Raw genomic sequence first — 72,089 nt, 5'->3', positions numbered from 1 at the left:
TATTAGAGTAGCCAATCAGAGCGCACGATTGCTCATATCTAGTGAATGTGGATAGAATAAAAAACAAAAAACGTATATACGTACACACACACACACACAATTGTGCAAAAGTCTTTGAAATCCTATTTTACTTCATACAAACTTCATCATTGATTTCTATTTTATGATTTCTACATTATCGAGTCAGTACAAAAACATTTTAGAGTTCCAGACCTTCGTTTCATTTTCCAGCACAAAATTAAATGTTAAAGAAAGAAAAAAAAAAGTTTGTATCTGAGCAGCATATTCCATAAGAGAACATTTTTCAGATTAAAAAAGAAAACATAATGAAGGCTGCTGGGTTTTGGTGCAAAATGAAGAAGCGAGTGTGACAGGCAAAGTGTCCAGAAGAACTGTGGCTGGTTCTGGAAGATGCTCAGTAAAACCTACAGCTCATTTCCGCATAAAACTGCACTCACTGGACCTGAAACTACTGTTTTTTTTTTTTTTAGAGCAAAGGGTCGTCTCACACCAAGTATCGACTTTGTTTCATTTATTATGTCTTACTGATTAATACTTAAAAAAATATGTTGAAACATCTAATTATTTTTTAAGCGGTTTTGTCTCTATAGCATTTCTTTACATGTGCCTAAGACTTCACACACCGATCAACCATAACATTAAAACCCCTGACAAGTGAAGTAGTGAATAACATTCATTATCTCGTGACAATGTCACTTGTCAAGGGGTGGGATACATTAAGCAGCAAGAGAAGAGAACAGTCAGTTCTTGAAGTTGATGTGATGGAAGCAGGAAAAATGGGCAAGCGTGAGGATCTGAGCGACTCTGACAAGGGCCACACTGTGATGGCGAGATGACTGGAGCATCTCCAAAATGGCACATCTTGTGGGGTGTTCCTGGTATGCAGTGGTTAGTACCGAACAAAAGTGGCAGGCTCATGGTGTCAAAGGCTCATTGATACACATGGGACACAAAGGCGAGCCCATATGCAGGGATGTGATTTGGGGCTGGTGAAATTATCTGAAAATTTTAGCCGGGGGTCTGGGGGCCGCAGGCCCCCAGCTGGTCCAGGGCAGCGGCCTGGTGGGGGGACAAGGGGGGAAGCCCCCCGAAGCTCCTGGGTTCTGGGGTTTCCTGACTTAAAAATTGTACTAAAATGCCAAGCAAACACACAAGAAAAAACTTGTCATGATTAACAAATTCAAGCCAATATCATGGTCAACATGCAACTCTGACACACACACTCACTCACTCACTCTCTCGCTCACTCACTCTCGCTCGCTCGCTCACACACTCCCTCACTCACACACACTCTCTCTCTCTCTCACACACCCCAAAGAACCAGCGCGAGCAGGGCCCGCTAGCCCCGCGCCTTGTGACGTAATTCGCCCCGAGGCGAGCCGCGGTTTTTCTCCAACCATTCCGACTTTGTTTGAAAGATGGCAGCCTCGGATTTGCATATTTACGCCTCGATCACGGAGGCTGCCATCTTTCAACTCTTTGTTTGAAGCGAGCTTACGTACAGCTATCTAACAAGCGCGTTCATTGGTTGTTACAGAGCGATGAGCCAATCACGTACCTCGTTTCATCTCATTGCGGTAATTACGTCATTTACGCAATTACGTCATTGAGATGAAACGAGGTACGTGATTGGCTCATCGCTCTGTAACAACCAATGAACGCGCTTGTTAGATAGCTGTACGTAAGCTCGCTTCAAACAAAGAGTTGAAAGATGGCAGCCTCCGTGATCGAGGCGTAAATATGCAAATCCGAGGCTGCCATCTTTCAAACAAAGTCGGAACGAATAGGATACGAATGTGGATGAGGGAAAAATCGGAAAAAAAATTTTCTTCAAGTTTTGAGGTGAAAAAAGCGGAATTCCGCGAATTCGCGGAAAAATCACATCCCTGCCATATGGTACAAACTTGGGAGTTTCTTAAAAAGAGCTTTAATTCATTTAAAAAGCTTTTAATTAATTAAAATACACACCACAAACAATAAAGTCACTAAATTATATCAAATAATCTATTTTATTGAAGACATTCCCTGTGTCCGAAATCACTCACTGCTGAGTTCGCCATTTTGTAGTGCTGTATGAATGATTACGCCCCCTTCTTCTTCTTCTAATTGAGGCTGTTTGATAACGGAAGTTACGGTATCGTACCGCCACCTAAAGGACTGGAGAGTGAGTACGCGCGTCAATACTTATGTTTTTCAAATTAACCAATAAAAACAAACTTAAATGAATGAATAAATAAACAAACCTTTCCGGTTTGCTTAATCTGTAACCTTTTCACCAGCCCTGTATCCCTACCACTGAGCTGTATGTAAACATCTGGAGAGCTCGTAGCCCATTCCTTGCTGGAGGAACGATTGAAGCCATCTGGCCGCCATCTTACCACTCCCATCACGTGTGTTTGTTTTGCGTGTTAAACCGTCGTATCCGATAAAATTTGCCCCAAGAAATGTATCTCCTGACTTTTTAGCGGAGCTCCTGAGCGGAGCACCAGAACTAAGAAAAAATGGTAAACCCATCGAGTCGATTTTTTGTTGTTTGTACGTGTACCACCAGTCACACACGCCGCCTAGTGGCCAGTGTTAGTAATTGCCAGTCACACACGCCGCCTAGTGGCCAGTGTTAGTTATTGCCAGTCACACACGCCGCCTAGTGGCCAGTGTTAGTTATTACCAGTCACACACGCCGCCTAGTGGCCAGTGTTAGTAATTACCAGTCACACACGCCGCCTAGTGGCCAGTGTTAGTAATTGCCAGTCACACACCGCCTAGTGGCCAGTGTTAGTAATTACCAGTCACACACGCCGCCTAGTGGCCAGTGTTAGTAATTGCCAGTCACACGCCGCCTAGTGGCCAGTGTTAGTAATTGCCAGTCATACACACCGCCTAGTGGCCAGTGTTAGTAATTACCAGTCATACACACCGCCTAGTGGCCAGTGTTAGTAATTACCAGTCATACCCCCCCCCCCCCCCTAGTGGCCAGTGTTAGTAATTACCAGTCATACACACCGCCTAGTGGCCAGTGCGAGCCAGTAAAGAAATAAAACAAAAGAGACTGGCTATGATATAAGAAAATTCTACAACCCAGAAACAGATGGGAGCTCCGCTTTTAGGCAGTGCCTAAATCTATATATTATTCCCTTTTATTACCTCCTCATTTTTCTCAACTTTACACTCATTCCTTACACATCTTTATAGCGCTCCCCTTCATTGTTATTTTTCCATTTTCCAGTTCAGTCTCTGATCATTTTTTTTTTTGAACGGCTCTTTTACGACTATAATTATTTTTAAGGAGATTATTTCAGTTTTTCTTTGTACAGGAAATCATATATTGAATGCCATCCAGGAACTAAGCCGTTGACCAGGAAATATGACCAATCCTGATTTAACTCTATCAATACACTTGCATTCAATTTAAACTAAAACCATGTAGTTAAAATAGACAATCATGCCCATTTTGTCAATTTGTGCAAGTGGGTGTGACGTGTAGATTATCTACATTGTCAACTGTGGTTAGCCTTAGGTAAATGAAAATAACTACAGACCAAACTAGACCAATAACATCTCTATTTTTATTTGCATCCATCACTGCCATTTCTGCCGAAGGCTATGGTCCTTTTTCATTTTGGCTCCTGGGGCTAATTTACTCAGTTCATTTTTCTTTTTGAATTTGACCCTTTGAGCTTGAGCTCTCACATGCAATATCCAACACGTCTAGACTTTGGGACATTTTCATCGAAACTCTGACACAGTCACAGTGTTCATCCCAGATATCAAGGTCAGATTTTCAACAAAACAGGACAATGAGACAGATTTTCTGTTTTTTTTTCTTTCGCTCTTGCAAACGATCCTAAAATGCTATAGGGGGTCCACGCAAATGGCACTGTGCACAGACACGTGAAAGTGATCTGTGGGTGGTAAAAGAGAACTGGACTCGCTTGAAGATTCTTGAAGACGTTTCACCTCTCATCCGAAAGACTTCTTCAGTTCTGTCTGACTAATAGGGAGGATCAGGCATTTATCCTTTCATGGATGAAAAGCAAGCCTAAGGTGTCGTTGAGTCATCCTGTTGGTGTGGGTCACTGGGGGCTGGGTGTGAATGGCCTAGAGAGTTGTTGGGGTGATCAATGGATTGTTGGTTCTCTCTGTCCTCCTGTGAGTCACTGAAAACAGCTGGGTTTTGGTGTGCATTCAGTTGTCTGGGAAGTGTGCCAAGGACTGCATTGTAGGTGGCTGATAAATGATGTCTTAAGGCCAATTTATGCTGACAACCCAGTCTTCGCAGATGGCATCGCAGATAGCGTCTGCAAAGCCCCCCCCTTCGCAGACGCTCTGCGCGCACCTCCCAAAAATTGTGATCACCGCAGACAGTGTCGCAGACAAGAGGGTGCTGATTGATCCATTCTACATCCGCTGTACATGCACTTCCGCTTCCTTACTCTCCCGGTTTGTTTTGTTTTCATGACCGCCATTTTTAAAAACACGAGCGAAGCTGGAGCAGCACGAAGAGCGGTTGATCAAGGAAGTGAGGAAGTACGTACATCTATACGACTCCAGTTCTAGTCATTATAAGCATAATTATAAGTAACCGGAAGATAAACACTCCACTAACCACACCCACCAACTACTCCTAGCGATTTCGCGACTTCGCGCCCCCTTGCGTTGTGGTGGTGAATAACATCGCGCACGCCTACACACGCCTATACTCCCCGCTCAACAATAAATTACAACTGTCTGCGAAAAGCTATCTGCGAAAGCCTTGTCGCAAAAGCATGCAGAGGCCCTTAGACCACCACCTCTGTCCAGGTTGACAAAAATGGCTTCTTTAACTTCTCGCTCATACCAACAATCCTCTCTGGCTAAAATGTGTACGTTGCAATCCTGAAATGAGTGTCTTTTGTTGTTAAGATGAAGATAGACAGCAGATCTATTCATCTTCACCACACCAACAGGATGACTCAACGACACCTTAGGATTGCTTTTCATCTATGAGAGGATAAATGCCTGATACTCCCTATTAGTCAGACAGAACTGAAGAAGCCTTTCGGATGAGAGGTGAAACGTCTTCAAGAATCTTCAAGCAAATCCAGTTGCTCTCTTTTACCACCCACAGTTTACTATGACCTGGATGACTGAGAATCTTCACAGACATGTGAAAGTGATCACACACCATCAATGCTCACAGGTGAAATGTTCATATACAATCTTTGACTTGATGGTTTGTACAGCTCATTTGCAGCAGTGAGCATTGTTTTCTTTTTTTCCCTTTCTATCCATGGACATCTTTAACTACAGCATTTTCTACATAATTTATTTTCAATTTTGTATTCTAAGTTGTTTAGACTAGATTTTGATCAAATTGTTCCCTTTGATAATTTCTCTGTTCTTCCCTATATTTAATAGGATGATATCATGTTGCTATATTGGTTTTGAACATTTTGTATTTTTTTCAATAAAGTGTTATTTCCGAGAAAAAGAAATTGGAAAAAATGTTTGATGCAAGAATGTTCTGCGCATGCGCATTATCTTCTAATTCTTCTTCGAATTGAAGCGGTTCCCAGGTGGTTATTGTGTATTTACCGCCGCCTACCGGTCTGGAGTGGTGCAAATGTGGAAGTTTCTTAGAAAGAACTTACGTGAGCGTGATTAGTGAAAAAAAAAAAAATCAAAACAAATTCACTAAATTCTATCAACTAAGTTTTACACACACACACACACACACACACATTAAAGTTTATATGCTTTGGAGATCCCTAGTGTTTGGTGTGGACCAGGTGCCATATACCCATATATGGTAGTTCCGGCCCAGCTCTAACTATAAGAGAAAAAAACTTGAACTTGTGTTTTAATAAACGACACAGAAAGCCTTTATGCGTTTTCATGAAGTTCTTGTTGATTAACATGCAGCTGAGCTCAGATGATAGCGCAGCAGATAGTGTTTATGTACCATGTGCGTCATTTTCAGGCGGAAGTGAGAGTCTGACTTTCATTGTTTTCAAACACACCAGTCACGTGACCACTTTCTCCTGCGGTAATGTGAAGGAATCGCCTGAAAATGCGGAAAGCAAAGATTATTTATACTTTAGTCTTCTTCTTCTCCCTTCTCCAGCAGTCGTGTTGTGGTAAGTGTTGGTTTCGTGGAGACTTTTTAAAACTAGTTTTTGTGATCAGTGCTGTGTTTGTAACTGACAGTGTAAATGCCCGGCACAGACACACTGGGTCAGGGCCGTGCAAAGACCTTTGGAGGGGCAGGGGCTCAACATTCAAAAAAGGGCACTTGGAACAAATTTTTCACACAAGTTAACTTTATTCAAAACTAAATTTCAACTGTGAGCAACTGGTACATTAGTTCAGAATTGACAACATGCATCTGACTTATTACCAACATTTTCATACTGTATTTATTGAAGCATTAATATGAAAATATAGTTGATCTTGGTAACAAGACATGTCAGATAGTTCTTGTTCATTCTGAAGTGAAGATTAGTCTGACCTGTAGTTTTCTTTCTGACCCAACTGGACAGAGATGCACTGCCTTTTGCTGCCTCTCGCAGCTCCTTCTCTTTCTGCTTCTTTATCCTCTCTTTCCTTGGCATCTTTGCATAATGCAGGCTTTCACTTATTTAGAAAACGTTTGACTATGTTTTAACTCAACTAACCTAAGCTACTATAACATAATAGTCTTGATAGAATATGTTGTGGACGGCGTCATTCAGCCTTAAGTTTTCGAAGCTGCTAGAATATGTTATTAACGCCGTCGTTCAAACTAAAGTTTCCGAATCTGCCACGTTAATGAAATGGATGGAGCAAACGGTTTAAATATAGCCTAGGCGGCTTCATTAAATGATAAACAACCCTACGGATTTACTGTTGTGATCTAAGCTGCACAATATTGCATGTTCAGATAAGAAATGAAAGGAGACTTTCTACCATGCCGTTCCTCGCACTGTCTCCCACTGTCAACCGCCTGCATGCGCTTTCTGCACGGAGGCTCACTGAATGCATGACGTCACGGATTGATGCCCGCATTTACATAGAAAAACGTTATTTTATAAATCTATAATTTCATATATTATTGTCAAATTGTAGAGAATATTGATGTTGGAGGCGGCACGGTGGTGTAGTGGTTAGCGCTGTCGCCTCACAGCAAGAAGGTCCTGGGTTCGAGCCCCGGGGCCGGCGAGGGCCTTTCTGTGTGGAGTTTGCATGTTCTCCCCGTGTCCGCGTGGGTTTCCTCCGGGTGCTCCGGTTTCCCCCACAGTCCAAAGACATGCAGGTTAGGTTAACTGGTGACTCTAAATTGACCGTAGGTGTGAATGTGAGTGTGAATGGTTGTCTGTGTCTATGTGTCAGCCCTGTGATGACCTGGCGACTTGTCCAGGGTGTACCCCGCCTTTCGCCCGTAGTCAGCTGGGATAGGCTCCGGCTTGCCTGCGACCCTGTAGAACAGGATAAAGCGGCTAGAGATAATGAGATGAGATGAGATATTGATGTTGGAGCTAACTTATCTTTTACAAATATTAAAAAAACAAAACAGTCCCTATGAAAAGGGCACTTTGGACAGCAAACAGAAAAGGGGCAGGGGCTAGAGCACCGGTTCATTGCACGTGGGTGCACGGGGTTCTACCAAATCAACCAGTCTGGGTCAATCACGTGGTCCAAAATGGGCCTCATTAACGAATGAGATCAAATGTTTTTTCTTAATTATTATTTTTTTCAAGATATTTACATAGAAATTGGCGGCACATAGATGGTTGTATACTGAAAACAAAGTTTGAAAAATTTGTAAAAACAAATGATGCAAATTAGTATTTAATTAGTATTAATTGTGCTAATTAGGTAAAATGTTAACTTGGTAAACTCTCTACTTCAAAGTTTCACCAAATGCATTTATTTGTGCAATATAAAGCTGAGCTTAAAGAAGGAGAAATCAGTCTCATCTCACCTCATTATCTGTAGCCGCTTTATCCTGTTCTACAGGGTCGCAGGCAAGCTGGAGCCTATCCCAGCTGACTACGGGCGAAAGGCGGGGTACACCCTGGACAAGTCGCCAGGTCATCACAGGGCTGACACATAGACACAGACAACCATTCACACTCACATTCACACCTACGCTCAATTTAGAGTCACCAGTTAACCTAACCTGCATGTCTTTGGACTGTGGGGGAAACCGGAGCACCCGGAGGAAACCCACGCGGACACGGGGAGAACATGCAAACTCCGCACAGAAAGGCCCTCGCCGGCCACGGGTCTCGAACCCGGACCTTCTTGCTGTGAGGCGACAGCGCTAACCACTACACCACCGTGCCGCCTACCAGTGTTTATATGAAAGAATATAAATTATTTTTATTAATATTCACAGCTTTTAAAGCAAAAAACTGTGTGATCCACATCCAATAAACAATTCCAGTTAACTGAACTGAAATTGACACTTGCGTTTCTGACTTCTGGTTTAAAAAATATATATTTTATATATATGATCATTCCGACCACTAAGATGTCAATATTTTTCATCAAAACAACTACAGTTATATTCTAAAATAATTATTTATTTACATGAGTCAGTTTGATTTGAAAAAAATAAGTAGTTAAAGCTATGAAAACTCACTTCAAAATGTCCCATGAATCATAACATCAAAACTAGCAGATGGAAATTTTTGCTGAATCCTTTATCAGAAATAGTGAGAGAACATTCCTATAAAAGTTATCTGATTAATATTGACAAGTAATCCAGTTGGAAACCGATCACGAGAGAGAGAGAGAGAGCCTGAATGCTTTCCCGTGACTCAAAAAGCACCAACAGTTTCCCGACGTCCCGCAAGCAGAGAGTGAACTCTGTTGTACCAACTTCAACCTGCCGTTACTCCCAAAGTACTGAACAGATCTTAACCAGATGCATTTCCTCGAAAGCAGAGATTATAAGCTTTTTTAATGATTGTATTCACGATAGAAAGTATTCAAGAGTTAAGTAATGACAGATTTGGGAACTTAGATGAGCGTCTGCATGCACAGTTTTCACAGCGAGCGTCTGATATGCCTAATGTCATGGATCACCGTTTTTTACAGGATTTTCTTTCAGTCTGCACTGCAGGGTGTCAGTTTTCTCTTTGTTCTATTTGTTTAATGTATTACATAATTTGTGTTCCCATTTGAGCAGGCAAGTTGTTCAGCAACTCAGTCATCAGTTGACGCCAAAACCATGACTAAATTAATCCTTTTACAAGTATGACATTAATAATTGTTGTTAAAGTTATAATGATTTTCCTGTTGCCTTTATGCCAGTTTAAAGATCTGATACTATCACCAGTCACAAACATGCACAACCTTCTGTCAGAGAAATGAATAAACTTAATTTCTTTTTGCCTTTTCGACTGTCAAGGAAATGTCACAGCATGTTTTAGTGGTTGAATGGTTAAGTTACAAGACTAAATAAGACGAAATTTCATGACAAATCCACTGAGAATAACATTTAAAGAATATACATGGGACACAGGAAGTGGCAGCTGCCGGAGCTGTAGCTTATTATGTGTTTCCAACGCATCCCAAAACAGTCGTCTGTACAGTGTGTGTCGATGCTCTTCTCTGTTCTGATGATGACGTGTTGGTGCAGGAGCAAAGTGGCCATTTACTGTCTGATTATGATGAGTATTATTGATCGTTTGATTGATTGATATTATTGCTTGTGTTGTTACATCATGTAACTCTCCAAAATCCTGATCAAATCATGAGAAAAGCACACTTTAGCTAGGAAGGTTTTAGACACTGTTAAACAGATTGTGTAACCAACATGAAAACAGTCAGAGTGATCTCAGTAGGCAGACACCAATGCAAAACCAGAAAAATCACCTTAATCAAAGAATTTCCATGTTATTTTGTTACAATATATTGATATTTTCTTAAAGTTTATACGTCAAAATATATAATGGGTGGAAACCTTTGGACAAAGACCTTTTGAATCAGAGCTGAAAGTATCTGCAAACTCAGATGATCCCTAACTCCCTGTTTTTATTATGTTGCAGAGGTTAATTCCCTCACTGGCTATTTCCTCGGCTCTGAAGGCCTCGGCCTTCCCCGTTACATAGAGAGACTCGTTGCGAATGATGCCACTGTCTTTTACTATGACAGCAACATGCATTCAAGAGCACCATGTCCCGATTGGCTCAACACCACAGCTGGTCAAGCACTCTGGAAAGAGATAAGTTTTAGATCACAGGACAGCACGGAAATTATAGCTGTGGCACTCCAAACAGCCATCAAGCAGTTCAATCTCACAGGTACTTTGTGTTTTTCTGTAACAGTAAGACAGCTGTAGGCTTTGTTCATCAACACTGCTTATTTGATGAATATAGGAACGTTGTAAGTTCAACACATGAGACATGTATTCAACAAACAGTTTGCTTTCCTTATAGATATTTTAATGAATTGCACTTTATCTTAAATTTCAAGCACCATATAGTCCAGAAATATTCAGGAATTGTAGGGAGTGTGGATGAGTGGTGAGATGAAAAAATGCCAAAAATTAAATATTTAAAAGTCTGTATCAGACCTGCCAACCTTTACGCATTTCGACACCAAGTATACTCGAACATACTCAAAATATGAAGACGAGCCAGTCGATATTTGCACAGATGTTTTGAACTCTCCCATACTGACTGACACTTTCTGGAAGACCCGCCCCCTCTCTCCATCTCACACCAATAATAGCAGAGCTCCCCACGTGTAAAGTGTATGGACCAAAGCGCCATACTTGAAGCATATACGCAGAACCATGGCCTCACTTTCGTTTATAAATGCCTTGGTACCTCAAGAATGACACAGGAATAGTTTTAAATGTTAACAATCTAATATAGTAATTTTTACAATTAAAGTGATTCATATACAGTGGTGCTTGAAAGTTTGTGAACCCTTTAGAATTTTCTATATTTCTGCATAAATATGACCTAAAACATCATCAGATTTTCACACAAGTCCTAAAAATAGATAAAGATAACCCAGTTAAACAAATGAGACAAAAATATTATACTTGGTCATTTATTTATTAAGGAAAATGATCCAATATTACATATCTCTGAGTGGCAAAAGTATGTGAACCTTTGCTTTCAGTATCTGGTGTGACCCCCTTGTGCAGCAATAACTGCAACTAAGCATTTCCAGTAACTGTTGATCAGTCCTGCACACTGGCTTGGAGGAATTTTAGCCCATTCCTCCATAAAGAACAGCTTCAACTCTGGGATGTTGGTGGGTTTCCTCACATGAACTGCTCGCTTCAGGTCCTTCCACAACATTTCGATTGGATTAAGGTCAGGACTTTGACTTGGCCATTTCAAAACATTAACTTTATTCTTCTTTAACCATTCTTTGGTAGAATGACTTGTGTGCTTAGGGTCATTGTCTTGCTGCATGACCCACCTTCTCTTGAGATTCAGTTCATAGACAGATGTCCTGACATTTTCCTTTAGAATTCGCTGGTATAATTCAGAATTCATTGTTCCATCAATGATGGCAAGCTGTCCTGGCCCAGATGCAGCAAAACAGGCCCAAACTATGATACTACCACCACCATGTTTCACAGATGGGATAAGGTTCTTATGCTGGAATGCAGTGTTTTCCTTTCTCCAAGCATAATGCTTCTCATTTAAACCAAAAAGTTCTGTTTTTGTCTCATCCATCCACAAAACATTTTTCCAATAGCCTTCTGGCTTGTCCACGTGATCTTTAGCAAACTGCAGATGAGCAGCAATATTCTTTTTGGAGAGCAGTGGCTTTCTCCTTGCAACCCTGCCATGCACACCATTGTTGTTCAGTGTTCTCCTGATGGTGGACTCATGAACATTAACATTGGCCAATGTGAGAGAGGCCTTCAGTTGCTGAGAAGTTAACCTGGGGTCCTTTGTGACCTCGCCGACTATTACACGCCTTGCTCTTGGAGTAATCTTTGTTGGTCGACCACTCCTGGGGAGGGTAACAATGGTCTTGAATTTCCTCCATTTGCACACAATCTGTCTGACTGTGGATTGGTGGAGTCCAAACTCTTTAGAGATGGTTTTGTAACCTTTTCCAGCCTGATGAGCATCAACAACGCTTTTTCTGAGGTCCTCAGAAATCTCCTTTGTTCATGTCATGATACACTTCCACAAACATGTGTTGTGAAGATCAGACTTTGATAGATCCCTGTTCTTTAAATAAAATATGGTGCCCACTCACACCTGATTGTCATCCCATTGATTGAAAACACCTGACTCGAATTTCACCTTCAAATTAACTGCTAATCCTTGAGTTTCACATACTTTTGCCACTCACAGATATGTAATATTGGATCATTTTCCTCAATAAATAAATGACCAAGTATAATGTTTGTCTCATTTGTTTAACTGGGTTCTCTTTATCTACTTTTAGGACTTGTGTGAAAATCTGATGATGTTTTAGCTCATATTTATGCAGAAATATAGAAAATTCGAAAGGGTTCACAAACTTTCAAGCACCACTGTAGGTAGCGGTCTGAGTGAATGAAGTTGACGTCCGTGACGTCACCGCTGGAAGGCTGTCAGTCTCATTGCCATTTCCGCTACACTAAAACACAAAGTTGATTCCAACTCCAATCCTCCATTTTGAGCTAATTTATTGCCATGACATGTCAAATCAGTCTTAGTTGAGCAAGTCGGTAACAGTATTTCTTACTTTCACCATAAACTTTTATTTATATGACTTTGGTCTGTAGCTGTCAAAGGCCTTGGCCTTAAAACCGGTTCCTGTTGTGACATCATGCACTCAGGGCTGGCTGGCTCAGTGGGGCAGCTCAAATGCCAACTTTGCGGTCGATTTTAACTCTCAAAAATACAGTTAAGGTCAAAATTATTAGCCCCCATGAAATTTTGGAACATTACGATAAAATTCTCCCCAAAATTTTAACATTGATGTAATTTTAAAATATCAACCATGTACAAGTGTTATTCCATAGTACCTGGTGCATTTTGGAATGTAAGATTAATATTTAAGTATCCTTAATCTCAAATGTAGTGAAAAATGGGGTGGTCAAAATTATTAGCCCCCATGCAATTTTCTTGCTTTTAAAACACACACGACCAGCCTGTCAGCTTTCAAGCCACACCTGTGCAGTGAATTAGCTCCCAGACAACACCTGAACATCCAATCAGTATTGATTCAATACTTCAATAATTCAATAGTCCCCTTCAGGGACTCGAAGGAACAGGCCTAGAGGCAGTTGAACACATTTCTGAGAGGGGTCTGCCTTTAAAGCCATACCGAAGACAAAAGAAATCACTGTGGAACTCAGAAAGAAAATAGTTGAGACCCATACCAAGGGGGAAGGCTATACTGTCATTTCTAGACACTTCACAGTCTCTAGAACAGCAGTGCAATGCATCATTGCAAAGTACAAGGAGTTCCATTTTGTGCGTAACAAACCTGGATGTGGACGAAAATGCAAATTATCTCAATCCCAAGAGAGAAAAATCATGAAGGATGTTGGCAAGAATCCCCACACATCCACCAAAATGATTGTTGCTGACCTTGCCTCTTCTGGGGTTGAGATCTCGAGGAAGACAGTAGCAAGGGTTCTTCATCGTGGAGGGCTCTGAGGTCATCGCCCAAGAAAAACCTCATTACTCCAAAAGCGGCATCTCAAAGCCAGACTGAACTTTGCTCATGCACATTTGAAAGTTAAAGATGAGTTTTGGAAGTCTGTCCTTTGGTCTGATGAGGCTAAACTGGAGCTGTTTGGGCACATGGATGTTGCCTTTGTTTGGCGAAAGAAGGGTGAGGCCTACAACCCCAAAAATACAGTTCCCACAGTGAAACATGGTGGTGGGAGCATCATGTTATGGGGCTGTTTTACTGCCTCAGGCACAGGGAGCCTTGTTTGGGTGCATGGGATCATGAAAAAGGAAGATTATGTTGACATTTTGAGGGACAACATCAAGACATCTGCTCTTAGTCTAGGCTTAGGTCACCGCTGGGTCTTTCAGCATGATAATGACCCAAAGCACACATCAAAAGTGGTCCAAAACTTCCTAAAGGACACCAAAATCAAGGTCCTGGAGTGGCTTGCACAGAACCCAGACCTCAATCTCATTGAGAATCTATGGCACATGCTCAAAACAAAAGTCCATGCCCAAAAAGCATGCAATTTGGATCAGCTGGAGCTCTTTGCCAAGGAGGAATGGGCCAAAATACCTACAGAGACATGTGCCAACCTTGTAAAGGACGATCCAAAGAGGTTGATGTCAGTTGTGGCACAGAAAGGGTACACTATTGACTATTGATTGTCGGGGCTAATAATTTTGATCATGTAATTTTTCTGTTTTCTTGTTACAAGTCAGAGCATGAATAAAATATAATCATCAAACTTGGTGGCCATTTTGTCTTTTCTCTTTTGGAATCATGTAAACTATACAGATTTTTGGAAATTGTCATTTTCATGGATAAACAAAGGGTTATGTCTGATTTCACAAAGGGGGCTAATAATTTTGACCTTAACTGTATGGTTTTTTTTTTTTAAATTCCCATTTATGCAGCATACAAGAGTCAAGGGTGGAGATACTATCCACTCAGAAATTTATTTAAAAATAAATAGGATAATAGGTTCTGCGTATCTCCTTTAAGAGAATATGGTAGTGCAGGGAACCTGATTGTAAATGCAAGGCAACGTATCTCAAGACTTGACCAATGGACAACAAAAAATTGGTATCTTTATTTACATAAGAGAGATGGTTTTTTATCCTGTGCTTATTTTTAATTTGCTTTTTATCCCCTGCTGGCCGAAAGGCCTGAAGGGGGATTATGTCATGGCGATGTCTGTCCATCCTGGGAAGGGTACTCACCTTCTGAAATCAACTCTTCTCACACTTCGTGGAGGAATTTCATGAAACTTGGCAGGATTCTTTGTTATATGTTGGTAATACACATATTGCAATTTCGTTCAATTCAGTCACATTTTACCAGAGTTATGGCACAGTTACCAGTGGGGGATATTGTGCTCTCAGAGCACTCTTGTTTAAAAAAATGTGAGATTCATTATTATTATTATTATTATTATTATTAACATGTTTTACACTCATTGGGAGCTCTGCTTTTAGACAGTGCCTAAATATACATATTACAGTATATTAGCCTGTGCTCACGGTGCTTGAAGTCAGTCTCAATGAGAGAAAGTTTATAAAATGTCTTCTTTAATCACTTGCTCATTAGCAGTTTGTTTTGTAGGTGCAGTGTGGAGGTCTATGAGCTGACAATCCTTCAGCATTTAAATATAAACTGGTTTTAAGTGAGAAATATTTCAATAGCCGACTATAACTGTGATTAACATTCTATAATTTAAGCAGAACTTTAAGCATATTTGATATTGTAGTTAAAAATATGTCTAGTAGGTAGCAGCATGGTTTTATTTCATTATTATTATTATTATTATTATTATTATTATTATTATCATCAGGTTTCTAGTTTTATATACAGATGTGAACTTGCACTGATAACATCTGCCCTTTGATTTTCTTCTGTATTACAGGCACCTTATCAGATATTAATGTATATCAAGCCTACATTCAGTGTGCCCTCTATCCAGATGGCACAGTCAAGGGATTGTTAACTCACGGGTTCAATGGGATGGACTTCGTAAGTTTAGATATTGACAGTAAGGCATTCATCGCATCTGTTCCTCAAGCCGTCAAATATAAAAGGATTCGGGAGAAGGATATTGACTATCTAGTGTCTTACTACAAAAAGACCTGTTCTGATGAACTTAAGATTTACTTAGAGAATTCTCCTGCAGTCAACGTGAAGAAAGGTAAGATATGTGCATCAGCATCTCCATTTGTGTGTAAACTTTTGATCCTAACAGCACTTTATAAAACACAGTGCTCAGCGTAAATGAGTACACCCCCTTTGAAAAGTAACATTTTAAACAATATCTCAATGAACACAAACAATTTCCAAAATGTTGAAAAGACAAAGTTTAATATAACATCTGTTTAACTTATAACATGAAAGTAAGGTTAATAATATAACTTAGATTACACATTTTTCAGTTTTACTCAAATTAGGGTGGTGCAAAAATGAGTACGCCCCACAACAAAAACTACTACATCTAGTACTTTGTATAGCCTCCATGATTTTTAATGACAGCACCAAGTCTTCTTGAACAAGTTGGCAACATTTTGCAACATCAGTCTTTTTCCATTCTTCAACAATGACCTCTTTTAGTGACTGGATGCTGGATGGAGAGTGATGCACAACTTGTCTCTTCAGAATTCCCCAAAGAAAATAATTTCTTTACACCACAAAGGTGAAGGCTACAAGAAGATCAGTAAAGCTTTACTTATCAGTCAGAATACTGTCGCAAAAGTGGTACAAAAATTTAAGAAAGATGGAACTGCAGCCATCTCACAGAGACGTCCAGGTCATCCACAGAAGTTAACACCTCGACAGGAGCGTCTTCTGATGAGAAGGGTTGAAGAAAATCGGCATGCAAGTTCACTGCAGTTATCTAAAGAAGTAGAAAGCCAAACTGGGGTGACTATTTCCGTGACACAATACGGCGTACACTGCAGAGGAATGGCATGCATGGATGCCATCCACGAAAGAAGCCTCTCCTAAAGCCCAGGCACAAAAAAGCCCACCTAGTGTTTGCCAGGGCCCATGCTGACAAAGATGAAGACTACTGGGACGCTATACTCTGGAGTGATGAGACCAAGATAAATGTTTTTGGAACTGATGGCTTCAAAACTGTATTGTGTCGCAAAGGTGAGGAATACAAAGAAAAATGCCTGGTGCCTACAGTGAAACATGGTGGTGGCAGTGTCCTTATGTGGGGCTGCATGAGTGCTGCTGGTGTCAGGGAGCTGCATTTCATTGATGGCATCATGAATTCACAGACGTATTGCTCTATACTGAAAGAGAAGATGCTACCATCACTCCGTGCCCTTGGTCGTCGTGCACTTTTCCAACATGACAATGATCCCAAACACACATCTAAGGCCACTGTTGGATTTCTGAAGAAGAACAGGGTGAAAGTTATTCAGTGGCCAGGTACAGTGCATTGCAAAAGTATTCATACCCCTTGAACTTTTTCATATTTTTCCACCTTACAACCACGAACTTAAGTTTTTTATTGAGATTTTATGTGATAGACCAACACAGAGTCGCACATAATTGTGAAGTGAAACGAAAATGATAAATGGTCTTCAAAATTTTAAACAAATAAAAATCTGAAAAATGTGATGTGCATTAGTATTCAGCCCCCCTGCGTCAATACTTTGTAGAGCCACCTTTTGCTGCAATTACAGCTGCAAGTCTTTTGTGGTATGTCTCTACCAGCTTTGCACATCTAGACACTGAAATGTTTGCCCATTCTTCTTTGCAAAATAGCTCAAGCTCAGCCAGATTGGATGGAGAGTGTCTGTGAACAGCAATTTTCAAGTCTTGCCACAGATGCTCAATGGGATTTAGGTCTGGACTTTGACTGGGCCATTCTAACACATGAGTATTCTTTGATCTAAACCATTTAATTGTAGCTCTGGCTGTATGTTTAGGGTCATTGTCTTGCTGGAAGGTGAATCTCCTTCCCAGTCTCAAGTCTTTTGCAGCCTCCAACAGGTTTTCTTCCAAGATTGCCCTGTATTTAGCTCCATCCATCTTCCCATCAACTCTGGCCAGCTTCCCTGTCCCTGCTGAAGAAAAGCATCCCCATAGCATGATGCTGCCACCACCATGTTTCACAGTGGGGATGGTGTGTGCAGGGTGATGAGCAGTGTTAGTTTTCCACCACACATGGCGCTTTGCATTTAGGCCAAGAAGTTCAACTTTGGTCTCATCTGACCAAAGCAACTTCTTCCACATGTTTGCTGTGTCCCCTACATGGCTTCTTATGCCTGTCTTTCAACAATGGCTTTCTTCTTGCCACTCTTCCAAAAAGGCCAGATTTGTGGAGTGTACGACTTATAGTTGTCCTGTGCACAGATTCTCCCACCTGAGCTGTGGATTTCTGCAGCTCCTCCAGAGTGATCATGGGCCTCTTGGCTGCTTCTCTGACCAGTGCTCTCCTTGCTCACTCTGTCAGTTTAGGTGGATGGCCATGTCTTGGTAGGTTTGCAGTTGTGCCATACTTTTTCCATTTTTGAATGATGGATTGAACAGTGCTTCTTGAGATGTTCAGCGCTTGGGATATTTTTTTTATAACCTAACCCTGCTTTAAACTTCTCCAGAACTTTATCCCTGACCTGTCTGGTGAGTTCTTTGGTCTTCATGATGCTGTTTGTTCTTCAGTGTTCTCTAACAAACCACTGAGGCCTTCACAGAACAAGTGTATTTATGCTGAGAGTAAATTACACACAGTAGGACTCTATTAACTAATTAGATGACTTCTGAAGGCAATTGATTGCACTGGATTGTATTTAGAGGTATCAGAGTACAGGGGGCTGAATACTAATGCACACCACATTTTTCAGATTTTTATTTGTTTAAAATTTTGAAGACCAATTATCATTTTCGTTTCACTTCACAATGTGCTACTCTGTGTTGGTCTATCGCATAAAATCTCAATAAAAAACTTTTAAGTTCGTGGTTGTAAAGTGGAAAAATGTGAAAAAGTTCAAGGGGTATGAATACTTTTACAAGGCACTGTATGTTATCATTACTATAGTAACAAGGCACTGTATGTCTCCTGATCTGAACCCAATCGAACGCCTATGGGGAATTCTGAAGAGACAAGTTGAGCATCACTCTCCATCCAGCATCCAGTCACTAAAAGAGGTCATTGTTGAAGAATAGAAAAAGATTGATGTTGCAAAATGTCGCCAATTTGTTCATTCCACGCCTAGAAGACTTGGTGCTGTCATTAAAAATCATGGAGGCCAGACAAAGTACTAGATGTAGTAGGTTTTTGTTGTGGGGCGTACTCATTTTTGCACCACCCTAATTTGAGTAAAACTGAAAAATGTGTAATCTAAGTTATATTATTAACCTTACTTTCATGTTATAAGTTAAACAGATGTTATATTAAACTTTGTCTTTTCAACATTTTGGAAATTGTTTGTGTTCATTGAGATATTGTTTAAAATGTTACTTTTCAAAGGGGGTGTACTCACTTATGCTGAGCACTATTACGCACACACAGACACACATTTGTATATTATGTGCGTATGTCTAATTATTACACATATTGTGAGCTGATTATTTAGACGGTCCATTAGCTTTACATAATATTCCATTTAAAGATCACCAGCTCTCGCGCTCTCTCTTTATATATTTACACACTATGTGTATAAAGTATAAATGGTTTTGGTTTTTTGTTGTTTTTCAGCTCCAGAGGTCAGGATTTTTGAGAACCAGAGAGCTGATTCCACTCTCCTCACGTGTCATGTGACTGGGTTTTACCCCAGAGCAGTGCAGGTGAAGTGGATTGGCGCAGATTTACAGCAGGAGGATCTCGAGACGAACAATGTTCTGCCTAATGGTGATGGTACATATCAGACCAGAAGGAGTGTGATCAGACCTGAGGAGAACACAGGAGATCAGCACTACAGCTGTGTAGTGTATCACAGCAGCGTCGAGGGAAATATTACAGTCACCTGGGGTATGAAGTTATGTGTTTCATTTAAAATGTGATTTAAATAACGATATTTGCATAATTAATTTGATCTTTGTGTTTGGAAATTTTATCACCTTTATTTTAATCAGTGACTAAGAATATGATGTTACATATTTAATATATAATCTAATGAAATTTTTTTTATCTCTTATAAGGCCTGGGCTATGAGATTCATGATTTAATCTAATCCAGTATATGATCTGGGGTAGAATATATAATCTGGGATGTCATATAAAGATAATATGGTATATACAGTGTTATTACTCTGGATTTTACATCTGGCAATTATATAGATATTGGTCTAATCCTGTCCTGGTGTACGATAATTCATATGTTATTACATCGATAATAAATACTTTACTCTGTTATTTTAGATGGAGTGTGATGTTAGATGTTCAGTTTGTTTGTTATATTCATTGAATAATGTGTTCAGGTAAATTGTACAGTTGTTACATTTGTGTGCCGTTCCCCCTCCCCCATAACACCTGTAATACAGGAGACCTTTTCTTTCCATGTCTTTGCCTGATCACATTTATATTCTCTGACTTGTAGGTAAAGAAGAGAAACTCTTCCGGCTTCCTGTTCTGATGATCCTTGGCTGCATTTTCATGGTTGCTGTAGTTGGGCTTGTAATACGATGCTTCATTAAAAGTAAAGGTAGGCAGTTAAACCCTAATGATTAATGTAACTAATAACTATGATCAGTGTGGAAGGTCAGAGATCAGCGTCTCGTTATTCTCTCTCCTTTTTCAAAGACTGACACTGAATATACAAGTTATAAAGTTATAATGATTACTCACAATATTCCACGATGAATTATTGTGCATCTTAAAACCTTATTCAGGTCTGAACTCTTGTTACAGTTCAATTCAAGCCGTGTTCAACACGATGAACTGAATCTGTTTTTTTTATTGTTCCTCGCAGACACTGTGACCTGAAAGTGACGACTCATGAGAAGATCGAGCTATCTATCCTCAACCTCCTACAGTCCTCAGGTCTAGCCATTTCTTCTCGGATATTTGCACAAATCTTCTCTTCATGAAGCTCAATCTAACTGAAGGATAAGAAGCCTTTTTTCTTCTCTTTTTGTCCTGCTTTTCTTACAATACCTGAAGCCCAGTGTGAGCCACAAATAAGCTTTTAAACTATTTTTGTCATGAATACTTTTAAAGCAAATGGTTTATGAAAATAGTTGAAACGATCTAGCATTTCTTATTAGAAGAATACAAGACGTCAGATTATTAAACCTAGTTCTAGATTGCAACCAACTTCTTCCAAGATGTCTTGTCAAATAAAATTATCTGCCCATGCAGCAAGATAACTTCACGAGTATGAAGTAATTTTCTCCTCAAATTCAGTTTTCGATTTTTTTGCAGTGCACACAGGCATAAAGAATGTATTCATTACGTTATCATTCACACAAACATTAATTCTCAAAGTGTTTTATAGTTTTGCACAACTTCAGCAGAATTGAATGAGCCATTTTACAATAACGGATGTATTTGGTTCTCATTTTAAAAATCTCTGGGCATATTTTAATCTGATCAGAGTAGTGAGGGGTTTTTTGTTTGTTTGTTTGTTTGTTTGTTTGTTTTAAATCTCTGGATATTTTAACTTAGGCTTACAGGAACAACCATCTATTGCTGTTACTTTCATAAATCACATATACCGTATTGGTCCTAATAGAAGAGCGCGCCCTAATAGAAGATTGCCCCCCTATTTTAAGAAAAAATTCCCGCGTGATTTTGTCATTTCCCCCAGAGATTTTCCCTGTAGACTATACTTTATCAATTCTTTGTGAACAATTCCATGGGAAAAAAACCTGTATTTATTTTTTATGCTCACATTTTCGTTCATTAACAAACTCGAACACGTGCATGTATTAAAATATTACACTAGTAGCAATACATCAACTTGTAACAAAACATAAAATGGCACTTCAAATGAAAACAAATGTAAACATAATAAGCGTGTGGTGTACCCCAAAACAAAATATCTATTGACACTTTGGATAAGACTAGTGTAGCACAATAGAGAATATCAAATGACACTCTGGACAATAATGCAAAATATTAAAATGGCACTTTGGATGAACTCAATATTATCACAAAATAAGAATACAGTATTCTCTACCCGCAACAAAATATCAACTGACATATGCATGCAAGACTAGTTGAAGTATTTCAAACTACAACATTTTTAATATGGAAACATCAATTGTTTACTACCGTACAGGAACTACATGTACCAAGCAACCAAACACTTCAAACACTATCAAACTTATCTATGGGTACATGTAGACTTGTGTGCTTAGGGTCGTTGTCTTGCTGCATGACCCACCTTCTCTTGAGATTCAGTTCATGGACAGATGTCCTGACATTTTCTTTTAGAATTTGCTGGTATAATTCAGAATTCATTATTCCATCAATGATGGCAAGCCGTCCTGGCTGCACTCGAACCAGAAATGGTCAACAACAGTGTAGATTGTCAGATTGAATCGTTCACCTCAAAAATTGTCAGTTTAATAACATCTCCAGGCACACCAGTAAATGTATATCGTGCAGGAATTTCGAGTCCGACACCTGTATTCCGCCGTTTACCGATGACCGCAGCTGTAATCACCCCACCCCGGGCAATGAAATACCGGCACACTTTCGAGTGTTCTTTGGGGATGTGGCCTACAGTTTTATCCTGGCGAACAACAGCGACAGCGTTTTTATCAAATGGATTTTCTTCTATTCGACACTGCAATGTTTCACCTATTTCTGGTTTCCACACGTGTTGGTAAACATGAAAACCTCGCGCGCACAAATCCAACTCAAACTTGGCAGCCATGGATCTTCATGCGCATGCACGGTCGTTGCTTCCTATTGGGTGGTGGTAAAATTCAGAAACTGTCAAAACCGCTTCAAGCTGATCATAATGTTTCAGAAACGAAAACATGCACATCGACCGATATTCAGGGCTCAAAATTCGTGTATTTTTTCACCAGCCAGCCGGACTAGTTACCTTCTAAAGTAACTCGCCAAACAAAAAATCAACTCGCCAAAATTTGTTCATGTATGAATTTTACTTCTGTCAAAAATAACAAAAAAAGAGAGTAGTTACCATTGTTCATGACTAATGTGCATTTATTTCAAGAACCGGAGTATTTTGATACTGTTGTTAAATACATAAATGAGAACAACACAGAGCACCATAATATAATATCAACAAATAATAATATATTGGACTTTTTTCCCCATCAGTGGGGGGGGTTCTGCAGGTTGGGATGTCTGTAAATCAATCAGGATGCTCTTTGTTTAGCATGCGCTTCATGAACAGGCACACACGCAGTCTCTCTCTTGCACTCCCTCGCGCACTCCGTCATATGCGTGATGCATATGTACATTAATGTTTCGCGTGTACACTTTTGCTCGCTTGCTCTACATTCCGGGAGATATTCTCCAATTTGCGGGCATCAGGGGGAGCCACTATCAATATGCGGGAGACTCCCGGAACTGTCTGTTATATGTCTGTTATATGCATGCGCAGTAGTGAAAAAACCAACAGCCTGACCGTCCTGCCGATAAACACCGATTAACACCAACACGGCACACGCTTAATATGTGGCGGCTTTAGTTGATGGCAGGGGCGTATCACCCGCGGGGGATGTGTACGTTTCATCCCCCCCACTTTTGTTGAAACACAATTTCATCCCCCGCACTTTTGTCAGATTAAAATGACATCATTATGAAAATTATACAGCTACTATAAAATGTGTAACAACAAGAAAGTAAACTATTGCCATAACGTTAGACAAAAAACAGCCACGCAACGGACTCAAAACAGTTTTTCTCACCCGACCAATCAGCAGTTGCGTGAATATAATAGCCAGTTTGCGTAGCGTGCCGAAAGCGCTCAATAATACAGTATCTGTCTGCAGAGCTGCAGAGCCAACACCAGTTTTACCGCTCCTGATTCACCGTTCCAGATTTGACGTCGCATGCGGTGCTTACTGTGCCTGGCTCTGCGGCTCTGCACACAGACCCTTCTCAAAGCGCTTGCGATGCCGTCGTTCAAACAGTTGTCCCAGGTGCCATGCCCTAAAAGACTGTGTTAATTTACAAATTGTGTTAAGTTACAAATGATTGCTCAACAATTTGTTTCCTATAAGGAGCAAAGAAAAAACACATTTGGTTGTTTCAAACACAATAGTGTGTCAGGGTAAAGTAAGGTTGTCAGGATTTGTTGACAGTGATGTTAAATAGTAGTAGTTACTAGTTGTAAAGTCAGTTGAGGCAAGTTTTTTATTACGAGTGTGTGTGTTTGTACCAAGTCTACTTTTCATGCATTATAACTGCTTATCACTTTTTAGAAGAGTTTTTCAATTGAGATTTAAAGGCATTTCAAATCGAATGAATGTTCAATAATTGTTGTACAGTAATGTTATTTGGCCATTAAGTGTTTGTTGTATGTGTAGTCTATTGCATCATTTTCAAATTTTATGCATTAAACCTGATGTAATGCATGATGCAAACAAGTTTTGTACATGAGTTTGAATAATTAAAGACATTAAAAGCAGGAACTGCCCCGTCTTATTTGAATGCTATACTAAAGAGGTCCTTCCAGGATGCTGCGCTTCTCCAACATGAACTGATTAGCCATGCCTCCTGCTCACACAAAGCGATCCCAGTCCAAACTGTTATGCATGATGGTGTATGATCTATACACTGTGTATGACTTCTTGGGCTATGTGAAGTTTTTGGTTTTGTTTATATCAGTGTATACCAGTGTAGGCAGCAATACTGACATCTCTGTTATAGAACAGTATCCTGTTACCTAGAATTATCACTCAATACTTTTTGCCTTCACTTACTGAATAATTACATAGCCCTGGCAGGAACAACACCAAAACCCAACATGATAGATCTCTGCATGAAATGCAGAACTTGGCTGGAGTCAACTGGATTTATAGGCTTTCTGCTGTCCTCCCTTTCATTTGCATCCATGGACCATGGGTATGAAAAAGTTCCATATCGGTCATTGACAGTACATCACAGTGTACACGCCGGGCGTGTATATAGCCATAAACCGATTTCTAATGATATGGCTTCCCCATTCCAGAACACCCCCACTTTTGGAAAGCTTGATACGCCCCTGCCCGAGGCCCAGTCTGAGCCACAAATAAGCTTTAAAATATTTTTGTCATGGATAATGGTTTATAAAAGCCAGACTACCCAGGCATAAAGAATGCACTTTAGCATTCACATGAACATTAATTCTCATTGTTTTATAGTTTTGCACAACTTCAATAGAATCAAATGTTTTTTGTTTTACAATAACAGACGTATTGGGTTCTCATTTTAAAAATCTCGGGTCGTTGTAATCCGAGTAATTTTTTAAAAACCTCTGGATATTTTAACTCTTTAGACTCACAGGAACAACCATCTACTGCCTTTACTTTCATACTGACAGACATGTCCTTTTAGGTTCACTGTAGCTAGTGAAGAATATATTTTAAGATAAATAACTGAATGATAGAAGCTCTTTGAGGAAGGTGTATATGAAGCATTAGGAAGGTCATATTGTATTACTGTGCTTGCTATGTCATGTCTTTTTACTGGTCTATGAAGCAAAGCTCACTCCCAGATGAAATATTGTCAGTTATTAATGTTTTTATTCAGCCATTAGGAGGCAGTAAAGCCTCACTGACTATTCTGATCAAATCACTGACACAGTGAACAGTGTGCTGTCTGTGCGTTGTGATTGATGGTGGGTGTTGGGTTGAGAGATTTTACATCACTCCCTTGTGATATGACTCGGAGTAAATCATCAGATAACAATACAGGAGAGAGAGATTTAGCATTCACCCTGATCAACAGCCTGCACACGCTCATGATGGGTTTCTGTGTGTCTAGTTAGTGTGCGTGTGTGTAGGGTTGGGGTTTTTTGGTCATGGGTTGTTGTTGTTTGTCTTGTACATTCATTTTTGCATCCTTTTATCCATTCTCAATGTGTTTCATTTGGTAAACCCTGACACTATTGTCTGTCTTTTCTGTTTGTTGTTTTTTTCCCCTTTCTATGAAATGTAAACACCTGTATTTATCAGAAATTGATTTTATTTTGTGTGTGATTTTTTTTTTTTTTAATTTATTTGCCTAAGTCTGATTAAGTCCAGGAACATCGAGCTAGAGCACGAGTTTTTATTTAGGGTCCAGGCAGTGAGTGCTAGCTCGCTTAAATGAATGATGATTGGGTATGTGTAGCTTAGTCTATTACTCAGTAAAGCTAAATTTATTGGTGGTGTTTTTTTTTTCTTCAGTGAATTATTGTTTTTTTAATTAATTGTTTTGGATTTTTTTAATGCGTTCACTTAACTTGACATTATTTACTATTTTACTTAGTTGAAAAAGTTAAAAAATAATTAATAAAAATGGCACTCGAATCCTTTTAAAAATAATGATTGTAAATTGTTTTTGCCATTTCTGTTTTGTAAAAAATAAAAAATGAATAACATTATTAAAACTTGTAATTTTCTCTATTGTACAGGTTTCATGACTAATTTAATGAGTACTCTTGACATCAGTTTTTTGGATGATTTTGTTCCAGTATAGATTTTGCCATTGGATGGTATGTTTGGGTTGTGGAATTAGTTTCTCCATGTAAACTGGGACAGAAGCATGACGTACAGCAGCAGTAGTAATTGTATTGTGTTTTTCAGCAGTGACTGAAACAAAACACAGATCGAGGAACAGAGCTGAAGTTATTTTAGCAAATCAGTGAGCAGTGTGAGCTTCTTTTAGCAGGGTTTGTGAACAAGCGACATCCTGTCAGTCGTTCGTGTATAAGGCTGATGGCAGAACGAATGAGTTGAGCTCTCACTGATTTAAATGATTACGGCAGTGACCTACAGAAACAGCCTTACTAAATATTCTGAGAAGAAAAGAAAGAAAGCACAACTTTATTCATCACACACTTGTGAAATTTCCTCTCTGCATTTAACCCATCTGAAGCAGTGAACACACACACACAGAGCAGTGGGCAGCCATGCTAACAGCGCCCAGGGAGCAGTTAGGTGCCTCGCTCAAGGGCACCTCAGCCCAAGGCCGTCCCATATCAACCTAACCGCATGGCTTTGGACTGTGGGAAACCGGAGCACCCGGAGGAAACCCGCGCAGAGAACATGCAAACTCCGCACAGAAAAGCCCTCGCCAGCCGCTGGGCTCGAACCCACAACCTTCTTGCTGTGAGGCGACCGTGCTAACCACTACACCACTGTGCCGCCCACAAGGGAGATGCACTGAAAATCAATTGACATAATTATGCACAGTGCCACAGTATGAACTGCTCCCACATACACCAGGGGTTATGATAGATTTATGTATTTATTCCCCCAGTGTAAATGTGAATCGAGTGTGGTTATATAAATACATAAGCTGACAGGCACGGCCTGTCCATAACAGACCAGTGACTAGGACCGAAAATATACACTAACATCAATGTTAATGTGATACTTCCGTATAATGATAATTGCTTAACCATTTATTTATTTCAGTATATTGGCACTACTTGGTAATTAATTACCCACACAATGAACAATCAACACTCACTTTAGAATATAAAAATGTCTCTCATCCCAGGCAAAGTTTAATTTTGTTCTGGCGACTTGTCCAGGGTGTACCCCACCTTTCGCCCATAGTCAGCTGGGATAGGCTCCAGCTCGCCTGCGACCCTGTAGAACAGGATAAAGCGGCTAGAGAGAATCAGATAAGATTAAAATCAATAACTTACTTAAACTATAATTTGGTGAACATGACTGCACTTTCAAAGAAGGTCCTGGGTTCGAGCCCCGGGGTTGGCGAGGGCCTTTCTGTGCGGAGTTTGCATGTTCTCCCCGTGTCCGCGTGGGTTTCCTCCGGGTGCTCCGGTTTCCCCCACAGTCCAAAGACATGCAGGTTAGGTTAACTGGTGACTCTAAATTGTGTGAATGTGAGTGTGAATGGTTGTCTGTGTCTATGTGTCAGCCCTGTGATGACCTGGCGACTTGTCCAGGGTGTACCCCGCCTTTCGCCCGTAGTCAGCTGGGATAGGCTCCAGCTTGCCTGCGACCCTGTAGAACAGGATAAAGCGGCTAGAGATAATGAGATGAGACTGCACTTTCAAAGTGATCTCACCAGTCAATATCACAACATAAGTGAGAATAAAGACAAAACAATTACAAATAAAGATGAGTTTCATGATATTTCGCTCCAACCAAATGATAATACTCCGTTTTGCCACCAGAGGCCATCATATCCTGAATGCTGGTTTGTTAGCAATGATTGTTTTCAGCTCTTATGGGACTTTGCATGAGGATACACCCTGCTGTATCTCACATGCCTCATGAAGTAGCACTTTTTTAAATGCCAACGGTGGAAAACCTGAAGTTACAGCTTTATCTCTGACTGTTATAAAGCACTGACACTGGAGACTCCTTCCAGAAATGTTAACTAAACATCTAAACAGCTCCTTCCTGAAAACTTCATCATATAAATCCACTTATTAGTCTTAGATTACTTGGAGCGTCTACAGTGCAAGACCCTGTGAATGAGCAGTTACTATAGTAACGATAACATACAGTGCCTTGAAAAAGTATTCATACCCCTTGAACTTTTTCACATTTTTCCACCTTATAACCATGAACTTAAAAGTTTTTTATTTTATTTTATGTGATAGACCAACACAGAGTAGCACATAATTGTGAAGTGAAACGAAAGTGATAATTGGTCTTCAAAATTTTAAACAAATAAAAATCTGAAAAATGTGGTGTGCATTAGTATTCAGCCCCCTGTACTCTGATACCTCTAAATACAATCCAGTGCAATCAACTGCCTTCAGAAGTCATCTAATTAGTTAATAGAGTCCTACTGTGTGTAATTTACTCTCAGCATAAATACACTTGTTCTGTGAAGGCCTCAGTGGTTTGTTAGAAACACTGAAGAACAAACAGCATCATGAAGACCAAAGAACTCACCAGACAGGTCAGGGATAAAGTTCTGGAGAAGTTTAAAGCAGGGTTAGGTTATAAAAAAATATCCCAAGCTCTGAACATCTCAAGAAACACTGTTCAATCCATCATTCAAAAATGGAAAAAGTATGGCACAACTGCAAACCTACCAAGACATGGCCGTCTACCTAAACTAACAGGGCGAGCAAGGAGAGCACTGGTCAGAGAAGCAGCCAAGAGGCCCATGATCACTCTGGAGGAGCTGCAGAAATCCACAGCTCAGGTGGGAGAATCTGTGCACAGGACAACTATAAGTCGTACACTCCACAAATCTGGCCTTTTTGGAAGAGTGGCAAGAAGAAAGCCATTGTTGAAAGACAGGCATAAGAAGTCCCATTTGCAGTTTGCCAGAAGCCATGTAGGGGACACAGCAAACATGTGGAAGAAGGTGCTTTGGTCAGATGAGACCAAAGTTGAACTTTTTGGCCTAAATGCAAAGCGCCATGTGTGGCGGAAAACTAACACTGCTCATCACCCTGCACACACCATCCCCACTGTGAAACATGGTGGTGGCAGCATCATGCTATGGGGATGCTTTTCTTCAGCAGGGACAGGGAAGCTGGTCAGAGTTGATGGGAAGATGGATGGAGCTAAATACAGGGCAATCCTGGAAGAAAACCTGTTGGAGGCTGCAAAAGACTTGAGACTGGGAAGGAGATTCACCTTCCAGCAAGACAATGAGCCTAAACATACAGCCAGAGCTATAATGGAATGGTTTAGGTCAAAGAATATTCATGTGTTAGAATGGCTCAGTCAAAGTCCAGACCTAAATCCCATTGAGCATCTGTGGCAAGACTTGAAAATCGCTGTTCACAGACGCTCTCCATCCAATCTGGCTGAGCTTGAGCTATTTTGCAAAGAAGAATGGGCAAACATTTCAGTGTCTAGATGTGCAAAGCTGGTAGAGACATACCACAAAAGACTTGCAGCTGTAATTGCAGCAAAAGGTGGTTCTACAAAGTATTGACGCAGGGGGGCTGAATACTAATGCACACCACATTTTTCAGATTTTTATTTGTTTAAAATTTTGAAGACCATTTATCATTTTCGTTTCACTTCACAATTATGCGCTACTCTGTGTTGGTCTATCACATAAAATCTCAATAAAAAACTTTTAAGTTCGTGGTTGTAAGGTGGAAAAATATGAAAAAGTTCAAGGGGTATGAATACTTTTTCAAGGCACTGTATTAGAAAGTCAGATGACTTGTCTGAGACTTGCCTTATAGCGAGCACTACAGTTAATGTAGAAAATGAATCATCATCTGACCAATCAGAACTCAAGAGTGTGGTGATGTAAGAGTCTTAAAGCATGATGTTCCAATTTGGCTACCACTTTTTTTAGCAATTAGGTGTCATCCTAAAAAGAAAAAAAAAATCCATTGGTCCAAAATCTCTAGCATAGACATTTTAGAACCAAACCTAAACGAAGCTGATAATTCCTGAAGTAATTTAGAACATTACGGCGCTCAGTCTGAACATGCTGATGAGTGCCTACAGCATTGAGCCTGCAACACACCAAACCAAAACAATTTGCAAAACATAGACACAAAGAAAGAGACAATGCAAACTAGGTATGGGTATGTTCTGATACTCAGTCATATATCATGTCGTTTTATATATATATATTTCACAGTTATTCCACAAAATCGAGTCGTACATGAGCTGATAGCTGAAAAGGCACATAGCGCCAAGTTGGCTATAAGCCATGTACGATGAGACTGAGTGGAATAATGGTTTTATTCTATCCACATTCACTGGATTTTGAGAAACAGCATTTTTATTTTTTTGCAAATGTGATAAATAAAAACTTTACACAAAATGTCTGACAAAATCATTTTTATAATTACAATGTAATTTTTTTAATTACAATGTAAACAAACCGGCAAAATGACGGTAGCAATTTGTGAAAAATGCTAAAATAATAATAATAATTCTTGAAAAATAAAAAATAGCCTTAATGAGGCCAAAGCTCATACCAGCCAAGACGTCCATAAAATCATAAATATGACAGGTGGTGCCACCATCTTGACAAATTTTATGCACAACCACCTGGGGAACATTGTATGTGAGTTTGATCAAAATCCGATCAATCCTGTAGGAGTAGCAATTTTTGTAAATTGTGGACAGACGATGACAGATGATGACGGATGGACGATGTGTGATTGCATAAGCTCATCCTGTGGCTGAGCTAATAAAAATATACATTCTTATAATGAAATACTTCCATTCCATATCTTGTTGCTTTTCAAGTAGAGTTTTTATTTTGTCCTCGGTTGGTTCAGCAACACGCTCCGCCATTTTGTTTTTCTCTACTCATGGTATATGAGCTGATATCCTAGTAGTAGAGTAGTCAAAGCATGCAACTGCTCATATCCAGTGAACGTAGAGTAAAAAATTCACACACAGAGTATTGTGCAAAAGTCTTAGGCACCCTATTTTATTTCATACAAACTTTGTTATAGATTTCTATTTTACGACCTCTATATTATCGAGTCAGTACAAAAACATTTTAGGCACCCTATTTTATTTCATACAAACTTTGTTATAGATTTCTATTTTACGACCTCTATATTATCGAGTCAGTACAAAAACATTTTAGGCACCCTATTTTATTTCATACAAACTTTGTTATAGATTTCTATTTTACGACTTCTACATTATCGAGTCAGTACAAAAACATTTTAGAGTCCAAACGTTCGTTTCATTTTCCAGCACAAAATGTTACAGAAAAAAAAGTTTGTATCTGAGCAGTAGCTTCCATAAGAGAGCACTTTTCAGATTAAAAAACAAAACATAATGAAGGCTACTGGATTTTGGTGTAAAATGAAGAAGCGAGTGTGACAGTCAAAGTGTCCAGAAGAACTGTGGCTTGTTCTGGAAGATGCTCAGTAAAACCTACAGCTCATTTCCGCATAAAACTGCACTCACTGGACCTGAGACTACTATTTTGTTTTTTAAAGCAAAGGGTCGTCTCACACCAAACATCGATGATTTTGTTTCATTTATTATGGTTTACTGATTGTTTATAATATTTTTTTAATGTTGAAACATTTCACTTCATTATTTTTAAGCTGTTTTTTTTCCAACAGCATTTCTTTACATGTGCCTCAGACTTCACACACCCATCAGTCATAACATTAAAACCCCTGACAGGTGAAGTAGTGAATAACATTCATTATCTCGTGACAATGTCACTTGCCAAGGGGTGGGATACATTAGGCAGCAAGAGAAGAGAACAGTCAGTTCATGAAGTTGATGTGATGGAAGCAGGAAAAATGGGCAAGCGTGAGGATCTGAGCGACTCTGACAAGGGCCACATTGTGATGGCGAGATGACTGGGTCTGAGCATCTCCAAAATGGCACATCTTGTGGGGTGTTCCTGGTATGCAGTGGTTAGTACCGAACAAAAGTGGCAGGCTCATGGTGTCAAAGGCTCATTGATACACATGGGACACAAAGGCGAGCCCATATGGTACAAACTTGGGAGTTTCCTAAAAATAGCTTTAATTCATTTAAAAAGCTCTTAATTAATTAAAATACACACCACAAACAAATTCACTAAATTCTATCAAATAATCTATTTTATTGAAGACATTCCCTGTGTCCGAAATCACTCACTGCTGAGTTCGCCATTTTGTAGTGCTGTATGAATGATTACGCCCCCTTCTTCTTCTTCTAATTGAGGCTGTTTGATAACGGAAGTTACGGTATCGTGCCGCCACCTAAAGGACTGGAGAGTGAGCACGCGCGTCAATACTTATGCTTTTCAAATTGACCAATAAAAACAAACAAACAAACAAACAAACTTGAATGAATGAATAAATAAACAAACCTTTCCGGTTTGCTTAATCTGTTACCTTTTCACCAGCCCTGTATCCCTACCACTGAGCTGTATGTAAACATCTGGAGAGCTCGTAGCCCATTCCTTGCTGGAGGAACGATTAAAGCCATCTGGCCGCCATCTTACCACTCCCATCACGTGTGTTTGTTTTGCGTGTTAAACCGTCGTATCCGATAAAATTTGCCCCAAGAAATGTATCTCCTGACTTTTTAGCGGAGCTCCTGAGCGGAGCACCAGAACTAAGAAAAAATGGTAAACCCATCGAGTCGATTTTTTGTGGTTTGTACGTGTACCACCAGTCACACACGCCGCCTAATGGCCAGTGTTAGTAATTACAGTCACACACGCCGCCTAGTGGCCAGTGTTAGTAATTACCAGTCACACACGCCGCCTAGTGGCCAGTGTTAGTAATTACCAGTCACACACGCCGTCTAGTGGCCAGTGTTAGTAATTGGCAGTCACACGCCGCCTAGTGGCCAGTGTTAGTAATTACCAGTCACACACGCCGCCTAGTGGCCAGTGTTAGTAATTGCCAGTCACACACGCCGCCTAGTGGCCAGTGTTAGTAATTACCAGTCACACTCGCCGCCTAGTGGTCAGTGTTAGTAACTGCCAGTCACACTCGCCGCCTAGTGGCCAGTGTTAGTAATTGCCAGTCATACACACCGCCTAGTGGCCAGTGTTAGTAATTACCAGTCATACACACCGCCTAGTGGCCAGTGTTAGTAATTACCAGTCATACACACCGCCTAGTGGCCAGTGTTAGTAATTACCAGTCATACACACCGCCTAGTGGCCAGTGTTAGTAATTGCCAGTCACATGCCGCCTAGTGGCCAGTGTTAATTACCAATCATACAAGCCGCCTAGTGGCCAGTGTTAGTAATTACCAGTCATTCACACCGCCTAGTGGCCAGTGTTAGTAATTGCCAGTCACACACGCCGCCTAGTGGCCAGTGTTAATTACCAGTCACACACACCGCCTAGTGGCCAGTGTTAGTAATTACCAGTCATACACACCGCCTAGTGGCCAGTGTTAGTAATTACCAGACATACACACCGCCTAGTGGCCAGTGTTAGTAATTACCAGTCATACCCCCCCCCCCCCCCCCCAGTGGCCAGTGTTAGTAGTTACAGTCATACACACCGCCTAGTGGCCAGTGCGAGCCAGTAAAGAAATAGAGACTGGCTATGATATAAGAAAATTCGACAACCCAGAAACAGATGGGAGCTCCGCTTTTAGGCAGTGCCTAAATCTATATATTATTCCCTTTTATTAACTCCTCATTTTTCTCAACTTTACACTCATTCCTTACACATCTTTATAGCGCTCCCCTTCATTATTTTTCCCTTTTCCAGTTCAGTCTCTGATCTTTTTTTTTTGAACGGCTCTTTTACGACTATAATTATTTTTAAGGAGATTATTTCAGTTTTTCTTTGTACAGGAAATCATATATTGGATGCTGTCCAGGAAATAAGCCGTTGACCAGGAAATGACCAATCCTGATTTAAGAGTACTCTATCAATACACTTGCGTTCAATTTAAACTAAAACCATGTAGTTAAAAAAGACAATCATGCCCATTTTGTCAATTTGTGCAAGTGGGTGTGACGTGTAGATCATCTACATTGTCAACTGTGCTTAGCCTTAGGTAAATGAAAATAACTACAGACCAAACTAGACCAATAACATCTCTATTTTTATTTGCATCCCTCACTGCCATTTCTGCTGAAGGCTATGGTCCTTCTTTCATTTTGGCTCCTGGGGCTAATTTACTCAGTTCATTTTTCTTTTTGAATTTGACCCTTTGAGCTTGAGCTCTCACATGCAATACCCAACACGTCTAGACTTTGGGACATTTTCATCGAAACTCTGACACAGTCACAGTGTTCATCCCAGATATCAAGGTCAGATTTTCAACAAAACAGGACAATGAGACAGATTTTCTGTTTTTTTTTCTTTCGCTCTTGCAAACTATCCTAAAATGCTATAGGGGGTCCACGCAAATGGCACTGTGCACAGACACGTGAAAGTGATCTGTGGGTGGTAAAAGAGAAAAGCTGGACTCACTTGAAGATTCTTGAAGACGTTTCATCTCTCATCCGAAAGGCTTCTTCAGTTCTGTCTGACTAATAGGTAGTATCAGGTATTTATCCTTTCATGGATGAAAAGCAAGCCTAAGGTGTCGTTGAGTCATCCTGTTGGTGTGGGTCACTGGGGGCTGGATGTGAACAGCCTAGAGAGTCGTTGGGGTGATCAGTGGATTGTTGGTTCTCTCTGTCCTCCTGTGAGTCACTGAAAACAGCTGGGTTTTGGTGTGCATTCAGTTGTCTGGGAAGTGTGCCAAGGACTGCATTGTAGGTGGCTGATAAATGATGTCTAATGGCCCTTTTCCACTACCCTTTTTCAGCTCACTTCAGCTCGCTTCAGCTCACTTCAGCCCGACACGGCTCGCGTTTCGACTACCAAAAACCAGCACGACTCAGCTCGTTTCAGCCCTGCTTAGCCCCTAAAACTCGCACCGTTTTGGAGTGGGGCTGAAGCGAGCCAAGCCGTGCCGAGTGAGGCTGGGGGCGTGAGCAGACACTCCCCTGTGCACTGATTGGTGAGGAGGCGTGTCCTCACATGCCCACACACGCCCCGCGAGCGCGCTGGGATCTGTAAACACCGCAAACCCGGAAGAAGAATAATTACGAATTACGAGAATTTCTGAAGCCTTATGCGCCTCGCCTCATCTATATGCTCTTGCCAGTATCTGTTGGCGTTGTCGGTGACAACAAGCCACAGCACCAAGACCAGCAACACTAACGACACCATGTCCTCCATGTTTATTGTTTACTATCCGGGTCGTGAGACTACTGCTTAAAAGATCATACAGAGCATCGTGCATGAGTTCGCAGAGCGCAAGGCTCATCGTATGCCCTTCAAATAATGCGCGCAGTAGGCTATTGATGTTTCATTATGAGCCATGTACAGTATGTCGCCTAATGTTTTTTTGTTTCTGAGTTACATGTTCGTTTGAAGGACTTAATGTACAAAATAACATAGTTGCACCCCGTAGTGTTGAAATTGGTAAACACAGTGCATTCAGTGAGGTTTGCACCGCCCTCCTTTTATTTCTGACTCTTCCTGTCACCGTTGCAACCTCTGAGCGCTCATTCGTATGCCCTTCAAATAATGTGCGCAGTATAGGCTATTGATGTTTTATTATGAGCCATGTACAGTATCCTAATGTTTTTTGTTTCTGAGTTACATGTTTGTTTGAAGGACTTGATGTACTAAATAACATAGTTGCACCCGGTAGTATTGAAATTGGTAAACACCGCAGTTGCGGACATTTTGTAGCCTAAAATGATGTTATGATAAGCTTTAATAAAGGGCCCGGTCATTTGCCCCGCCCCCGGCCCGGCTCTGACTTGTTCCGCCACTGTCACTGATGTCACTGTTTGCGCTGCTTAACAACATCACGTGACGTCCACCCACTTTCGCTAACTCCACCCAATGTGTCCACCCACTTCCAGCCAGCATGGTTCAGCGCGGTTGTAGTCGAAATGCAACTCCAACAGCCCCGCTCAGCTCGACTCAGCTCGACTCAGCACGGCACGGCTCAGCCGCGTTTGTAGTGGAAAAGCGGCATTAGACCACCACCTCTGTCCAGGTTGACAAAAATGGCTTCTTTAACTTCTCGCTCATACCAACGATCCTCTCTGGCTAAAATGCGTACGTTGCAATCCTGAAATGAGTGTCCTTTGTTGTTAAGATGAAGATAGACAGCAGATCTATCCATCTTCACCACACTAACAGGATGACTCAACGACACCTTAGGATTGCTTTTCATCTATGAGAGGATAAATGCCTGATACTCCCTATTAGTCAGACAGAACTGAAGAAGCCTTTCGGATGAGAGGTGAAAGGTCTTCAAGAATCTTCAAGTGAGTCCAGTTGCTCTCTTTTACCACCCACAGTTTACTATGACCTGGATGACTGAGAATCTTCACAGACATGCGAAAGTGATCACACACCATCAATGCTCACAGGTGAAATGTTCATCTACAATCTTTGACTTGATGGTTTGTACAGCTCATTTGCAGCAGTGAGCATTGTTTTCCTTTTTTCCCTTTCTATCCATGGACATCTTTAACTACAGCATTTTCTACATAATTTATTTTCAATTTTGTATTCTAAGTTGTTTTAGACTAGATTTTGATCAGATTGTTCCCTTTGATAATTTCTCTGTTCTTCCCTATATTTAATAGGATGATAACATGATATTGCTATATTGGTTTTGAACATTTTGTATTTTTTTCAATAAAGTGTTATTTCCAAAAAAAAAAAAGAAAAGAAGAGAAAAAGAAATTGGAAAAAACGTTTGATGCAAGAATGTTCTGCGCATGCGCATTATCTTCTAATTCTTCTTCGAATTGAAGCGGTTCCCAGGTGATGATATTGTGTATTTACCGCCACCTACCGGTCTGGAGTGGTGCACATTTGGAAGTTTCTTAGAAAGAACTTACGTGAGCGTGATTAGTGAAAAAAATCAAAACAAATTCACTAAATTCTATCAACTAAGTTTCTCTCTCTTGAACTTGTGTTTTAATAAAAGACACAGAAAGCCTTTATGCGTTTTCATGAAGTTCTTGTTGATTAACATGCAGCTGAGCTCAGATGATAGTGCAGCAGATAGTGTTTATGTACCATGTGCGTCATTTTCAGGCGGAAGTGAGAGTCTGACTTTCATTCTGTTTTCAAACACACCAGTCACGTGACCACTTTCTCCTGCGGTAATGTGAAGGAATCACCTGAAAATGCGGAAAGCAAAGATTATTTATACTTTAGTCTTCTTCTTCTCCCTTCTCCAGCAGTCGTGTTGTGGTAAGTGTTGGTTTCGTGGAGACTTTTTAAAACTAGTTTTTGTGATCAGTGCTGTGTTTGTGATTGACAGTGTAAATGCCCGGCACAGACACACTGGGTTCGACCAAATAAACCAGTCTGGGTCGGAGTGGGGGGAACTGAAACCATGCAGAAAGCTGGACTCATTATTTGTCTGTCTGTCTGTCTGTGCATCACCAGACAGTTAATGCAAGAATAAACATGAACTCAATCACGTGGTCCAAAATGGGCCTCATTAACGAATGAGATCAAATGTTTTTTCTTAATTATTATTTTTTCCCAAGATATTTACATAGAAATTGGTGGCACATAGATGGTTGTATACTGAATACAAAGTTTGAAAAATTAGTAAAAACAAATGATGCAAATTAGTATTAATTATGCTAATTAGGTAAAATGTTAACTTGGTAAACTCTCTACTTCAAAGTTTCACCAAATGGATTTATTTGTGCAATATAAAGCTGAGCTTAAAGAAGGAGAAATCAGTCTCATCTCATTATCTGTAGCCGCTTTATCCTGTTCTACAGGGTCGCAGGCAAGCTGGAGCCTATCCCAGCTGACTACGGGTGAAAGGCGGGGTACACCCTGGACAAGTCGCCAGGTCATCACAGGACTGACACAGAGACACAGACAACCATTCACACTCACATTCACACCTACGCTCAATTTAGAGTCACCAGTTAACCTAACCTGCATGTCTTTGGACTGTGGGGGAAACCGGAGCACCCGGAGGAAACCCACACGGACACGGGGAGAACATGCAAACTCTGCACAGAAGGGGCTCGAACCCGGACCTTCTTGCTGTGAGGCGACAGCACTAACCACTACACCACCATGCCACCTACCAGTGTTTATATCAAAGAATATAAATTATTATTTTTATTAATATTCACAGCTTTTAAAGCGAAACACTGTGTGATCCACATCCAATAAACAATTCCAGTTAACTGAACTGAAATTGACACTTGCGTTTCTGACTTCTGGTTTAAAAAATATATATTTTATATATATATGATCATTCCGACCACTAATATCTCAATATTTTTCATCAAAACAACTACAGTTATATTCTAAAATAATTATTTATTTACATGAGTCAGTTTGATTTGAAAAAAATAAGTAGGTAAAGCTATGAAAACTCGCTTCAAAATGTCCCATGAATCATAACATCAAAACTAGCAGATGGAAATTTTTGCCGAATCCTTTATCAGAAATAGTGAGAGAACATCCCTATAAAAGTTATCTGATTAATATTGACAAGTAATCCAGTTGGAAACCGATCATGAAAGAGAGAGAGAGAGAGAGCGCGAGCCTGAGCGCTTTCCTGTGACTCAAAAAGCACCAACAGTTTCCCGACGTCCCGCAAGCAGAGAGTGAACTCTGTTGTACCAACTTCAACCTGCCGTTACTCCCAAAGTACTGAACAGATCTTAACCAGATGCATTTCCTCGAAAGCAGAGATTATAAGCTTTTTAATGATAGTATTCACGATAGAAAGTATTCAAGAGTTAAGTAATGACAGATTTGGGAACTTAGATGAGCGTCTGCATGCACAGTTTTCACAGCGAGCGTCTGATATGCCTAATGTCATGGATCACCGTTTATTACAGGATTTTCTTTCAGTCTGCACTGCAGGGTGTCAGTTTTCTCTTTGTTCTATTTGTTTAATGTATTACATAATTTGTGTTCCCATTTGAGCAGGCAAGTTGTTCAGCAACTCAGTCATCAGTTGACGCCAAAACCATGACTAAATTAATCCTTTTACAAGTATGACATTAATAGTTGTTGTTAAAGTTATAATGATTTTCCTGTTGCCTTTATGCCAGTTTAAAGATCTGATACTATCACCAGTCACAAACATGCACAACCTTCTGTCAGAGAAATGAATAAACTTAATTTCTTTTTGCCTTTTCGACTGTCAAGGAAATGTCACAGCATGTTTTAGTGCTTGAATGGTTAAGTTACAAGAATAAATAGGCTAAGACGAAATTTCATGACAAATCCACTGAGAATAACATTTAAAGAATATACATGGACACAGGAAGTGGCAGCTGCCGGAGCTGTAGCTTATTAGGTGTTTCCAACGCATCCCAAAACAGTCGTCTGTACAGTGTGTGTCGATGCTCTTCTCTGTTCTGATGATGACGTGTTGGCGCAGGAGCAAAGTGGCCATTTACTGTCTGATTACAATGATTATTATTGATTGTGTTGTTGCATCATGTAACTCTCCAAAAACCTGATCAAATCATGAGAAAAGCACACTTTAGCTAGGAAGGTTTTAGACACTGTTAAACAGACTGTCGGTTTTTATCAGCATTTGGTTACACAATGTGATCTCAGTAGACAGACACCAATGCAAAACCAAAAAATCACCTTAATCAAAGAATTTCCACATCATTTTGTTACAATATATGGATGTTTTATTAAAGTTTATATGGCAAAGTATATAATAGGTGGAAACCTTTGGACAAAGACCTTTTGAATCAGAGTTGAAAGTATCTGCAAACTCAGATGATCCCTAACTCCCTGTTTTTATTATGTTGCAGAGGTTAATTCCCTCACTGGCTATTTCCTCGGCTCTGAAGGCCTCGGCCTTCCCAGTTACATAGAGAGAATCGCTGTGAATGATGCCACTGTCTTTTACTATGACAGCAGCATGCATTCAAGAACACCATGTCCCGATTGGCTCAACACTATAGCTGGTCAAGAACTCTGGAAAGAGAGGAGACTTTCAACAGAGGACAACAGGGTAGCTATGGCTGTAGCACTCCAAACAGCCATCAAGCAGTTCAATCTCACAGGTACTTCATGTTTTTCTGTAACAGTAAGACAACTATAGGCTTTGTTCATCAACATTGCTTATTTGATGAATATAAGAACGTTGTACGTTCAACACATGAGACATGTATTCAACAAACATTTTGCTTGTCCTTATCGAAATTTTAATGAATTGCACTTTATCTTAAATTTCAAGCACCATATAGTCCAGAAATATTCAGGAATTGGAGGGAGTGTGGATGAGTAGTGAGATGAAAAAATGCCAGAAATTAAATATTTAAAAGTCTGTATCAGACCTGCCAACCTTTATGCATTTCGACACCAAGTATACTCGAACATACTCAAAATATGAAGAAAAACCAATCAATATTTGCACAGGTGTTTTGAACTCTCCCATATTAACTGACACTTTCTGGAAGGCCCGCCCCCTCTTTCCATCTCACACCAATAATAGCAGAGCTCCCCACGTGTAAAGCGTATGGACCAAAGCAACATACTTCAGAGAATATGGTAGTGCAGGGAACCAGATTGTAAATGCAAGGCAACGTATCTCAACATTTGACCATCGGACAACAAAATTTGTATCTTTATTTCCATAAGATAGATGGGTTTTTATCCTGTGCTTATTTTTAATTTGCTTTTTATCCCCTGCTGGCCGAAAGGCCTGAAGGGGGATTATGTCGTGGCGATTTACGTCCATCCCTCCATCCATCCTGGGAAGTATACTCGTCTCATCTCATCTCATTATCTCAAGCCGCTTTATCCTTCTACAGGGTCGCAGGCAAGCTAGAGCCTATCCCAGCTGACTATGGGCGAAAGGCGGGGTACACCCTGGACAAGTCGCCAGGTCATCACAGGGCTGACACAGACACGGACAACCATTCACACTCACATTCACACCTACGGTCAATTTAGAGTCACCAGTTAACCTAACCTGCATGTCTTTGGACTGTGGGGGAAACCGGAGCACCCGGAGGAAACCCACGCGGACACAGGGAGAACATGCAAACTCCACACAGAAAGGCCCTCGCCGGCCCCGGGGCTCGAACCCAGGACCTTCTTGCTGTGAGGCGACAGCGCTAACCACTACACCACCGTGCCGCCCGGGAAGTATACTCACTTTCTGAAATCAACTCCTCTCACACTTCGTGGAGGAATTTCACCAAACTTGACAAAAGGCTTTGTTATATGACTGTTATACACATATTGAAATTTCATTTAATTTGGGGAAATTTTACCAGAGTTATGCCCTTGATAATTAAAAACTTGTGGTTTGGCAATTTCATGAAGGTGTGCTTGCTTTCTGAAATCAACTTCCCTCACAATTTTTTGAGGAATTTCGTGAAACTTGACAGAATTCTTTGTTATATGTTGGTAATGCACATATTGCAATTTCGTTCAATTCAGTCACATTTTACCAGCGTTATGGCATAGTTGCCAGTGGGGGATATTGTGCTCTCTGAGTACTCATCTCATCTCATTATCTGTAGCCACTTTATCCTGTTCTACAGGGTCACAGGCAAGCTGGAGCCTATCCCAGCTGACTACGGGCGAAAGGCGGGGTACACCCTGGACAAGTCGCCAGGTCATCACAGGGCTGACACATAGACACAGACAACCATTCACACTCTCATTCACACCTACGGTCAATTTAGAGTCACCAGTTAACCTAACCTGCATGTCTTTGGACTGTGGGGGAAACCGGAGCACCCGGAGGAAACCCACGCAGACACGGGGAGAACATGCAAACTCCGCACAGAAAGGCCCTCGCCGGCCACGGGGCTCGAACCCGGACCTTCTTGCTGTGAGGCGACAGCGCTAACCACTACACCACCGTGCCGCCCTCTCTGAGTACTCTTGTTAAAAAAATGTGAGATTATTATTATTAACATGTTTTACACTCATCGGGAGCTCTGCTTTTAGGCAGTGCCTAAATATACATATTACAGTATATTAGCCTGTGCTCACGGTGCTTGAAGTCAGTCTCAATGAGAGAAAGTTTTAGAAATGTCTTCTTTAATCACTTGCTCATTAGCAGTTTGTTTTGTAGGTGCAGTGTGGAGGTCTATGAGCTGACAATCCTTCAGCATTTAAATATAAACTGGTTTTAACTGAGAAATTTCAACAGCCGACTATAACTGTGATTAACATTCTATAATTTAAGCAGAACTTTAAGCATATTTGATATTGTAGTTAAAAATATGTCCAGTAGGTAACAGCATGGTTTTATTTCATTACTATTACAAGGTTTCTAGTTGTATATATATGGAGATGTGAACTTGCACTGATAACATCTGCCCTTTGAATTTCTTCCGTATTACAGGCACCTTATCAGATATTAATGTATATCAAGCCTACGGTCGGTGTGACCTCTATCCAGATGGGACAGTCAAGGCAGTGTTAACCCACGGGTTCAATGGGATGGACTTCTTAACTGTAGATATTGACAGTAAGGCATTCATCGCATCTGTTCCTCAAGCTGTCAAATATAAAAGGATTCGGGAGAAGGATGTAGTCAGGCTTGAGCACCTGATGTCTTACTATAAAAAGACCTGTTTTGACTACCTTAACGTGTCCTTAAAGAATTCTCCAGCAGTCAACATGAAGAAAGGTAAGATATGTGCATCAGCATCTCCATTTGTGTCTAAACATTTGATCCTAACAGCACTATATATATATAGTGTGTGTGTGTGTATATATATAGTATGTGTGTGTATGTATGTATGTATGTATGTATGTATGTATGTATGTATGTATGTATGTTTATGTGTATTTTTTATTGTGAGCTGATTATGTAGGTCCATTAGCTTTACATAATATTCCATTTATAGATCACCAGCTCTCTCTCTCTTTATATATATATATACCCTGTGTATAAAGTGTAAATGGTTTTGTTTTTTTGTTGTTTTTCAGCTCCAGAGGTCAGGATTTTTGAGGAGCAGAGAGCTGGTTCCACTCTCTTCACGTGTCATGTGACTGGGTTTTACCCCAAAGCCGTGCAGGTGAAGTGGATTGGGGCAGATTTACAGCAGGAGGATCTCGAGATGAATGATGTTCTGCCTAATGGTGATGGTACATATCAGACCAGAAGGAGTGTGATCAGACCTGAGGAGAACACAGGAGATCAGCACTACAGCTGTGTAGTGTATCACAGCAGCGTCGAGGGAAATATTACAGTCACCTGGGGTATGAAGTTATGTGTTTTATCTAAAATGTGATTTAAATAACAATATTTGCATAATTAATTTGATCTTTGTGTTTGGAAATTTTATCACCTTTATTTTAATCAGTGACTAAGAATATGATGTTACATATTTAATATATAATCTAATGCAATTTTTTAAATCTCTTATAAGGCCTGGGCTATGATATTCATGATTTAATCTAATCCAGTATATGATCTGGGGTAGAATATATAATCTGGGATATGTCATATAAAGACAATATGGTATATACAGTGTTATTACTCTGGATATTACATCTGGCAATTATATAGATATTGGTCTAATCCTGTCCTGGTGTACGATATTTCATATGTTATTACATCGATAATAAATACTTTGCTCTGTTATTTTAGATGGGTTGTGATGTTAGATGTTCAGTTTGTTTGTTATATTATATTCATTGAATAATGTGTTCAGGTAAATTGTACACTTCTTACATTTGTGTGTGTGTGTGTAGTTTTTTTTGTCCCCCCCCCCATAACAACTGTAGTACAGGAGACATTTTCTTTCCTTTTCTTAGCTTGATCACATTTATATTCTCCGACTTGTAGGTAAAGAAGAGAAACTCTTCCGGCTTCCTGTTTGGATGACGTTAGTCTGCATTTTCATGGTTGCTGTAGTTGGGCTTGTAATACGATGCTTCATTAAAAGTAAAGGTAGACAGTTAAACCCTAATGATTAACTAATAACTATGATCAGTGTGGAAGGTCAGATATCAGGGTCTCGTTATTCTCTCTCCTTTTTCAAAGACTGACACTGAATATACAAGTTATAAAGTTATAATAATTACTCACAATCTTCCACAATGAATTAGTGTAAAACCTTATTCAGGTCTGAACTTTTGTTACAGTTTAATTCAAGCCATGTTTAACACGATGAATTGAATCTTTTGTTGTTGTTGTTGTTCCTCACAGATGCTGTGACCTGAAAGTGACAATTTATGAGAAGATCGATCTGTCTATCCTCAACCTCAAACTCCTACAGTCCTCACTGTTTCTTCTTGAATATTGCACAAACCTCCTCTTCATTAAGGTCAATCTAAATGAAAGATGAGAATTTTTTTTGGTACTACTTTTCTTACAATACCTGAAGCCTAGTCTGAGCCACAAATAAGCTCTGAACCTATTTTCATCATGGATACTTCAAAGCAAATGGTTTACAAAAGCCAGACGACACGGACATAAAGAATGTGTTCATCACTTGACCATTCACACGAACAAATTCTCAGTGTTTTATAGTTTGGCACAACTTCAGCAGAATCAAATGTTTTGTTTTACAATAACGGATGTATTCGGTTCTCATTTTAACAATCTCAGGACATTGCGATCCAAATAATTTTTTTTAAAAACCTCTGGATAGTTTAACTTCTTCCACTTACAGGAACAACCGTTTACTACCTTTACTTTCATAATGACAGACATGTCATTTTAGGTTCACTGTAGCTACTGAAGAATATGTTTTAAGTTAAAACTTTCTGTATGTATGTATGTATGTATGTATGTATGTATGTATGTATGTATTTGTTTCTTTTTTATTTTTATTTATTAGTATTAGTTTTCTTGCTTGTTTTACTTGTTTACCTTTTTTTCTTTCTATCCATGGACATCTTTAACTCCAGCATTTCCTACATTATTTTTAATTTTGTATTATAAGTTGTTTATACAAGATTTTGATCAGATCATTCCCTTTGGTAATTTCTTCTTCTTCTTCTTTTGGCTGCTCCCGATTAGGGGTCTCCCCAGCAGATCTTTCGTCTCCATTGCTCCGTCTTCCGCATCCTTCTCTACCACACCTGCCACTTTCATGTCCTCTCTCACCACATCCATGTATCTCCTCTTTGGCCTTCCTCGTTTTCATGTGCCTGGCAGCTCCATCCTCAACGTTCTCCTTCCCACATGCTCTGCATCTCTTCTCAGGATGTGCCCATACCATCTCAGTCTCATCTCTCTTAGCTTAATTCCCAAGCTCTCCACATGTGCTGTCCCTCTGATGTGCTCGTTCCTTATCCTGTCCAACCTCCCATCGCAAACCTTAACATCCTCAACTCCGCCACCTCCAACTTTGCCTCCTGTCTCTTCGTTAAGTGTACGGTCTCCAATCCATACATCACTTCTGGTCTCACTACTGTCTTATACATCTTACCTTTCACTTTTGCTGGGACTTTCCTATCACAAATGACTCCCGAAATCCTTCTCCAACTGCTCCACCCTGCCTGCACTCTCTTTCTCACCTCACTGTCGCAGCCCCCATTTTCCTGCACAGTTGACCCCAGGTACTTGAATTCACCAACTTTCTTTACGTCTATTCCTTGCATCTTCACTACACTCTCATCCCCATTCTCATTGATGCACACGTATTCTGTTTTGCTACGGCTCACCTTCATTCCTCTTCATTCCAATGCATCCCTCCATCTCTCCAAACCCAACTCAACCTCCTTTCTACTTTCACCACATATCACAATATCATCCGCAAACATCATGTTCCATGGTGACTCTTGCCTCACTTCGTCCATCAAGTTATCCATCCCTGTGGTAATTTCTGTTATTCCCTATATTTAATGATAACATGATGTGGCTGTATTGGTTTTGTACATTTGTATTTTTTTTAATAAAGTGTTATTTCAAAAAAGGGGGGGAGAATATGATACAAGAATGTTCTGCGCATGCGCATTATCCAGTTCTTCTTCGACCTTGAAGCAGTTCGCAGGTGATGTTATTGTGTATTTACCGCCACCTACCGGTCTGGAGTGTTGCGAACAAGGGAGTTTCTTAGAAAGAACTTCCGTAAGCGTGATTAATAATAATAATCTAAACAAATTCACTAAATTATATGAGCTAAGTTTTACACACACACACTAAAGTTCAGATGCTCTGGAGACCCCTAATATTTGGTGTGGACCAGGCGCCATCTGCCCATATACAGTAGTTGTAGCCCAGTTCAGCTCTGACCATCAGAGGAAAACCTTGAAGTTGTGTTTATTTAAAAAAAAAAAAAAGCCCATAAGAAGCCTTTTATACTTTTTCATGAAGTTCTTGTTGATTAACATTCAGCTGAGCTCAGATGGCAGTGCAGCAGATAGTGTTTAGTGCGCCATTCTCAGGCGGAAGTGAGTCTGACTTTCGGTTTTAAACGAATGGTAGATGGTAACTTTTTCTGCTCCAATGTGAAGAAATTGCTTGCAAATGTGGAAAGTAAAGATTATTTATATTATAGTCGTCGTTTCCCGCTTCTTCCTCCTTCCCCAGCAGTCTTGTTGTGGTAAGTGTTGGTTTTGTAGAGACTTTTTAAAACTAGTGGTGTTTTGGTGATGGAGTGTTTGGCAGTGACACTGTAAATGATGACACTGTCATCATTTTCTCTTTGTTCTATTTTACTGTATTAAATAATGTGTGTTCCTGTTTAAACAGACAAGTTGTTCAGTAACCCAGTCATCAGTCGACTCCAAAAGTCTCCAAACAATGACTAAATTAGTTATTTTAATAAATATGTTAGTTATAATGGTTTTCCTGTTGCCTTTATGCCAGTTTAATAATCTGATACAATCACACCAGTTACAAACAGGCACAACTTTCTGTCAGAGAAATGAATAAACTTAATTTCTTTTTGCCTTTTCGACTGTCAAAGAAATGTCACAGCATGTTTTAGTGCTTGAATGGTTAAGTTACAAGACTAAATAAGACTATACTTCATGACAAATCCACTGAGAATAACATTTAAAGAATATACATGGACACAGGAAGTGGCAGCTGCCGGAGCTGTAGCTTATTATGTGTTTCTAACGCATCCCAAAACAGTCGTCTGTACAGTGTGTGTCGATGCTCTTCTCTGTTCTGATGATGACGTGTTGGCGCAGGAGCAAAGTGGCCATTTACTGTCTGATTATGATGAGTATTACTTGATTGTGTTGTTACATCGTGTAACTCTCCAAAAACCTGATCAAATCATGAGAAAAGCACACTTTAGCTAGGAAGGTTTTAGACACTGTTAAACAGATTGTGTAACCAACACACTGATAAAAACAGTCAATGTGATCTGCCGTTGCTAACTGTTGTTGCCCATTGAAAAGTTGCCCTGTGTCTCACTTAGTTGCCCGTTGCCAGCAACATTGCTCGGCAACATTGCCCAAAAAGTTGCCCCGTGTATCATCACCTTCAGAAAGAAACAATGTTGCCCAATCTCAATAGAAAAGAGTCAAAACGCAATTGCCCAGCAACATTGCTCGGCAACATTGCCCAAAAAGTTGCCCCGTGTATCATCACCATCAGTAGACAGACACACGGGCGATTGCTCTAAGACAACGAGGGAGGCTCAGCCTCCTCTAAAAATGATGAACGTCGTGTAGGATGAATTGCGCTAGGCTTATGTTATAGCCGACCTTATAACATTGCTATTTCAGATCCAGAATCATAGAAATATATGTGCTCAACCCAACTACAGTGCGAAATCATTCCGTTATAACTTTCCCCAGTTCACCTAATGTGTGCATGAGTTTTTCCCCCTCGTGACAGCGCGATGCAGCCCAGCCTCAGTACACTTCAATGGCATTTGGGAGCTATGCGCTTGTCAGTCTCAAAATGCAAGACGGTTATTGGACAAATACTGCAAAAATGCCCGCCCACGGAATCCCAGCCTCACAGTGGGAGGGGCATGGCAGTTTCCGCGAGGAGACTGGTGATTGGTGAAAGCGGCCAGATATTTTCTTTGATTGACAGCTCGTTTCAACTATAGACAGGCAGCGGTGAATTTCAGTTCAGTCCCATGCGGATTCGCAAGTGCTGTGGTGTATTGTAAAGGCCAATTTATGCTGACAACCCAGTCCTCGCAGATAGCGTCGCAGACAGTGTCTGCGTAGCCCCCACCTTCGCAGATGCTCTGCGCGCACCTCCCAAAAATTGTGACCACCACAGAAGCCTCGCAGACAGCGCCGCAGACAAGAGGGCTCTGATTGGTCCACTCTACATCCGCTGTACACGCACTTCCGCTTCCCTACTTTCCCGGTTTGGTTTGTTTTCACGACCGGCATTTTTAAAAACACGAGCGAAGATGGAGCAGCATGAAGAGCGGTTGATTGAGGAAGTACGTACATCAATACGACTCCAGTTCTAGTCATTATATAAAAAAAAGTTCTAGTCATTATAAGTAACCGGAGGATAAACACTCCACTAACCACATCCACCAACTACTCCTAGCGACTTCGCGCCCCCTTGCGTTGTGCCGGTGAATAACATCGCGCATGCCTATTATCCCCGCTCAACAATAAATTACAACTGTCTGCGAAAAGCTATCTGCGAAAGCCTTGTCGCACGAGCATGCAGAGGCCTTAAGAGATCAGCTTACATTTCGATTTCATTCATTACATACGGTTTCTACCAGCTTTTTTAGTTTGTATATATTTTCATTGTAAATAAAGTGTAAATATAGTGTTGTCAAGTTTGCTATCTTAGTTCCAGAAATTTCGTTTATTTGAGTGACTGAACTTGAACTTGAGGGGGCTAGTCAGCTAGCAAGAAAGCTGCGCACGGATGCCAAGCATTGCTGATTTAATTTTGGCGAAGCCATTTGCCAGTCTTCCTTTCGAGGAAAAAATTAAAATTAAAGAGCAGGGTAGACCAACGCCTCAAATTGACTTGGTGAAAAAGGTAGGGAATAATACTCGTTCCTTTCAGCTCTCCTGGTACGAGAAAGTGAATTGGCTAACAGCAAGTGACCCACATCAACAACAGTAAATAGGCTACTTTAGTAATATGTCATGGATGGACCAAAAATATAGAATCTATTTAAAATGTTTATGCTGAGTATATTATATTGGAATCTATATTTTTCTGGATATGAATTAAACACCGCTACAATTTCGAAAACATTTTTAAACAAAAACACAGCCGAGAACATTTCACACTACAGACCTGGATTAAAAGTGAAGGGTTATCAAAATTGTCAATAAAACATTTCTCAGTCAAAATAAGTAAAATATAGGGAAAGTGTCATTGAATGAAATGTGTGGCACCCAGCTCTATGTTTGGCTCCCCAAGGTCAGTGCTTGTGCCTATTCCAGAACACTCTGCTGTTACTGTTGAGGTTCCTGACAAAGAACTGCTTTCAATAATGATCAATTTTTAAACAACATGCCACAATTTTAAAATATAAAATGTTAAAATATATCCCCCCCCCCAACACCACCATCATGTATATTGGACAGTAGGCTAATGGGCCAAAAGAACCTGTTATTTCACAGTTTGTGACCCTGCCAACAATCAGCCAGATCAGAGGCAAGAGTATGGGCAAAATTTATGTGTTTTTTCTTTTTTCTTTTAAAATCTGGAAACATCGTAACCGACCAGCCTCCCCTGTTTGAAAGACTACCAGCTGCCAGTGGACAGACACCAATGCAAAACCAGAAAAATCACCTTAATCAAAGAATTTCCATGTCATTTTGTTACAATATATGGATGTTTTCTTAAAGTTTATATGTCAAAGTATATAATGGGTGGAAACCTTTGGACAAAGACCTTTTGAATCAGAGCTGAAAGTATCTGCAATCTCAGATGATCCCTAACTCCCTGTTTTTATTATATTGCAGAGGTTAATTCCCTCACTGGCTATTTCCTCGGCTCTGAAGGCCTCGGCCTTCCCAGTTACATAGAGAGACTCGATGTGAATGATGCCACTGTCTTTTACTATGACAGCAGCATGCATGCAACAGCACCACGTCCCGATTGGCTCAACACCATAGCTGGTCAACAGCTCTGGAAAGAGAGGAGATTTACATCACTGGACAACAGGGAACTTATGGCTGTGGCATTCCAAACAGCCATCAAGCAGTTCGACCTCACAGGTACTTCGTGTTTTTCTTTAACAGACAACTATAGGCTTTGTTCATCAATATTGCTTATTTGATGAATATAAGAACGTTGTAAGTTCAACACATGAGGCATGTATTCAACACAGTTTGCTTGTCCTTATAGAAATTTTAATGAATTGCACTTTATCTTAACTTTCAAGCACCATATAGTCCAGAAATATTCAGGAATTGTAGGGAGTGTGGATGAGTGGTGAGATGAAAAAATGCCAAAAATTAACTATTTAAAAGTCTGTATCAGACCTGCCAACCTTTATGCATTTCAACACCAAGTATACTCGAACATACTCAAAATATGAAGACGAGCCAGTCGATATTTGCACAGATGTTTTGAACTCTCCCATATTAGAATAGAATAGAATGCCTTTATTGTCACTATACCCATGTACAATGAGATTAAAAGCAACTCCAATAACAGTGCAAACAGCGTGTAGAGAGAAAAATCAAAGGTGAGGGTGTAAAGTGCACAGTCCTGAGGCGTATGTTTTTTGTTTCACATTATGGAGTGAGGTATTCCACATTATAAAGTATTGTACAGAGAGAGTCATGTTATAAAGTATTGCACATTATAAATTATTGCACGAAGAGAGTCACATTATAAAATAAAGTATTGCACATTATGAAGTATTGCACAGGGGGGTTAGACTATAAAGTCAGAGCATATTCGAGTTCAGGGTGGTTATGGCTTTTGGAAAGAAGCTGTTTTTGAATCTATTTGTTTTTGTCCTGATGCACCTGTAGCGCCTCCCTGAGGGCAACAGGTCAAACAGATCAAAGCCAGGGTGGGAGCTGTCCTTGATAATGTTCTTAGCTCTGCTGAGGCAGCGGGAGGTGTAAATGTCCATCAGGGAGGGGAGAGGGCAGCCGATGATCTTCTGTGCTGCCTTTACTACTCTCTGGAGCCTCTCCCTGTCTGCAGCAGCGCAGCTGCTGTACCATACTGTGATACAGTATGTCAGCAGGCTCTCGATGGATAAGCGGTAGAAGGTCAGCAGCAGGTTGGAGCTCAGGTTGTGCTTCCTGAGGACTCTCAGGAAGTGTAGCCGCTGCTGAGCCTTCTTAATGACTGCTGTAATGTTTTCTGACCAGGAGATGTCGGCGGAGATGAGGACACCAAGAAACCGGAAGGTGTGGACCCTCTCCACATACTTGTTGTTTATGTAAAGGGGGGCTAGGTCGGTGCTGTGCTTCCTGAAGTCAACGATAAGCTCTTTGGTTTTCTTGGTGTTCAGAGCGAGGTTATTCTCTGAACACCAGGCTGCCAACTTCAGGACCTCCTCTCTGTAGGCTGCCTCGTCTCCCTTTGAGATGAGTCCGACCACTGTGGTGTCCTCAGCAAACTTGACGATAAGGTTGTTGTGGGTTGAACTACAGTCATGGGTGTCGAGGAAGTACAGGAGGGGGCTCAGCGCACAGCCCTGTGGAGAGCCGGTGCTCAACGTGCAGGTGGAGGAGAAGTGGGGGCCAAGTCTCACAGTCTGGGGCCGGTTGGTAAGAAAGTCCTTTATCCAGGCACATGTGAGAGGGGGGAGGCTGAGAGTGTCCAGTTTTCTGATAAGGATGTCCGGGATTATTGTGTTGAAAGCTGAACTGTAATCCACAAAGAGTATGCGGACGTAGCTCTGCTGCTGCTCCAGGTGGTTCAGCGCAGAGTGGAGAGCTACGGCGATAGCGTCCTCTGTGGACCTGTTCACGCAATATGTGAACTGGTAGGGGTCGAAGTCTGGGGGGAGGTGGTCCTTGATGTGCTGAAGAACTAGTCTCTCGAAGCACTTCATGATTACTGGGGTGAGGGCCACAGGATGGTAATCATTCAGGCTGGTGACGGGAGACTTCTTCGGCACTGGGATTATTGTTGCTGATTTTAGGCAGGGCGGGATGACTGCCTGAGCCAGGGAGAGGTTAAAGATCCTGGTGAAGGTAGGGGTGAGCTGGTGGGCGCACGCTCTGAGCACCTTACCAGGTACACCATCTGGGCTGGCAGCTTTCTTGGGGTTCACTGCCAGGAGCACCCGTCTGACATCGTGCTCCTGTACAGTGAATGGAGTGGTGGTGGGGGCAGGGCTGGAGCAGATGAGTGCTGCTGAGATGTTTCAAAGCGAGCAAAGAAGCAATTTAGCTCCTCTGCCAGTGGCGCACTCCAGTCTCCTGTTGACGCATCATAGTCTCTGATGTTTGTGATGTCTTGTATGCCCCGCCACACCTCCCGTGTGTTGTTGCTGGACAGGTGGGACTCTATACGCAGCCTATGGTCTGCCTTGGCTTTATTTATTCCTCTTTTCAGATCAGCTCAAGCGGCTCTGTACAGAGCTCTGTCACCTGACCTGAAGGCAGCGTCGCGAGCCCTGAGGAGTGAGCGGACCTGGCTGGTCATCCAGGGTTTCTGGTTTGGGAAAACCCGGATGTTTTTATCCACCGTTACATTCCGATGCAGAACTTGATATAGTCCAGCACCGTTCCTGTGAATGTCTCCAGCTCCTGGTGTTCAAATAAGTCCCAGTCTGTCCATTTAAAGCACTCCTGTAGTTTGGAGAGTGCGTTGTCAGGCCAGGTTGTGATAGTCCTTGTGGTGGGCCTGGCTCTGCGTCTGAGGGGGGTGTAGGCTGGGGAGAGCAGGAGGGAAAGATGGTCTGACTGGCCGAGGTGGGGGAGGGATATGGCTCTGTACGCATGCCTGATGTTGGAGTAAACATGATCCAGAGTGTTCTCCCCTCTAGTGGAACACTTAACATGTTGGTAAAACTTCGGCAGTACAGTCTTCAGGTTGGCCTTATTAAAGTCTCCTGCGATTACGTGAACACCGTCAGGGTGGGCCCACTGCTGTTTGTTAATGGTGTTCAGCAGGAGAGAGAGAGCGCTGTGTTTACACAGGCGTCGGGTGGAATATACACAGCTGTGACAATCACGACAGTTAGCTCTCTCGGTAGAAAAAAAGGCCGGCATCTTACAGACATGTACTCGAGGTCTGGGGAACAGTGTTTGTCTATAATTGTTCCGTTGTTACACCAATTATCATGCACGTAAATACAGAGCCCCCCTCCTCTGCTCTTACCGGAATCCTCAGTCCTGTCCCAGCGGAGCAGAGTGCGACCTGCTAGCTGCAAGCTAGCATCAGGTATTTCCAGATGAAGCCAGGTTTCGGTGATAATTAAAACACAGCAGTCATGAACATAGCGATTTCCAGCGAGTTGTAATTCCAAGTCATCCATTTTATGCACCAGGGATCTGGCATTGGAGAGATACAGGCTCGGTAGAGGTGGCTTGTGTGGTTGTTTTCTTAGCCTTAGCATAGCACCGGACCTGCGGCCTCACTTCTGCTTCCTCTCCCTCCTCCATCTGTGTCGCCTCCTACACCCGACAACAATCCACGGAGAGCCTGGCGGTCTCGCTATGTCATCTGGGATGTTATGCGTGTCGTGAAAGTCACTCGAAACAGATATCTGGTGTTGGTCACCGATGGCCAAAAGTGTCTGGCGGGTGTACTGGATGTTCGCAGAACCAATGGTGCACAAACAAGCAAGAAAGAAATACAAAATCCAACAAAAAAAAGAGCACTGAAAAGGAGAGCCGTGAGCCGCTGCAACCACGCACGCCGCCATCTTATGTATGTATATATATATATATATATATATATATATATATATATATATATATATATATATATATATATTTGACTGACACTTTCTGGAAGACCCGCCCCCTCTCTCCATCTCACACCAATAATAGTGGGGCTCCCCACGTGTAAAGTGTATGGACCAAAGCTCTATACTTGAAGCATATACGCAGAACCATGGCCTCACTTTCGTTTATAAATGCCTTGAGACCTCAAGAATGACACAGGATTAGTTTTAAGTGTTAACAATAAATCTAATATAGTAATTTTTACAATTAAAGTGATTCATATAGGTAGCGGTCTGAGTGAATGAAGTTGACGTCTGTGACGTCACCGCAGGAAGGCTGTCGGTCTCATCGCCATTTCCGCTATAGTAAAACACAAAGTTGATTCCAACTCCAATCCTCCATTTTGAGCTAATTTATCACCATGACATGTCAAATCAGTCTTAACTGAGCAAGTCGGTAACAGTATTTCTTACTTTCAGCATAATTTTTTATTTATATGACTTTGGTCTATAGCTATCAAAGGCCTCGGCCTTAAAACCGGTTACCACCGTGACATCATGCACTCAGGGCTGACTGGCTCAGTGGGGCAGCTCAAATGCCAACTTTGCGGTTGATTTTAACTCTCAAAAATGTTTTTTAAATTCCCATTTATGCAGCATACAAGAGTCAAGGGTGGAGATACTATGCACTCAGAAATTTATTTAAAAATAAAGGTTCTGCGTATCTCCTTTAAGAGAATATGGTAGTGCAGGGAACCTGATTGGAAATGCAAGGCAGTGTATCTCAAGACTTGACCAATGGACAACAAAATTCGTATCTTTATTTACATAAGATAGATGGTTTTTTTATCCTGTGCTTATTTTTAATTTGCCTTTTATCCCCCGCTGGCCGAAAGGCCTGAAGGGGGATTATGTCATGGTGATGTCTGTCCTTCCGTCCATCCTGGGAAGGGTACTCACCTTCTGAAATCAACTCCTCTCACACTTCATGGAGTAATTTCATGAAACTTGGCAGGATTCTTTGTTATATGTTGGTAATACACTTATTGCAATTTCGTTCAATTCAGTCACATTTTACCAGAGTTATGGCACAGTAACCAGTGGGGGATATTGTGCTCTCAGAGCACTCTTGTTTAAAAAAATTTGAGATTATTATTATTATTATTATTATTATTATTATTAACATGCTTTACACTCATTGGGAGCTCTGCTTTTAGACAGTGCCTAAATATACATATTACAGTATATTAGCCTGTGCTCACGGTGCTTGAAGTCAGTCTCAATGAGAGAAAGTTTATAATGTCTTCTTTAATCACTTGCTCATTAGCAGTTTGTTTTGTAGGTGCAGTGTGGAGGTCTATGAGCTGACAATCCTGCAGCATTTAAATATAAACTGGTTTTAAGTGAGAAATATTTCAATAGCTGACTATAACTGTGATTAATATTTTATAATTTAAGCAGAACTTTAAGCATATTTGATATTGTAGTTAAAAATATGTCCAGTAGGTAGCAGCATGGTTTTATTTCATTATTATTATCAGGTTTCTAGTTTTATATACAGATGTGAACTTGCACTGATAACATCTGCCCTTTGATTTTCTTCTGTATTACAGGCACCAGATCAGATATTAATATATATCAAGGCTACGGTCGGTGTGACCTCTATCCAGATGGCACAGTCAGGGGAGTGTTAACTCACGGGTTCAATGGGATGGACTTCGTAAGTTTAGATATTGACAGCAAGGCATTCATCGCATCTGTTCCTCAAGCCGTCAAATATAAAAGGATTCGGGAGAAGAATATAGGCAGGCTTGAATATCTCGTGTCTTACTACAAAAAGACCTGTTCTGACGAACTTAAGATTTACTTAGAGCATTCTCCTGCAGTCATCGTGAAGAAAGGTAAGATATGTGCATCAGCATCTCCATTTGAGTCTAAACTTTATCATAACAGCACTTTTTTATATATATACACACACATTTATACATTATGTGCATATGTATAATTATTACACATATTGTGAGCTGATTATGTAGACGGTCCATTAGCTTCACATAATATATATATATATATATATATATATATATATATATATATATATATATATATATATATATATATATATATATATATAAGTGTAAATGGTTTTGTTTTTTTGTTGCTTTTCAGCTCCAGAGGTCAGGATTTTTGAGAAGCAGAGAGCTGGTTCCACTCTCCTCACGTGTCATGTGACTGGGTTTTACCCCAAAGCCGTGCAGGTGAAGTGGATTGGGGTAGATTTACAGCAGGAGGATCTCGAGACGAACAATGTTCTGCCTAATGGTGATGGTACATATCAGACCAGAAGGAGTGTGATCAGACCTGAGGAGAACACAGGAGATCAGCACTATAGCTGTATAGTGTATCACAGCAGCGTCGAGGGAAATATTACAGTCACCTGGGGTATGAAGTTATATGTTTTATCTAAAATGTGAGTTAAATAACGATATGTGCATAATTAATTTGATCTTTGTGTTTGGAAATTTTATCACCTTTATTTTAATCAGTGACTAAGAATATGATGTTACATATTTAATATATAATCTAATGCAATTTTTTTTATCTCTTATAAGGCCTGGGCTATGATATTCATGATTTAATCTAATCCAGTATATGATCTGGGGTAGAATATATAATCTGGGATATGTCATATAAAGATAATATGGTATATACAGTGTTATTACTCTGGATATTATATCTGGCAATTATATAGATATTGGTCTAATCCTGTCCTGGTGTACGATACTTCATATGTTATCTTATTACATGGATAATAAATACTCTGCTCTGTTATTTTAGATGGGGGTGTGATGTTAGATGTTCAGTTTGTTTGTTATATTATATTCATTGAATAATGTGTTCAGGTAAATTGTACACTTCTTACATTTGTGTGCCGTTCCCTCCTCCCCCATAACACCTGTAATACAGGAGACCTTTTCTTTCCATGTCTTTGCCTGATCACATTTATATTCTCTGACTTGTAGGTAAAGAAGAGAAACCCTTCCGGCTTCCTGTTTGGATGACGCTAGGCTTCATTTTCATGGTTGCTGTAGTTGGGCTTGTAATACGATGCTTCATTAAAAGTAAAGGTAGGCAGTTGAACCCTAATGATTAATGTAACTAATAACTATGATCAGTGTGGAAGGTCAGAGGTCAGCGTCTCGTTATTCTCTCTCCTTTTTCAAAGACTGACACTGAATATACAAGTTATAAAGTTATAATAATTACTCACAATCTTCCACAATGCATTATTGTGCACCTTAAAACCTTATTCGGGTCTGAACTCTTGTTACAGTTCAATTCAAGCCGTGTTCAACACGATGAATTACATCTGTTTTTTGTTGTTGTTCCTCACAGACGCTGTGACCCGCAAGTGACGACTCATGAGAAGATCGAGCTGTCTATCCTCAACCTCGACCTCCTACAGTCCTCAGGTCTAGCCGTTTCTTCTCGGATATTTTTACAAATCTTCTCTTCATGAAGCTCAATCTAACTGAAGGATAAGAAGCCTTTGTTTCTTCTCTTTTTGTCCTGCTTTTCTTACAATACCTGAAGCCCAGTCTGAGCCCCAAATAAGCTTTTAAACTATTTTTGTCATGAATACTGGTTTATGAAAATAGTTGAAACGATCTAGCATTTCCTATTAGAATACAAGATGTCAATTCTGAGATTATTAAACCTAGTTCTAGATTGCAACCAACTTCTTCCAAGATGTCTTGTCAAATAAAATTATCTGCCCATGCAGCAAGATTACTTCATGAGTATGAAGTAATTTTCTCCTCAAATTCAGTTTTCGATTTTTTGTAGTGCACACAGGCATAAAGAATGTATTTATTACGTTATCATTCACACAAACATTAATTCTCAAAAAGTGTTTTATAGTATTGCACAACTTCAGCAGAATTGAATGAACCATTTTACAATAAGGGATGTATTGGGTTCTTATTTTAAAAATCTCTGGTCATATTTGAATCTGATCTGAGTAGTGTTTTGTTTTTTTTTAAATATCTGGATATTTTAAAGGTGGGGTACGAGATTTTTTTCAGGAGTATTTTTTACCATATTGCTTGAAAAGCTCCTCACACCCATGTTGCAAGCAGTACAATAGAAGGTTTGACCTAAAAACGAAATATTTTAATCCAGTCTACAGTGTAAAATAAAGGAAAAACGCCATCCAATCATATCGAGGTACCACCTCAAAATGATTGGATACTGACACGTCAATCAGACTGAAGCCCGTGAGCAGCCCAGCCCTTCTGTGTGCGTGTATGTATGTGTGAGAGAGCGAGCAGCCCCTCCCCCAACCCGCGCGCTGCGAGCAGAGTGTCACAGGATTTTCTCAGTGCGCTCCCTCCAAACAACGGGGATTTACACGAAAACTGAAGGAGATATTCACAAAGTTCTTTCACAGTGAGCGCCACAAGCCTCTCCTGAACACACTGATGTAATTTTTTTGTCTGTAGTGTAAAAAATGAGGTCAGTAGAGCAAATTAAAAACGAGTGACTTTTCTGCCAAGTTTATAATGGCAATCTATGGGGCTGCGCGCCTGTCCTCTCTTCACTTTCAGGCTTCTCATTCAAAAACTGCAAGTCCTATCGTGTAGGTAGACACATTGTGTGAATCCGGACAAGTGTGGTTACTACTTTTGAGAAAATTATGTGTGTGGAGTGAAAATTGGGGCTGAAAACACAGTTTAAATGAGAAAGTTTGAGCTATTTTTCCAAGCTCTCTCCACTCTCCACTGGTGTGTAACGCAATAGACACCCATTATAAAGGCTGATTTTCTCAGGCTTTATAAGGGGGAGGAGGGGTGGAGACGCGGGGGGGTGGGAGCATGGCGAGGGCGGGCGTGTTTCTTTTCAAAATATGGCTTGCGGGAACCGTTATTCCAAAATCTCGTACCCCGCCTTTAACTTAGGATTACAGGAGGCGGCACGGTGGTGTAGTGGTTAGCGCTGTCGCCTCACAGCAAGAAGGTCTGGGTTCGAGCCCCGTGGCCAGCGAGGGCTTTTCTGTGTGGAGTTTGCATGTTCTCCCCGTGTCCGCGTGGGTTTCCTCCGGGTGCTCCGGTTTCCCCCACAGTCCAAAGACATGAAGGTTAGGTTAACTGGTAACTTTAAGTTGACCGTAGGTGTGAATGTGAGTGTAAATGGTTGTCTGTGTCTATGTGTCAGCCCTGTGATGGCCTGGCGACTTGTCCAGGGTGTACCCCGCCTTTCGCCCGTAGTCAGCTGGGATAGGCTCCGGCTTGCCTGCGACCCTGTAGAACAGGATAAAGTGGCTAGAGATAATGAGATGAGATGACGATTACAGGAACAACCATCTATTGCTGTTACTTTCATAATCACATACATGCCCTATTAGTTTCACTGTTGCTACTGAATATGTTTTAAGATAAATAACTGAAGGGCTCGAAATTCGTGGTGGTCCGGTTGCCCAAGGTGACTTAATTTGTCATTTGGCGGGTAATTCCTGTCACTGGCTAGTTGAAAATAAAAAATATATATATGAAGTGAAGATTCAGACACACCTTCAACTAAAGCCACCACATATTAAGCGTGCGCCGTGTCCGTGTTAATCGATGTGTTTATCGGCAGGCTGGAAAATACCGAAGAATTCCGAATCATATCATGTACGAGTCAGGCTGTCAGTTTTTTCACTACTGCGCATGCGTATAACGCATCTCATTGAATATCACTGTCATGGGCTGAGCCGTGATGCTGACATAGCGCGCAGCACGCAGGCAGTCATTTTTAAATCCCTGCTGTCCTGTCACTATTCTCATTGCCACCACCGTATGTACTGTTTAAGATCTCTTTCATATTGTCATTAATCACCATTTTCCATAGATTAATTACTCAGGGCCAAACTTAGTGTTTAGAGTGCAGGGAAAGGCCTACTGGCACTTCTAGATGGCTATTGTTTGTGCATCTGACTCATTCAAAATATTCGCTTGAAACATATTGTCATTTTCATTCTTCATCTGTATAATCTTTGTCTAGTATCAAAAAGTAAAATAATTCACACTGGCTGTTAAAAACTTCATTTATTGGTTCAAACTTTTATTACAACTCCGGTAGCAATTCACTCAGCAGGCATTCAAAACGTTCTTCCATGTCTCGTTTGGGGAAACAGATGGACTGTTCCACTGGGGGGGGAATAGAGGGGTTTCCCGGGTTCTTTGTGGGGCAGCCCATTGTGATGGGGGTGTTTTAGGGGTAATGACTTAAAAGCCATTTGGAGGGTTCAATAAAGTATTTTTGTGCATGTCAGTTATTGTATGTATTTGTGTTATATGTTTTTTTATTTGATTTATTATTTGGTAATAATTATGTTGCTGTTCAGGGCTCGACATTAACGCTTGTCCGGGACAAGTGATACTTTATATCGGACAAGTTCATCGTCTCAGTTACTTGTACGATCGGACAAGTGCCAAAATACGCCGATATTCGGGTTACATATCAAATTTATCAGTTTATTCACATGATTTCCGAAGCATCTCACTCGACATATTGTTTTGATGAATTGCCGGATGTTTCTATTCGGAAAGAGCGATGTGCGCATGCGCAATATTCCACTTGTGAAACTGGCCAATGCCGCTTGGCCAATGGGGTCAGAACACGCAGAACTCAAGGGCTGATAGATGAAGATGAATAGAAACTTTATTTGTATCCATTCATCTGTGAATCAGTAGAGGTGTGGAGGTTTTCATAACAAGATGTATTATCTTGTCATTTGATAACTAGATTTCAGTGTATAATCAGTGATTTACAGTATTAGTCAATTTTGTTATCAGTTGTTTTTATTTGTAGCATTGTTATTTGTTTCTCTTGTCCAAACTAGTGATATCTCAAGTCATAAATTTTATGATAATGTTACTTTTTGTGATATTTGTTACTGAACTGCAGAGTACTGATCTGTGTGTATATATAATGGTTAGTGTTTCTGGATCTCATAGTATAGTTATTTTGTTCTTAAAATTTTATGTTAATAATTTCTACTCTATTGGGATATATTGCTTCTGAACTTCAGCATAATTGGTGAATTATGGTATCAATCAGTGTGTTTTACTATATTTTTGAACTTTTGCCCTCAGTATATCAAGTATTGATTACTTTTGATTCATAGATATTATGCATATGTTGTGAATTCGGAAACAAATGCAATAAAGATTGTTGGGTTACAAATAGTTTGTGTTTTTTTTTCTCAAATATTTCTTCGGACAAGTCAACTTCACATTCGGACAAGTACATTTCCTTTCAACTTGCCTGACAGGACAAGTGGTTTCAAAAGTTAATGTAGAGCCATGTTGTTTAGTTAATTGATTATTTTTGACAGTGGGGCTATCCAGTGGGTGGGGCTACAGTTAGCAATGCTCTATATTAGGCCCAAGAGCCTCAGTAGGTGAGGGTTGGCAGTGAAGTAAACGTGTCTTGTTAATTGAAATTGCTCTTGATAGTAGTTCAGGGTCTGAGGACTTAGCCTGGCTATTTATGCTTGTTTATTTTCGTTTTGTACATTTTTCATGCACGCTTGTCATTGTAAATGTAACCTCTGGTTACATGTTCAGGCCAAAAGGCCAGACTATGCCACCTAAGGCCCCGCCCCTTAAGATGTGCATTAAATCAAAGAACACCCCCACTAAACATTAGACGTCGTATGGACGTGCAGATCATGTCTTTATTGCGTCCGTCGGTCCAAGACCAATTCTGGACTTCTAAATGACGTGCAAACTAGGTCTGCTATTTAGACGTCTAACAATGACCCTATTTGGACGTCAATATGTAGTTGAAAATTTTAACGTCAGACAAGGTGACTTTTTTGGACGTCATCAAGACGTCTAAAACAGGTGCAGGAAAATTACGTATATAACCTATTTTTAATTTAAATAAATTTTATTACAAACTATAAATATAAATAAATAATATTACAAATATCAACATTATTAATATTGTCCGTGAATTTTAATATAGCCTATTTATATGTGATTACATACCATTTACATTATATTTTATCTGTTTAATTTGTTGTCTATTTGAGTTCAACTTGAGTTCAACCAGTCAACGCCTCTCTGATTGGCCAACCGTGTCGACGCAGCCCAATAGTAAACGCCACTCTGATTGGCCAACAACACCGCTAACGTTTCTCACGATTCAGAGGAACTTTTCTTCTGTGCCGGAGATGAAGAAGCAAATGGCCGCACGGTTCTAATTGTTTCTTCTGCTGACGATGGTTCTGCTCAGCACAAATTTGTCCTGAATAAGTTGAAGGTAAGTCCGGTCATGTCAGTTAATTTTATATTCATACATGAATTTGTAGTGTTAGTCGTTTAGTTTTCTAAGCTTTGTGGACGGTGAATCTTAACCCGGTCTGAATCTGCTGTGTAATGTGCCATATTTGTGCCACTGGCATCAGCTAACGTTAGCAAACGTTAGCTAAACATTGGCCTCGTCAATTTGGACAGTAGAAACGACCAGCGTGCCTAAAAATATTCACGTTAACTGAAGCTTTGTTGTGAACAACCATATTGTGTGATCACTAAGTGTTTGCACTGTTTTGGGTGTAGACCTGCCTGCATGCTTTTTTTTTTTTTCTTTCTTCTTGCCACCATTTGGGCTAATTTGCTCATTTTCCACCTGCCCTTGAGTTAAACAATTATTACCTTCTGTTCATCCAGGCTTTCATTCACTCTTAGTGTAGTGTATTAGCTTCAGGTTGGCATAGATCATTGATTTCTGAGTTGCTGCTTAGCGTCTCACCCATTAGCATCCTGCTTAAGTGTCCATAGATTTCTGGTATTTTCCAGCCCTTGACTTGTGATGTTCCTAAATGTGTCATTGACATTGATTTATAAATATAATTTTATTTTATTGATTTATAAATATAATTTTTACAGGCTGTTCAGTAATGCACTCATGGCAAAGTTCAATATGAAGGGGAAGGGGACAAAGTCAAAAAAGCCTTTAGAGAAGACTCAACTTTATAAGGCAATCCAAGGTAAGCCCATATTTCATGTTGACAAATGGAAGAAAGTGGCCCCGTTCTATCTGTAAATTTCATAGGACAAAACATTTACTCTCCTGATGTTAAAACTCCAATGCCAACTAACTACCATAGCCATCTTTAACGTTTGATGTTTTTGAATGAATCCAGTATGGTACTGGATGCAGAGGCAGCCTTGTTTTGCTTAAATATATGGTGACTTGATGTATGACTTCAGATTTCCTTCATATTTCTAATCACTTGTCCTTTTCTACTTGTGCAGATGGAGTCATGAAGTTTGATTCCACAGCCACTGAGGGCTACATTAGAAGTTGTGTCTCTGAACAGCTTAAACATGCACCTCAAAGACGAGAAGGTGGAGGACACAATGCTGAGAGGACTGAGGACTAAGGACCTTTTCACTTAATCCACCGCGTCTTTTTTTTTTTCTTCCCACGAGTTGGCAAGTTGGCCTGTTTTGCCAGTATTAAAACGGAATAAAAAAGAGACGAGTGAGGATTGAATTGTAATTTTATTGTCTATAAATGGACATGGAGGGTTTCTGAACTGTTCAGTTATCACTTTATACAGTAGATCATGCTGTGTGTGTGTATATATATTTTATATGATTAACATTCAGTCCAAATCCCTTACTATGTTGTTTTGACTTCATTTGATTTAAAGTTATATTAAAAAAAAACTATTTTGCAGTTGGTTTTGTGTCTTAACCTTTCACATACACTCTGTGCAAATGTAAGTGCATTTATTTGTAGGATAATGTATCTTTCCATAAACGCCAAAGAGCTGATGTAATGTAGGTTAAGTTGGAGAACCTGCTAGCTGTAGGCTAGCCTGCTATTTTCCTGTAGTTTCATTTGGCTCAGCAGAGCTGGAATGCTTTACACCTTAATGCATTTCCATAGCTGCTGAGTCAAATGAGCCTTAAGGAAAATTAATTGTAACACTAATGACATAGTTATGCACAGAGCAGCTTAAGATGTTTGAGCCAGTTAACACAAGTAAAGATGGAAATGAATGTATGGATTGAACTGTGATTATAATTCTGTGTATAACTGTAGTCCCATGTTTGCAGAAGGTGGAGACTATTTGGCCTACCGGTTAATTTTCCTGTAGCTTTGTTTGGCTCTGCAGCAGAATTGAACTGGAAATACTTTTGTATGTATTTTCAGTTATCTGCTACTGAGACAATTAAGTTATATGAAAATTAACTGGAACAGGTTATGCCACCTTCTGAAATGTGACTACAGTTATGCACAGAGGAAGAAACGGTAAACAATGCATCGAGTTTAAACGTAGAAAAGGCGTCCTCAACGACCACTTTTCAACTACAATTAGCCGTGATATGGGCGTCCTCTGCACGTCCATACCGCACGTTCGATAGACGTCAGGAAAAAGACGTCATCTGGCGTTACAGTCTGCACCTTCAGAGGACCGTCATTCGACGTCCAAAAATGACCTAAAAAAGACGTCGTTTCAACGTATCTTTGCGCAGTGGGCCCCCACACAAATCTGTATGTATATCAGTAATGGACAGAGACTTGCACTCCAGTGACCGGGCAACATTTATATGAATCCATAAATATCAAACACACATTGAGGTATAACAGTTCTTACAACCATACACAACCAGTCATTAGCTGTATAAATGTGACTATAGGGTACTGGTAGTTACAAATAAAAAAATGCAACCCATTAAAAAAAACTAAAATAGGAACCAACAGTCAATGAGTGGTTAGCTGGTAAAGGAGGAAGGGCCAGGTTAGACACAGCAACCAAGTTACATGCTCAGCTATTTCGAATTAGTACACTCACAAAGGGCTACAAGCAAAGCCTCAAATAAGCAAACAAACGTGCTAGTAACTACTATAATTCACCTCAAGCAATGCAAAAGAAAAAGGGAACAACCAAGCATCCCCCACCCAGCACCACATTCATTGAATCTGTTAACACAAAAAGTAAGTGATTATAGACACACAATTTGGCCTAATACACAATTAAAAATAGACAGTCAATATCCAAGTAAAGATTAATAACACTCAACAGAAAACATTGCCCAGCCATAAGCCATACAAACAAAACAAAAAAAGCAACTCAAAACAAAAACAAAAGTAGGCAAAACAGCAATGGCAACTCCGTAGTCAGTGTCCATGGTAGATGCTCCCCCCGTGATCAACGCGCATGACAACTGCAGGGATACAGCCAACCTGCTATATGAAAAGTGCTTTGGGTCACAATTCATGTCACAACGATACCATGAAAATACCAGTCACTCAGTGGCGGCTGCTGGTTTTTAAAACAGGGGAAGCCCATTTTACGCATTCATCGTAAAACCTGTAGGCCAGATATCAAAGCATAGAAAGGTGTGCCCCATTAGCATAGTGAACTAGACAACCCTACCTAGTGGCAGAAAGTATTTTTGCTTGTACATTTCATGTTATAGTCTGGCTTGCCAGGCTAGTGCCTCATATCCTTAATCAAAAATATCAAACATCCAAAAATCACTGGCTATTCAACGAAGAGCCTTGAACATCATACCCTGATATGCAACACAGAGTCTTTAACACAACACCCAGCTGTGCAACACATCCTTAAACATCTTCTGCAACACAGTCTGGAAATTCATAACCAGGTAGGCTATGCAACACACAGAACCTTGAATATTATACCCAGGTATAACCTATAACACAGAGCCCACCATTCTCTTAACATTACTGAACAATATACACACTTCAGATTCATGAACATGAACACTATTTATACACAAATTCTGCCCTCCGCTCCTTTTCCAGAAAATGGTCTGTGACCCTGTCATACTAGCTGGTTGTGCTTTCCAGGGACTTCACCAATTTCTGTTAGCAGCTATCACTGCAGATCCCAATAAGGCTCAAGCTAGCCTACAACCAGATTGAACTACAAATGAAATAAACAAGTGAATTCACGAATGATCAAACTGATAGAATGGATGAAAGTTAACGGAGCACAACGAGTAATATTTACATTTATTTACAGAGTAATGTACAGAGACATCAATGAGAAGAAACGTTTATATGAAAAGAAATTCGGACAGCACTTTGGCACACGACTGCACTTTCTCGACATCCGCTAGGGACTGACTGATCATACTTCCGTGTTCCTCGCCGAAGTACCGCCCTCCTCATGTCTTTCAAACACTACCTCCAATAATCCTTTATCAGCCCGGCTTCTTGTCCCTCCCACTGTCTCGTTTAGTCCCAGAGAAGCCCGGCTTCCCTGGAAGTGACGATTTTGTTGATTTTAACCAATAACAACTAGCCGAAATTGGCTGTTCAGAGCCGTCTCATAGACTGCAACGGATACCTGGCTGCAAGTCAGTGTTGCCAGATACTGCTGACGTTTTCCATCCCAAAATATGTTCAAAACCCGCCAAAATGCACTTAAAACCGCCCAATCTGGCAACACTGCTGCCAGTCCATCGAGCCCATTGAAATAAGAAAGGTTACAGCCTGGCAGCAAAGGTGATTCTCGTAGCGAACTGCAAGTTCGTCAGACATCACTCAAATACGTTACAGGATAGTTATGAACATAAATACAATCTTGGGCATATATTATGTTATGCAAGTTATTGTTTTAATGAGAATTCAACGTCGTAGACGCCGCAGTTTGGGGAGAGAATTTTAGGGGAAGCTCGGCTTCCCTTGTTGTCTCTGAGAAATCGCCCCTGCAGTCACTATTCATAAATACTCACACTGCAAGTCAATGCCCATAACAAACGATCTCACAAACATCAGCTCTCATGGTAGGTACTCACACCAAAAAAAATACAGAGGATGCCAGCGACTCGCTAGGATCCCCGTTAACCTCTGCAGCCTGGAGCAAGTGAAAGGACAAATACAGAGGATGCCAGCGACTCGCTAGGATCCCCGTTAACCTCTGCAGCCTGGAGCAAGTGAAAGGACAAATACAGAGGATGCCAGCGACTCGCTAGGACCCCCGTTAACCTCTGCAGCCTGGAGCAAGTGAAAAGACAAATACAGAGGATGCCAGCGACTCGCTAGGATCCCCGTTAACCTCTGCAGCCTGGAGCAAGTGAAAGGACAAATACAGAGGATGCCAGCGACTCGCTAGGACCCCCGTTAACCTCTGCAGCCTGGAGCAAGTGAAAGGACAAATACAGAGGATGCCAGTGACTCGCTAGGATCCCCGTTAACCTCTGCAGCCTGGAGCAAGTGAAAGGACAAATACAGAGGATGCCAGCGACTCGCTAGGACCCCCGTTAACCTCTGCAGCCTGGAGCAAGTGAAAGGACAACGCGCAGCCCTATTACGTGTCACTTCCTGAATTTATTTTCTCCAACTAGCCATCATAAATTAATCAGTCCAACTATTGTCAGGTGCATACGGAACAGTAAACTTGCAATGCAGCTGCAATGCCCTAATCAACAACTACTACGGTCAGGTGTTTATAGGGAAAAATGTGAGGTACGCACGTGTGTGTGTCTATGCGCATGAGTATGTCTAAGGGAGAATGTAAACAAGGAAGTGAAAGCAGCAGTCCCAGATGTAACAACCAACCAGTAATTGACATAAGACACTTACTGGTTACATAAATATTTGCACATTTGTAAAAAAAAGAGAAAAAGAAAGAAAAAATAAACGAAGCCTTTTCGTTGAAAACTATTTGGTCTCCTCCGCAAGGCCGCTGACAGCTTTGGCTGGGCCTGGGACAAAATGCTCTGAATGCCCCCCCCCCCCCCCCACCCACCGGGCCAACCCACACACACACCCACCTCTCTTATCCCAGTCTCTACTCACTCCAACCCTTAAATGACAGGTATTCAAAAACCATTCAACCGGTCAACAACCATTTCATTTTAGGGTGACCACCGACATGAGTCTGTAAGTTAGGACACTTGTGTCCAAAAGTGAGGACAAAGGCCCTAAAGTTAGGACACCGTCGCGTTACGGGGGAGGTAAGAAAAACTTATAAAAAAATGTATGAAGTCAATATATATTTATTAACTTGGAACACCTATCAAAAAGAGAAATGTGGAAAATGATGGTCAAGACCATGTCAACAAGAAACAAAACATCACTAAAGTCACCGTAAAGAGTTGTGTCCATCTATAGACACCAGGGGCGTCAGAAGCATTTTTAATGTGGGGGGGACACACTGGCGGGGGGTCCTCCGCCAGAAAATTTTTAATTAATTAGATGCCATTTCCTGCATTCTGGTGTATTTTTAACAGGTTGTTAAACACCTAATTTTACCTACAAAAGTCACTTAATTCAATGACTATTTTAGAGACTCAACAATAAGTCCTCATTCAACTAGTCCATATATTCATCAGCCTGTTTTTAAACCCATCGCTATGCCTAAGATAATGAGATGAATGTGACACAATTTATCACCAACAATGACTTTATGGGTGCATTTTACTTTTTATTTTGTGTTTTCTATTTAGTTTTAGATGTAACACAACATGCCACTGGGCCAAGCAATAGTGACACTCAACTGTATGTTTAAAAATAAGAATATTCATAATTTCACACAATGACCAGGCATGACATGGCATCATGCAAACTTCATAACACAAAATCACACTGTGTCAAGCAACGGTGACACATAAAAAATAACTTCACACAATGGACAGGTACAATTTTGTTCACCACCAACAGTGACTTTAGTGGGTGCATTTTACTTTTTTCCGATTTAGTGATACTCTCTCTCATTATCTCTAGCCGCTTTATCCTTCTACAGGGTCGCAGGCAAGCTGGAGCCTATCCCAGCTGACTATGGGCGAAAGGCGGGGTACACCCTGGACAAATCGCCAGGTCATCACAGGGCTGACACATAGACACAGACAACCATTCACACTCACATTCACACCTACGGTCAATTTAGAGTCACCAGTTAACCTAACCTGCATGTCTTTGGACTGTGGGGGAAACCGGAGCACCCGGAGGAAACCCACGCGGACACGGGGAGAACATGCAAACTCCGCACAGAAAGGCCCTCGCCGACCCCGGGGCTCGAACCCAGGACCTTCTTGCTGTGAGGCGACAGCGCTAACCACTACACCACCGTGCCGCCCCGATTTAGTGATACTCATAACAAAAATGGCATGGCATCATGCAGTCTTCATAACACAAAATTACACTGGGTCAAGCAATGACACATAAAAGAGAACTTCACACAATGAACAAGTGCAGTTTTGTCAACCTACATGCAATGGTGGTACTACAGTAGCATTTACAGATTAGTATAACAAATAGATTTATAGATATAACTCCTTCTTGTATTGGTGCCACCACAATTTCTACCACTTCATAACTTTTATCCCCCTTTCCTTCACAATCCACCTGGAATAACATCCATCTCTCTCCATCGCTTTCCCATACACTGATTTCCCATCTTACTTTCCAGAAAACTGCCAAAGACCAGACAAAACAAGGAATCAATAAATATCATCAGAGCAGACTTGACCTCATTCTTGGCATTACAGTAAGGCAGGCCTACTGGGTTTGAATTAAATGATAGCTAACGTTAAGCTAGCTGATACATCTCCTAACATTGACTAGCCAGCTAACTGCACTAACATTTCCATTGGGACAAAAAAACCCTGTCCTGTGGGGAAATTTTGACTGACTTTCCGCTTCTTTGTAAAGAATGTCCTTATGTCCATTGTGTCTGGGAGCAAATACTGCAAACAATACATCATCAACCAAGAACACCCCATTAGGCTAAGCTTATTTCACTGTTTAGTTGAATATTAATTTAACGTGTCCTAGGGTTAATTTTGAGGGCAGATAACAAAAGAATAAGGTTTGGTTGCAATGGGGATGACGTCACCTCCTCCACTTTCCAGCAGCTGCACCAACATTTCTGTGCTCGCGCTGAGATTCACTTCCCTCGCGCGCGGTGAGCTGTTGTAGGGAGCGCCCGGAAACCCCGGAGTGGATTTTCAGTGCTCTGTGTTTTCTCTTATCCATCAAGTGGAATGGATTCTTTCACGAAGCAATAGAAACGGCGCTGGGTGAACTCATATTTTATGTTAAATGTGGGCGGGTCCAAACGAAGAATTATGAAATGTGAGGGGGACACGCCCCCTTCACATTCAATGGTGGCGACACCCATGATAGACACTGAAAAAACAGTCTTTGCCATGCCATAGGCCAACATATTTATTCACTTGAAAATGACCATCAAAAAGAAAAAAAAAAAGAAAAATCGAAAAATGAGTCAAGAAACATGTAGGCCTCCTGTCATTTAGCCTACTATACTGGCCTTGGCTTATCCACAGGAACTAAACTAAAAACAAAACATTGTTGTGTTCATTTATGCCCATCCAAAAAAAATATCAAAAAGAAAAACATGAAAAATGACAGTCAACCATGTCATTTACATTTGGCCTATAACCTTACCTGTCAACTTTTGCAGAGCAGTCTAAACTCCTGTACGAGTGATGGTGTTTAATGGTGTGGAACAATTTAGTCAGCTCAACAGCAGTGGTTTTGTCATCGATTGGGGTTGGTAGAGCTGGGGCAAAAAATGATGCTAAAGATGACTGCTGGCATTCTCTCTGTGGCGGTCTGTGTCCGCGTGTCTGTCTATCGCACCTTTCCCTCTGCTCCCCACATCAATGTCAATGCGACAGAGCTTGCAGAAGGCGAAGTGTTCTCCTTTTTGGCTCTTGCTGACAAAACGATGCTCTAAGCACCAAGCATTTTTAAAGGATGTCTTTGGTTTCGGCATGGGGCGCCGTTTGTAAAGCATGTCCGTGCTGAAAATTTCAGCAACATTTTGTCACATTTAGCTTAAAACAGTGTTTTAAAAACGGTGTGAATTTTTCAGACTCCCGTTTTTGCACATTTATAACAATATTTGTCATCTTAGAGATATTTTAAATAGTTATATCTAAATGTTAAATGTTACAAATAAATGTTAAATGTTAAACCTAAATGTAAATATATCACACACACATCACATTATCTCTAGCCGCTTTATCCTTCTACAGGGTCGCAGGCAAGCTGGAGCCTATCCCAGCTGACTACGGGCGAAAGGCGGGGTACACCCTGGACAAGTCGCCAGGTCATCACAGGGCTGACACATAGACACAGACAACCATTCACACTCACATTCACACCTACGGTCAATTTAGAGTCACCAGTTAACCTAACCTGCATGTCTTTGGACTGTGGGGGAAACCGGAGCACCCAGAGGAAACCCACGCGGACACGGGGAGAACATGCAAACTCCACACAGAAAGGCCCTCGCCGGCCACGGGGCTCGAACCCGGACCTTCTTGCTGTGAGGCGACAGCGCTAAGCACTACACCACCGTGCCGCCCAATGTTAAATCTAAATGTTAAATCTATATTTAAATATTAAATCTAAATGTTAAATCTAAATGTTAAATCTAAATCTAAATGTTATATCTAAATGTTATATCTAAATGTTAAATCTAAATGTTGAATCTAAATGTTTCTGCTGAAACTAAATATTTAGCTAATATGCAAATAATTTAATATGCATAATAACTGATTTGCAGGCGGCACGGTGGTGTAGTGGTTAGCGCTGTCGCCTCACAGCAAGAAGGTCCTGGGTTCGAGCCCCGGGGCCGGCGAGGGCCTTTCTGTGTGGAGTTTGCATGTTCTCCCCGTGTCTGCGTGGGTTTCCTCCGGGTGCTCCGGTTTCCCCCACAGTCCAAAGACATGCAGGTTAGGTTAACTGGTGACTCTAAATTGACCGTAGGTGTGAATGAGAGTGTGAATGGTTGTCTGTGTCTATGTGTCAGCCCTGTGATGACCTGGCGACTTGTCCAGGGTGTACCCCGCCTTTCGCCCGTAGTCAGCTGGGATAGGCTCCAGCTTGCCTGCGACCCTGTAGAAGGATAAAGCGGCTAGAGATAATGAGATGAGATGAGACTAATTTGCAAATTCCAGATGACCACAACAACCAGCCACAAGGGGACACACTATTACCGACTTTGACACAAGAGTTCTTCTCTCTCTCCAGTCCGCTGGTGCAGCGACCGGCAGCTGGTAGAAAATAGAGATTTGCGTTAGGGTTGCAGCTAAGGAGGCTAGGAGCTACTCATGGCTTGGAATTAACTGTGTAATAATTATGTTATTGGAGACAAAAGTTCACAAGGTTGTCGTTTGATCCTAACGGTGCCATGCTAACATTACATAGATAGCCTTCTCGTGTTAAATAAA

At 40.7% G+C, this 72,089-nt stretch overlaps 3 protein-coding genes and 1 long non-coding RNA gene across 6 annotated transcripts; all 4 read left to right on the top strand.

Moving 5' to 3' along the window:
• The first annotated feature begins 6,017 nt into the window (after positions 1-6,017).
• Positions 6,018-26,044, top strand: LOC132870757 (class I histocompatibility antigen, F10 alpha chain-like). The gene is made up of 6 exons (XM_060904589.1): positions 6,018-6,137; positions 10,035-10,289; positions 15,539-15,817; positions 19,331-19,603; positions 20,171-20,275; positions 20,543-26,044. Exons 1-6 carry the CDS (start codon positions 6,071-6,073, stop codon positions 20,554-20,556), a joined length of 993 nt encoding a protein of 330 aa, XP_060760572.1. The 5' UTR covers positions 6,018-6,070; the 3' UTR covers positions 20,557-26,044.
• An 11,195-nt stretch (positions 26,045-37,239) lies between these two features.
• LOC132870756 (class I histocompatibility antigen, F10 alpha chain-like) lies at positions 37,240-44,853 on the top strand. Of its 3 annotated transcripts, none has more exons than XM_060904587.1 (6): positions 37,240-37,357; positions 39,922-40,176; positions 42,477-42,764; positions 43,067-43,339; positions 43,929-44,027; positions 44,292-44,853. In XM_060904587.1, the coding sequence occupies exons 1-6, from the start codon at positions 37,291-37,293 to the stop codon at positions 44,303-44,305; spliced, it is 996 nt and encodes a 331-aa protein (XP_060760570.1). In that variant the 5' UTR covers positions 37,240-37,290; the 3' UTR covers positions 44,306-44,853. The 3 variants fall into 3 exon arrangements, with proteins under 3 accessions (XP_060760570.1, XP_060760569.1, XP_060760571.1); XM_060904586.1 differs by having other exon boundaries at positions 43,929-44,033; XM_060904588.1 differs by lacking the exon at positions 43,929-44,027.
• A 1,162-nt stretch (positions 44,854-46,015) lies between these two features.
• On the top strand, positions 46,016-58,708 carry LOC132870755 (class I histocompatibility antigen, F10 alpha chain-like). The gene is made up of 6 exons (XM_060904585.1): positions 46,016-46,635; positions 49,955-50,209; positions 55,467-55,754; positions 56,023-56,295; positions 56,877-56,981; positions 57,250-58,708. The coding sequence occupies exons 1-6, from the start codon at positions 46,560-46,562 to the stop codon at positions 57,267-57,269; spliced, it is 1,017 nt and encodes a 338-aa protein (XP_060760568.1). The 5' UTR covers positions 46,016-46,559; the 3' UTR covers positions 57,270-58,708.
• A 3,199-nt stretch (positions 58,709-61,907) lies between these two features.
• LOC132870390 (uncharacterized) lies at positions 61,908-63,458 on the top strand. The gene is made up of 3 exons (XR_009651103.1): positions 61,908-62,163; positions 62,790-62,890; positions 63,159-63,458. It is a non-coding gene; the product is annotated as an uncharacterized LOC132870390 (long non-coding RNA).
• The last annotated feature ends 8,631 nt before the right edge of the window (positions 63,459-72,089 follow it).

This window comes from Neoarius graeffei, chromosome 22, assembly GCF_027579695.1.
Source record: "Neoarius graeffei isolate fNeoGra1 chromosome 22, fNeoGra1.pri, whole genome shotgun sequence".
NCBI classification, from domain to species: domain Eukaryota; kingdom Metazoa; phylum Chordata; class Actinopteri; order Siluriformes; family Ariidae; genus Neoarius; species Neoarius graeffei.
This window is presented reverse-complemented; position numbering and strand designations above follow the sequence as displayed.

Coding starts and splice junctions, on each gene's coding strand:
- LOC132870755 (XM_060904585.1), top strand. CDS start 46,560: ATGTGGAAAGTAAAGATTATTTATATTATAGTCGTCGTTTCCCGCTTC. Junction 56,296..56,876: donor AAATATTACAGTCACCTGGG/GTATGAAGTTAT, acceptor TCTGACTTGTAG/GTAAAGAAGAGAAACCCTTC. Junction 56,982..57,249: donor ATGCTTCATTAAAAGTAAAG/GTAGGCAGTTGA, acceptor TGTTCCTCACAG/ACGCTGTGACCCGCAAGTGA.
- LOC132870756 (XM_060904586.1), top strand. CDS start 37,291: ATGCGGAAAGCAAAGATTATTTATACTTTAGTCTTCTTCTTCTCCCTT. Junction 40,177..42,476: donor CAAGCAGTTCAATCTCACAG/GTACTTCATGTT, acceptor TCCGTATTACAG/GCACCTTATCAGATATTAAT. Junction 43,340..43,928: donor AAATATTACAGTCACCTGGG/GTATGAAGTTAT, acceptor TCCGACTTGTAG/GTAAAGAAGAGAAACTCTTC.
- LOC132870757 (XM_060904589.1), top strand. CDS start 6,071: ATGCGGAAAGCAAAGATTATTTATACTTTAGTCTTCTTCTTCTCCCTT. Junction 10,290..15,538: donor CAAGCAGTTCAATCTCACAG/GTACTTTGTGTT, acceptor TCTGTATTACAG/GCACCTTATCAGATATTAAT. Junction 15,818..19,330: donor TGCAGTCAACGTGAAGAAAG/GTAAGATATGTG, acceptor GTTGTTTTTCAG/CTCCAGAGGTCAGGATTTTT.